The following is a 72,089-nucleotide window of genomic DNA, read 5'->3' on the forward strand; positions in this document are numbered from 1 at the left end:
GCAACTTAATACCGGAGGGGTTCGGATGATAACCTCGAAGGTGGACTTTTTAGGCATAGATGCAGCTTGGATGGCGGTCTATGTACTTTGTCGTAATGCCCAATTAAATCTCACTATACTTATCATGCCATGTATGTGCATTGTTATGCCCTCTCTATTTGTCAATTGCCCGACTGTAATTTGTTCACCCAACATGCTTTTATCTTATGGGAGAGACACCTCTAGTGAACCGTGGACCCCGGTCCATTCTTTTAATACCGAGATACAAATCTGTCGCAATACTTGTTTTATCGTTTTCTCTCGCAAACAATCATCTTCCACACAATACGGTTAATCCTTTGTTACAGCAAGCCGGTGAGATTGACAACCTCACTGTTTCGTTGGGGCAAAGTACTTTGGTTGTGTTGTGCAGGTTCCACGTTGGCATCGTATATATTAGGTATCAAGATTTATAGAGATAGATCAAGACGCCTAATAGGGCTATCACAAAGTACATACCTGGACAAGATTCTAAAGAAGTTTAGAATGGACGAAAGTAAGAAAGGGTTCTTACCTATGTTACTGTGCAAGGTCTTGAGTAAGACTCAAGGACCGGCTACGACAGAAGAAAGAGAAAGGATGAGTAATATCCCCTATGCCTCGGCAGTAGGATCTATCATGTATGCCATGCTATGTACTAGACCGGATATAGCACATGATGTTAGTTTGACTAGCATATATCAAAGTGATCCAGGAATGGAACACTGGATAGCGGTCAAGAATATCCTGAAGTACTTAAAAAGAACTAAGGATATGTTTCTTTGTTATGGAGGTGACCAAGAGCTCGTTGTAAACGGTTACACCGATGCAAGTTGGAACACTGATCCTGATGACTCTAAGTCACAGTCTGGGTACGTGTTTATATTGAATGGTGCTGCAAGTAAGCTGGGCAAGCTCGAAGCAGTGCACGGTGGCGAAGTCTTCAACAGAATCGAGTACATAGCGGCTTCGGAGGCTTCATCGAAGCGGTATGGATGAAGAGGTTCATTGTAGAGCTCGGTGTGGTTCCTAGTGCATTGGACCCATTAATCATTTACCGTGATAACATGGGTGCCATCGCCAATGCACAAGAGCCAAGGTCACACAAGAGGCTGAAGCATATCAAGCTGCGTTACCACTCGATTCGCGAGTACATCGAAGATGGAGAAGTAAAGATTTTCAAAGTACACACCGATCCGAATGTAGCAGATCCGTTGACTAAAGCTCTCCCTAGGGCAAAGCATGACCAACACCGAATGCCATGGGTGTTAGGTATATTACAATGTAATCTAGATTATTGACTCTAGTGCAAGTGGGAGATCGAAGGAGATATGCCCAAGAGGCAATAATAAAAGTGGTTATTATATATCTTTATGTTTATGATAAATGTTTATATACCATGCTATAATTGTATTAACCGAAACATTAGTACATGTGTGATATGTAAACAACAAAGAGTCCCTAGTATGCCTCTTAACTAGCTTGTTGATTAATAGATGATTAGTTTCATAATCATGAACATTGGATGTTATTAATAACAAGGTTATGTAATTGTATGAATGATGTAATGGACACACCCAATTAAGCGTAGCATAAGATCACGTCATTGAGTTATTTGCTATAAGCTTTCGATACATAGTTACCTAGTCCTTATGACCATGAGATCATGTAAATCACTTATACCGGAAAGGTACTTTGATTACACCAAACGCCACAGCGTAAATGGGTGGTTATAAAGGTGGGATTAAGTATCCGGAAAGTATGAGTTGAGCTATATGGATCAACAGTGGGATTTGTCCATCCCGATGACGGATAGATATACTCTGGGCCCTCTCGGTGGAATGTCGTCTAATGTCTTGCAAGCATATGAATAAGTTCATAAGAGACCACATACCACCGTACGAGTAAAGAGTACTTGTCGGAGACGAGGTTGAACAAGGTATAGAGTGATACCGATGATCAAACCTCGGACAAGTAAAATATCGCGAGACAAAGGGAATTGGTATCGTATGTGAATGGTTCATTCGATCACTAAAGTCATCGTTGAATATGTGGGAGCCATTATGGATCTCCGGATCCCGCTATTGGTTATTGGTCGGAGTGAGTACTCAACCATGTCCGCATAGTTCGCGAACCGTAGGGTGACACACTTAAAGTTGGATGTTGAAATGGTAGAACTTGAATATGGAATGGAGTTCGAATATTTGTTCGGAGTCCCGGATGAGATCCCGGACATCACGAGGAGTCCCGGAATGGTCCGGAGAATAAGATTCATATATAGGAAGTCATTTTATAAGATTTAAAATGATCCGGAAGGTTCTATGAAGGTTCTAGAAGGTTCTAGAAAAGTCCGGAAGAAACCACTAAGGAAGGCGGAGTCCTGGAGGGACTCCACCTCCATGGCCGGCCAACCCTAAAGGGGGAGGAGTCCCAAGTGGACTCCCCTAAGGGGGCCGGCCACCCCCTCCCAAGGAAGGGTGGAATCCCACCTCTAGTGGGAGTCCTAGCTTGGGTAGGTTTCATGTGATATGGAAGGTTTTGGTTTGGGGTCTTATTCGAAGACTTCTAGACCAACTCTTGGGTGTAACGTGTTCCACCTATATAATGAGGGCCAAGGAGAGGGGGCCGGCCACCCCAACACACCAAGGTGGCCGCACCACCTAGATGGTCGGCACCCCCCTCTCCCCAAACCCTAGCCACCCCACTCCTCCTTCTTCCCCGCACGCTTAGCGAAGCTCCGCCGGGATTCTCCACCGCCACCGACACCACGCCGTCGTGCTGTCGGATTCAAGAGGAGCTACTACTTCCGCTGCCCGCTGGAACGGGGAGGTGGACGTCGTCTTCATCAACAACCGAACATGTGACCGAGTATGGAGGTGCTGCCCGTTCGTGGCGCCGTGATCAAGATCTTCTACGCGCTTTTGCAAGCGGCAAGTGAACGTCTACCGCAGCAACAAGAGCCTCATCTTGTAGGCTTTGGAATCTCTTCAAGGGTGAGACTCGATAATCCCCTCGTTGCTACCGTCTTCTAGATTGCATCTTGGCTTGGATTGCATGTTCGCGGTAGGAAAACATTTGTTTTCTATGCAACGTTATCCTACAGGAACCAGTCGGTGAAGTTGCTACCGTTGCTCTTAAGCTTTTCTATCTCTAGGAACTGGTTAAAATTGATTGGGGACGCCATATCTACAACATATATTTGCAATAGTTTAGACTAAGTTTATGACAAATTGACAAGATATCAACTTGTCAATGCCTATGGATTGTAGGCTAGGGTTTAATTGGAAGTAGAGGGCAAGTAGATCTCGAAGGTTTCAGCCGAAAAGTACTCGACGATTATGAAAACTAAGGTTTGTAAAACAATGATTCGATGATCTCTTCGTCCCTCGACTCCCCCTTTATATATGAGGCGGAGCCGAGGGATTCGTGTTGTACAAGTTACGCAGTCCGGGACGGTTTCTAACTCATCCCGCCGGATTACAAATAACACTTCCTATTACAACTCTAACTTTCCTTAATATATCTTGGGCTCCCGAATCTTCTTATTCTTCGGGTAGTGGGCCTTCGATAAACCCCGGGTACTATCTTCGGCAGGCCCATTTGGGATGCCTATGTCAGTAGCCCCCGAGATTTTGCTTGAATCGTAGAGTCAGGGAAAATCTCCACTGTTTATTTTTATTCGACAGCTTTAACTTTTCTATATTTCTTCATATAAAATTCTATATTGTACAGGGATAATGGTAGTTGGGGCTAGTTCATCTGACGGATCAGGTACTAGTTAACTCCTCTCGTGGCAATCCGCAAAAACCTACTTCAAGATCACGTCCCTGGACATGACCTCGGGATACTGGTGTAAACTTCGACAGGCGCCGCTTAAGGTGTTACCATTCTGTCGAGTCCCGCAGAAATTTATCGGGTACCTAACGCGTCCGTTAGGATTTTTCTTCGTATCTGTTGATACGGATAAAAGTAGCAGAGCGCAGTCTTCGGCGGTGCCACGCCCAGCAGAACGGATCTGGGGTCTTACCTTCGCAAATTTGCGGCATTCAGAAATTGATCGCAACTTTGGCGTTCTGAGAATATATTGTCGAGTGCTTTTCCGGCTATTGGAATGGCACATTTTATCGAGTCAAAGATGACTTATATTGCTCTCCCGATGGGAGTATATGTAGAGTTAGTTATAACTCGAAATATACTCTTTTGCTCTATCTTTCTTTCTTTTATAATTTCATCGGGCACGCGAACAGCGTTCCCGATGGGAGTAGCCCCCGAGGCTACAGCCAAGGACTTGTACTTGGGTGTAGGCTCCACGCCTTATGCCGACATATTTCCTTTTCTTTCCCGAAGTTTTATAATTTCTCGGGTGCGCGAACAGCGCTCCCGATGGGAGTAGCCCCCGAGGCTATGAACAAATATTCATATTTGGTCATAGGCTCATGCCACTTCTATTTTTTCTTTCTAGATCTTTTTCTTTTTTCCAAAGTAGCCCCCGAGCATTTGATCGGAAACTTGTATTTGATCAAAGGCTCCATCATTATTTTTCCGTGTCGCCTTTTATGAAGCTGTTGAGTCGAATTTTTTCCCTCTGTCAAGATGACGTTGTTGCTGACGATAGCCACGATTGTCTATCAAAAATTTGCGACAAGCCTTTTCTCGCCGCCATGCGGGCCCAATTAATTCACCATCTTGACACGTCGTGCAAGTGGGGGACACACGTCCTCCGCTTTTTCTGGCGCACGCACCATAACTTCCGCGACGTTGAATTACTTTTTTACCCTTGACGCCACGTGGTTATCATCTGTCACATATTTTCCTTATCCAACGGTCCGTCGTTTCACCGCACCCCTATATAAATTCATCTTCTTCCTCCTTGGACACTTCCGCCCGCACCGTCTTCCTTCTCTCATCTGCAAATTTCCTCTTGCAATCCATAACTTCCTGAGCTCCTCACCTCCAAACTGCGAAACCTGCACCATTGTTGATGCCACCTCGCCGATTGACCAGGCACAGTACGCCGGAATCCTCCATGGCCGCCGCGGATCTTGGAACGGCGGAGTGGGAAAGATCCAAAATTTCCACTCAGGACGTCAACCTGCTGAAGAAGCTGGGGATCACCAAGAAACCCCAAGCATTGCGCTTCCCCAGTGAGGAGAGCTACCCAACCCCTCCAATGGGGTACCGGGTAAGTTTTGTCGACCACCTCATCCGCGGTCTTTCCGCCCCCATTCATCCTTTTCTCCGTGGATTGCTCTTTGTCTATGGTTTGCAACTCCACCATCTCACGCCGAATTCAATCCTCCACATTTCCATTTTCATCACTTTGTGCGAGGCCTTCCTTGGCGTCCAGCCTAACTGGGCGCTATGGAAACGCATTTTCTTCTGCCGCCGCAATGGCTCGCCCAATGTCGCCTATAATATAGGCGGCATTGTAATTTCTGTTCGACCCACTGTCGACTACTTCGACGTCAAACTTCCTGACTCAGTTCAAGGATGGCGCAAGAAGTGGTTGTACATTCAGGAGGAGAACCACGGATGCGCAGAAGACAACATCCCTCCTTTTGATGGCGCCGAAAAAAATTTCCGCCGCCGCTCATGGGACGCAGAGGCCACCGAAGAAGAAAGGGCGTCGACAGAAACCTTGATGGCTCGTATCCACGAGTTACAAAATACTCGCGGCAAGGAATTATCAGGCATCCAAATCACTGCATACTTTCTTAGGACTAGGGTGCAGCTGCTTCAAGCTCGCAAGCATCCTCTCTGGAAATATGCCGGCGACAAGGACGTAGACCGGCTGTCGGTGAATTTGGAGGTCAAGGACTTAGAAAGACTTGTCCGAAAAATTTCATCTCTCAGCAAAAAAGATGCTGTTCCTTCTTCTTGTCGAGTGACGCCATTCAGCGCCGCCAATCCACTTCCCGAGGTAATCTTTGACTAATTATCTTGTTGTTGCTTTGTTAACTTTTTCGTAGCTTCTTTTCTGACTTCTCTCGTTATTTTATTTTGCGCAGAATCATCCTGACCTTGTCTCGCTTCCTCCTCTTCCTGAGGGTGGAGAAGTCGAAGAAAGGGCCATTGTCACGGATGACAATCAAGAAACTCCATCCTTTGTGAATGAACCCGTAGATTCGCGAAAATCTGCGGGTAATTCCGAAGGTACTTCGTCGGCACAATCTCCTCCTCCCGCTGTCTCCCCGAAAGGCAAAAGGAAAAGGAATGATGTCGAAGACTCCGGCACTTCCAAAGCCGAAGAAGTTGATCCTTCACGCCAGAAAGCAACTTACGATCCTTATCTTGAATCCCTCGTCAGCTTGTAAGTCATTTTTATTTCTCCTTATTTCTGCACCCGAAATGTTTTATCTTGTCTTGCTTTTCATGCTGTCTTCTTTTCATCACAGTGATGACGAGGAGGAAGTACGAACTGTTGACGTGGCTCCCCGTACGAGCACGTCACATACTTTACTTGCTTCGGACACGCTAGTTGAAGGAGAAGAATCTTCGCCTCCTCAACAAAACGTCGTCACCACTACTCCGCCATCAAGCCCCCTTGCTCCTTCACCAAAAAGGACAAGGATTGAAACAATTCTTGAACCTGCCCCTCAATTGGGCATATCTTCGACCCTGCTCTTGTAAGTTTTTTCATTTTCTTGCCGCTGTCTATATTTCCTCTATTTTGCTTTTTTACACCTTCACTCTGTTTTCATACTGATATTTCTCTTTCTTTGTTCTTCTTTGACAGCCCATGATCAAAGAGCTTATCCGCATCGGATCCCAATTCATTGGGTACCGTGAGTATGCCAACAGAGCTGAAGGTAATAACTTTTTTGCTGTCGTTGTTTTTGACATCTTGGTCCTGTCATTTGTCGCAATTTTTTTGACCTTTCCTGTTTTTCTTTTCGACAGAGAAACTTGCAGAGGCCAACAAGCGTGCCGACGCACTTGCTCAGAAACTAGAGCAAAGTGAAGCGGCCCGCAAGAAAGCCGAACTTGTTGCTAGCGAAGCCAAAGCAGAGGCTGATGAAGCCAAAGCAAAAGCTGCTAGTGTCGAGGAACTGCAGAAAAGACTTGAGGATGCTGAAACTTCTTTAAACGAGCATAAAGCTGCACAGGCTACTCGTGAGCAGGGGATACTCAAGCGCCTGAAATCACAAAGTCGACGCACTCAAAGTAATATTATCGATCCCTTCTATTTTTTAGTGGACTTGCTGTTTCTTGTTTTTTGATAAACGTTTATTTCCTGTGTCAGGCCAAACAAACCAAGAGTTTGATCTGGAGAATCCCGACAATGATCCGCTCCTCGACGCACTTTCTTATCTGGAGCTTCATGGATCCGAAATTCGTGAAGGCGTGGCAAATGCTAGTGCAGGATTGTCGACGCTGTTCCCCTACTTCTTCCCGAAGAAAGAGGAGCCCCCGACTTTCCTTGCCCTTGCCAAGAGCTTCAATTCATCAGATGACCTTGGACTGAAGATGCGCCAGGAAAACATGAAGATTGCTGTCGAAAGCACTGTTGCCCTGGTTGCTGACAGCCAACAAACTGTTGATTGGATGAAAGTTGGCGACACCGATCAGATAGAGCAGTCAAGATGGAGGTCGCTGATTAAGGCAGCCAAGCCCAACACGAAGAAAATCTTGGCTTATCTCGGGATCAAACCAGCTTCAACTCCTAGCTCATCAAGGCCGGAGGTCTAGTTGCATGCCTCTTTGTTTTTCTTTCTCTGTTTCTTTTGCTCTTGTCGCCAAAGTAGTTATTTGGCGACACGTACTTCATTAGCTCCATTGTAAGGCCTTTGTAACTATTCCGAAAGATTAATGAAAACTCTATCTTTGCTTGTTGATTGATGTTGTCTTGTTTTATTAAATTTCAGTTGGTATTTGATAACTATACTCCATCTTCCGCTCCTTCCAATGTTTCGCCTTCTTCTTCTCGCTCAAGGAGAACTCTTGCTGATACTACACTGTCGAAGATTCCTTGCCGCAAGAATTGGATGAACTTCGGCAGCAACTTCAGTATGCAAAGAAGCAAACACTTGTGATGATGGAAAAATCTCGTAAGTCATCTGAAGCTGAAAAAATTGCACTTCAGCAAGCTCGCGAGGCCGTGGCTGCTAAGGAAATCGCTGCTTCCGAGGCTGAAAAAGCGACTACTCGAGAAAATTTCATGCTCGAGTTAATGAATGAAGCCAGCGCGGATATGTCGGGTATGCTTGTTTCATCCTCCCCCTCCTTTTTTTTTATAAAACCACGATATCTTCCGTCTTCATGCTGCGTCTCTTAAAGTTTTCTCGCTCTCGTTGTTTTAATAGGTTCCTTTACCGATGCTCGTTGCCGAAGAAGAGAGGGTAAATACTAGGACGAACCTCCTTGTTAACCTTGCCCTTGACCATGGTTCTCTGTTTTGGGCTACCCCAGAGAGGACCCGCCAGATTGTCAGATTTCAGGATCGCACCTCTCAAACTCGCGACTTCCTTGACTTCTGTACCAGGACCTTGTCTATGGTTTATAACTCCATGTTTCCTCGGAACGTTCAACCACAAACTCTTCCCGAGTTAATGGAGAAATTTAAGGATTCCCACAAGATCCATGATTTTGTCAGAGCTCAACTGGTAGCTGGCGCCAGATTTGCCCTTATCATGCTTCAGATCTGCCACTCAAAGCTTGACCTGACCCAAGTTGTTGCGAAAGTTCATGAGAAGGTAAGGCGCCGAAGAGTTGGTGTCGACCGAATTAACACGAAGGTTTCGCCTATAGCCGAAGAAATGATTGAAGACCTTCTTCGGATGGATGCCGACTTTTTTGCAGATGGTCATTATGCTGATTTTCTTGGCGCTGCTCCTGAAGAAAATAGAATTACCCTTGATGATATATTGAATCATGACTAATTATTTTCCTTTGGTAGATAACTCTTCTTCGTAACCCATGATTGTGATTATATTGTGAAGCAATCATCATATTTCTATATTTGTCTAGCCCCCGAGTGTTTTGGTGGCTATTTTCTGTATTTATGTATTGCGAGGTTTTGAACCAAGGCATTTATTCAATATGTAGTTTTGGCGAGTATCAGCCCCCGAGCTTCTTTGTTAGGTACTATTTTGTATTTTTATTGACTCGCGAGGTATTTTAATACCAAGGCGAGGCTTTTCTTTTTTCGAGGAACTATATTGAAATTCGTCGAGTCGAAGATTTTGAGTGTGTCGATGAAGAAAAGTTATATTGACACTATCTTTATTATATTGCAGCACCGCGAGCCCGCCTCATTAAAAACCTTTCCCGGCCCCACTCGGTGCCCCGAAAAAGGAAAAGAGTGCGTCTGAAAACTCGCGGGCGTTTCAGTACATTGAAGTTTTACAAGGACTATATTTCAGCTCTAGGCGTAGAACCGCCTGAGTTGTGCCACGTTCCAGGGGTTTTGCTCCTCCACCCCTGTCTTCTTGTCCTTTATCCTGTATGCTCCTCCTCCGATTACTTCCGTGACAATGTAAGGGCCAAGCCATGGTGACTCGAGTTTTTCATGACTTTTTTGCGTGAGCCGAAGAACTAGGTCTCCCACCTGAAAAGATCTTGGCCGCAAACGTCGACTGTGGTAATTCTTCAAGTCTTGTTGGTATTTGGTTACCCTTGATAATACTTCGTCTCGAGCTTCGTCGAGTGCGTCGACGTCGTCTTCCAATGCTTTCCTGGAAGTTTCTTCATTATACTCTGTGACTCTGGGGGAGTCGTGCTCTATTTCTATTGGCAGTACTGCCTCTGCTCCATGGACGAGGAAAAACGGGGTCTCCTGTGTCGCTGTATTTGGTGTTGTTCGGATGCTCCACAACACACTTGGTAGTTCTTCTGGCCAGGTATGTCGAGCTTTTTCCGAGTGGTCCTAACAGGCGTTTCTTGATGCCATTGCGGATGATGCCATTGGCTTTCTCGACTTGCCCATTGGTTTGAGGATGTGCGACAGACGCAAAGTGCAACTTGATACCCACTTCTTCGCAATAATCTTTGAATTCGTGGGATGTGAAGTTACTGCCATTGTCCGTGACGATGCTGTGGGGCACTCCAAATCTGAAGACGAGGCCTTTTATGAATTTTACTGCGGATGCTCCGTCTGGTGAATTTATCGGCTTCGCTTCTATCCACTTTGTAAATTTGTCGACAGCTACTAGCATGTACTCCTTTCCTCCTGGCCAGGATTTGTGTAACTTGCCCACCATATCAAGTCCCCATTGGGCAAAGGGCCACGACAATGGTATTGGTGTTAGTTCTGCTGCTGGAGAGTGAGGTTTTGCGGCAAACCTTTGACACGCGTCGCAAGTTCTTACTATTTCCTTGGCGTCCTCGATTGCTGTCAACCAGTAGAATCCTGCCCGAAAAACCTTGGCTGCAATAGCTCGACTACTTGCGTGGTGGCCACATATTCCTTCGTGTACATCCTTCAGAATTATTCTTCCTTCTTCGGGTGTGACACACCTTTGCAGGACGCCTGAAATACTTCGCTTGTATAATTCTCCTTTGATCACCGTGAAAGCTTTAGAGCGTCGAATTACTCGCCTTGCCTCAACTGGATCATCGGGTATTTCTTTCCTGAGGATGTATGATATATATGCTTGCATCCAAGGAACTTGTACCATCATCACAAACTCTTGGTCCTCTTCATCCTCCGTGGTTTCTGTAAGGGATGTCGAAGTTTTCTCTTCTTTTGCTTTTTTCTGCACCTTTTTTGGCTTCGTGGATCTCTCCGCTATTTCTTCCCAAAATATTCCTGGCGGGATTGGGAGGCACTGCGACCCGATGTTTGCGAGAACGTCGGCTTCATCATTGCTCAATCTACTGATGTGATTTACCTCGCATCCATCAAACAGCTTCTCGAGCTCATTGTACACCTCCTTGTATGCCATCATGCTATCATTGACTGCGTCACATTGGTTCATAACTTGCTGAGCCACCAATTGTGAGTCGCCAAAGATTTTTAGTCGAGTTGCACCGCAAGCTTTCGCCATCTTCATCCCGTGTATGAGGGCTTCATATTCTGCTTCGTTATTGGATGCGTTAGGGAACGTCATCCGAAGGACATATTTCAACTTGTCGCCTTCAGGTGATATAAGTACTACTCCTGCGCCAGCTCCTTCTAGTCTCTTGGACCCATCAAAGTTCATGGTCCAGGTTCTCGACAAGTCTGGGGGTCCTGTGTTTTGCTGCTCCATCCACTATGCGATGAAGTCTGGCAGAACTTGCGACTTGATTGCTTTTCTTTTTTCATACGTGATGTCCCGAGGGGAAAGTTCTATTCCCCAAAGGGAGACACGACCCGTAGCTTCTGGATTGTTTAGTATATTTGACAAGGGAGCTTCATTGACCACTATGATCGGGTGTGCCGAAAAATAGTGGCGCAATTTTCGTGCTGTTGTGAACACTCCATATGCTAGCTTTTGGTACCGAGGGTACCTTTGTTTTGAGGGCGATAAAACTTCGCCGACGAAGTATACTCGGCCTCTCGCACTCCGTGGAGTTTTCCTTCTTCCTCCCTTTCAACGACAAGGACTGTGCTTACTACCTGGGGTGTGGCCGCAATATACAGTAACAAAGGCTCCTTCTCTTTTGGCGCCACCAAGATGGGGGGTGTCGAGATTTTGCGTTTGAGGTCCTCAAAAGCTCTGTCCGCTTCTTCGTTCCATTGGAATTTATCTCCTTGCTTTATCAGAGCGTAAAATGGTAACGCTTTTTCTCCCAGCCTGGCGACGAATCTGCTTAAGGCTGCGACTCGCCCAGTTAGCTGATGTATCTCTTTCAACTTTGTTGGCTTCCTCATTGTTACGATAGCTTGTATTTTGTCGGGATTTGCTTCAATCCCTCTTGCTGAAACTAGAAACCCCAGAAGTTCTCCTGCTGGGACGCCAAAAGAACACTTCGTCGGGTTCAATTTGAGGCAGAATTTGTCGAGGTTGTCAAAGGTTTCCTTGAGATCCTCGATCAACGTTGCCCCCTTTTTTGATGTTATGACGACATCGTCGATGTATACTTGCACGTTTTTCCCAATCCGTGTCGCCAAACACTTCTGCATCATCCTTCGATATGTTGCTCCCGCATTTTTTAGACCAAAGGGCATTGTTCTGTAGCAAAACACGCCGTAGGGTGTAATAAACGCTGTTTTGGCCTCATCATCTTCTTTTAATCTGATCTGGTTATAACCAGAGTATGCATCCAAAAAGGAAAGACGTTCACATCCTGCCGTGGAGTCGATGATTTGATCGATCCTTGGGAGGGGAAAGTGATCCTTAGGACAATGTTTATTGAGACACGTAAAGTCGACGCACATGCGAAGGACTCGTCGTGTGTTTCTTCGGCACCATCACCGGGTTAGCTACCCATGTGGCTTCGTAGATATCTCTTTGATAAAACCAGCATCCTTAAGTCGATTTATTTCGATAACATAGCTTTGCGGTTTGGTTCCGAAAAACGCCGCAAGGGTTGTTTGATTGGTCTCGCGAGAGGATCTAAGTTGAGGTGGTGCTCGACAAGTTCCCTGGGTACTCCTGGCATGTCAGCTGGACACCATACGAAGATTTTCCAGTGCTCACGGAGGAACTTGACGAGCGCGCTTTCCTATGCGATGTCCATATTTGTTTCAATGGACGTCGTCTTTTTCGGGTCTGTCGGGTGAATCTGCACCTCCTTAGAATTTTTCTCGGTATTGAAAGTTGATTCTTTATTTGGCCTTCCAACGTCTGGCAGCACGTCGTAGTCAGTCTTACTTTTTGACGCCAAATACTCAGCTTGCATCCCGAAAGTTTCTGATAGCCGATGAAAATCCTTGTCGCACTTATCGGCTAAGGCGAAGCTTCCTTTGACTGTGATTGGTCCCTTTGGTCCAGGCAATCTCCACAATAGGTATGTATAGTGTGGCACCGCCATAAATCTAGCATATGCTGGTCGTCCCAACAAAGCGTGGTATTGCGACGGAAAATCCACGACTTCAAATTCCAGCCTCTCGATTCTATAATTTTCTCGGGTTCCAAACTGAACATCGAGATTGATCTTCCCCAATGGATAACTTGGTTTCTCCGGTGTGATGCCGTGGAACCTTGTGTCTGTTGGCTTCAAGTTTGCTAAGGATATGTTCATCTTCCTCAATGTATCTGCATACATAAGGTTTAGGCTGCTGCCGCCGTCTATGAACACTCGAGAGACATCAAATCCCGCAATAACCGCCGGCGAATAAGTGCTGACCGTCCCGGTCGAGGAACTTGCTGCGGATGATCTGCTATGGTGAAGCCAATATCTTGTCCCGACCAATTAAGATACTCGACTGTTGGTGGAGGCATTTTTTCTGCCATAAACACCTGTCGTGAGATTACTTTCTGAGCTCTATTGGATGGCCTTCCCTTCTGAATCATCGACACCGCTCCGTTGGAGTTAGGATCAACATAGGGTGGTGGTGGAGGTGCTGCCGCTATTCTGAGCTGATGCCGATTGTCGTCTGTAATCGCGGGAGGAGGCGGCAAGTGAATCTCGCTCCCGGGTTCTCGAGGATTTCTCTCGTGCTGCCCGCGCGTTAGCGTGCTCGCATACCTTAGCATTGCCTGAAAATTTCGACAGTCTTTCTCGCAGGTGCCCCGACTGTCTTTTACCGTTGCTCGTCGAGGAAAAAGTGCATCCGACACGGCCCATTCATCATCTCTTCGGGGGACACGAAAGGCCTTGGGAACCTAGGCCCGTTATTTTGCCCGTTGTTGCGAGAATCATCCCCGTTATCACCTCGCTGTTCACTGCTTCTCTGATAATCATCTCTGTTGTTTCCTCCTGTGTTTGCCCGAAAACCTGCCGAAATTTGCCCTGGAGCGTCATAGTTCGGGTACTGCCGAGGAAATCGTCGCCTCGGTTGATAATTCCGACCACGGTCCTCCTCTGGCGACCTGTGCCGTTTGTTGTGGACAGCATCTTCTCCATCTGCCCATCTGTTTGCTATCTCCATTAACCCGGATACTGTTTGTGGATTGGTCCTTCCCAAGTCCTCGACAAAATCTCCACGCCTGATTCCTGCGACAAACGCATCAATTGCTCTCTCGTCAGATATATTTTCTGCCGAGTTTTTGATGATGTTCCACCTTTGGATATACTTTCTCATTGGCTCATCTGGCTTTTGTCGACATCCTCTCAACTCTTCTAACGACGCAGGTTTTTTGCACGTGGATCTGAAGTTCTTGGCGAACACGTCCTCGAAACTTTCCCAACTGTCGATAGATCCTGGAGTAAGTTTCTTTATCCAAGATCGTGCGGCTCCACTCAAATGCACCTGGATGCTTTGCATAGCTGTTGCCCTGGTTCCTCCTGTGAGCTTCACTGTCTCGAGATAATCAACTAGCCAATCCTCTGGATCTTGAAGGCCGTCGAACTTCTTGAAGTTGTCGGGTAACTTGAATCCTGAAGGGACTCGAGTTTTTCGGACTCTCCTCGTGAAACACGGCAAGCCACACATATCTTCGTCGTTAAGCTCTGGGGATTGCCGCTGTTCCCTTCTGCTTTGCCGCGCTCTATCGACCCTTGCCTGTGTTGTCGTGTCTCTTGCTCCACTTGGTCCTTCAGGTGCTGCCGCTGTTGCTGCTGCAGATCGTGGACTATTTTGCCTTGCTGCTCCTTCGGGAGGCGTTGATACAAACGCTGTCCCCATAGCTCCAACTCCTGCTACCGCCATATTGTATAGTGTTTCCCTTGGATCACCTGGAGGTGGTTTAGATGCCAGGATAAAAGCATGTGTCGCCATATACCCAGCCTCTGGTGTCTTAGGGACGATGTTTCCTCTTGTATCTATCGACATAAAGGACATGTCGAGGTTTTGGACCAAGTGCTCTCTTTCTGCCTCGGGTATATGTTGCAACCTTGATCTTGCTCTGTTCCGCGCCTCCCTGTGGCTATCACCCGAAGTTCTAGATTGTCGACTTAGATCTGCCCTTCTCCTGCTAGATGCAGAAGCTGCCTCCTTTCTTCTGTTTAACTCAGCTGTCTGTTTTTCCAATTCTCTTGCAGCTCGTGCGAGCCTATATTGATATGCTTGCAATTCCTCTGGTGTGGCTGTGGTGGCCATTGGTTCTGAACCATTCATAGCTCTCGCGGCTCTATCTCACGCTGCTTGCGAAAGTTGAACTCTGTCTCGCGGCTGCGGCCCGACGTATTTATTGCCCAGGCCTTGTCGCAGATTGGAGGGATCGATGTATGGATTTCCCAGATCGTCGAAAGCCTCCGACGTTTTCTCTTGATCTTCAATGGCATAAATCTGATGATATTTTGTATTCAGATCTATGTTGGGTTTGGTGACATCATCGTTGAGATTGATGAAGACCTTGCCCACTGTGATAGATTTGTCGATGAAGTCGTAACTGTCGACATCGCTTGAGCCATCGCTTATATATGAGTCCGCGGATGACTCAAACGACATGTCGCTGAAGATCTTGGCGAGTTTCTCTCTTGCTCGGTGTTGACGTAGCGTGTCGACGAAGTTTCTTCTTCTCCTGACTCGGTTGACGATGTATAGCTTGAAAAATCGGAATCGACCGCCGACGATCCCGACGAAATCGGAATTTCGACACGATACGATCCTTCCTTCTCGACGCGAAAGCGAAACCTTCCGAACGTCATCTCCATAGGCTCCGCCAGGTACGCATATGCATCCAAACGGGAGGGTGGGTGAGGAACAAAATCGACAAGACCAGCAGCGATCTGTTTACCTCGATCCATTGTGTTGCTTGCGGTTGATGATGTCGAAGATCTTGAACGTGCCATCGAGATCAGATCCTTACGCCTCTAATTCCCACAGACGGCGCCAGTTGACAAGATATCAACTTGTCAATGCCTATGGATTGTAGGCTAGGGTTTAATTGGAAGTAGAGGGCAAGTAGATCTCGAAGGTTTCAGCCGAAAAGTACTCGACGATTATGAAAACTAAGGTTTGTAAAACAATGATTCGATGATCTCTTCGTCCCTCGACTCCCCCTTTATATATGAGGCGGAGCCGAGGGATTCGTGTTGTACAAGTTACAGAGTCCGGGACGGTTTCTAACTCATCCCGCCAGATTACAAATAACACTTCCTATTACAACTCTAACTTTCCTTAATATATCTTGGGCTCCCGAATCTTCTTATTCTTCGGGTAGTGGGCCTTCAATAAACCCCGGGTACTATCTTCGGCAGGCCCATTTGGGATGCCTATGTCACAAATTGAGTTCAAATTTTAATTCAACATAATTAAAAATCTAGGTGAACTCCCACTCAAAACAATATCCCTCGAATTGTCTTAGTGATCACACGAACCAAATCCATCACACCTAAGTCCGATCATCACGAGACAAGATGTAATTTCAATGGCGAACACTCAAAGTGTTCATCATATCAATCATATGATTCATGCTCTACCTTTCGGTATCACGTGTTCCGAGACCATGTCTGTACATGCTAGGCTCGTCAAGGCCACCTTAGTATCCGCATGTGCAAAACTGACTTGCACCCGTTGTATGCACTTGTTGATTCTATCACACCCGATCATCACGAGATGCTTCGAAATGACAAGTCTTGGCAACGGTGCGACTAAGGATGAACACTTTATTATCTTGATATTTTAGTGAGAGGGATCATCTTATAATGCTACCGTCGCGATCTAAGCAAAATAAGATGCTTAAAGAAATAACATCACATGCAGTTTATATGTGATATGATATGGCCCTTTTGTCTTTGCGCCTTTGATCTTCATCTCCAAAGCACGGACATGATCTCCATCATCAACAGGCATGATCTCCATCATCGTCGGCGTAGCGTCAAGGTCCATGGCGCCATCTTCATGGTTGTTCACCTCATGTAGTAACTATTACAACTACTTTGAAATACTACTCAACATGAAATTTAAAGACAACCATAAGGCTCCTGCCGGTTGCCACAATACAATAATGATCATCTCATACATATTCATCATCACATTATGGCCATATCACATCACAAAACCCTGCAAAAACAAGTTAGACGTCTCTAATTTGGTTTGCATATTTTACGTGGTTTAGGGTTTTCGAGAGAGATCTAATCTACCTACGAACATGAACCACAACGGTGATACTAATGTTGTCAATAGAAGAGTAAACTGAATCTTCACTATAGTAGGAGAGACGAGACACCCGCAAAGCCTCTTATGCAATACAAGTTGCATGTCGAACGAGAAACAAGTCTCATGAACGCGGTCATGTAAAGTTAGTCCGAGCCGCTTCATCCCACTATGCCACAAAGATGCAAAGTACTCAAACTAAAGACAAAAAAAGCATCAACACCCACAAAACCATTGTTTTCTACTCGTGCAACCATCTATGCATAGACCTGGCTCTGATACCACTGTAGGGATTCGTTGCATAGAAAACAAAAAAAATTCCTACCGCGAGAACGCAATCCAAGCCAAGATGCAATCTAGAAGACGGTAGCAACGAGGGGATGATCGAGACTCACCCTTGAAGATTTCCAAAGCCTACAAGAGTAGGCTCTTATTGCTGCGGTAGACGATCACTTGCCGCTTGCAAAAGCGCGTAGAAGATCTTGATCACGGTGCCACGATTGGGCAGCACCTCCGTACTCGGTCACACGTTCGGTGTTGATGAAGACGACGTCCTTCTCCCCGTTCCAGCGGGCAGCAGAAGTAGTAGCTCCTCCTTGAATCCGGAAGCACGATGGCATGGTGGCGGTGGCGATGGAGAACTCCGGCGGAGCTTCGCTAAGCGTGCGGGAGAGGAGGAGGAGAGGGGGGCGGCTAGGGTTTGGGAGAGGGGTGGCCGGCCACTATGGGGTGCGGCCTCCTTGAGGGCTTGTGGTGGCCGGCCCCCTCCCCTATGCCCCTCATTATATAGGTGGAACCCCCAAGTGTTGGACTACAAGTCTTTGAATAAGACCCCAACCCAAAACCTTCCATGTAGTAGGGAAACCTACCCAAGGTGGGACTCCCACCCAAGTGGGATTCCCACCCTTCCATGAGGGGGGGTGGCCGGCCACCTATATAATGGGACTCCCCCTTCTAGGGTTGGCCGGCCATGGGAGGTGGAGTCCCTTCGGGACTCCGCCTTCCAAATTGATTTCTTCCGAACTTTTCTAGAACCTTCTAGAACCTTCCATAAAATCTTCCGGATCATTTTAAAACTTATAACATGACTTCCTATATGAATCTTATTCTCCGGACCATTCCGGAACTCCTCGTGATGTCCGGGATCCCATCCGGCACTTCGAACAATACTTCAAACTCCATTCCATATTCAAGTTCTACCATTACAACATCAAACCTTAAGTGTGTCACCCTACGGTTCGTGAACTACGTGGACATGGGTGAGAACTCTCTTCGACCAATAACCAATAGCGGGATCTGGAGATCCATAATGGATCCCACATATTCAACGATGACTTAGTGATCGAATGAACCATTCACATACGATACCAATTCCCTTTGTCACACGATATTTTACTTGTCCGAGGTTTGATCATCGGTATCACTCTATACCTTGTTCAACCTCGTCTCCTGACAAGTAATCTTTACTCGTACTGTGGTATGTGGTCTCTTATGAACTTTATTCATATGCTTGCAAGACATTAGACGACATTCCACCGAGAGGGCCCAGAGTATATCTATCCGTCATCGGGATGGACAAATCCCACTGTTGATCCATATGCCTCAACTCATACTTTCTGGATACTTAATTCCACCTTTATAACCACCCATTTACGCAGTGGTGTTTGATGTAATCAAAGTACCTTTCCGGTATAAGTGATTTACATGATCTCATGGTCATAAGGACTAGGTAACTATGTATCGAAAGCTTATAGCAAATAACTTAATGACGCGATCTTATGCTACGCTTAATTGGGTGTGTCCATTACATCATTCATACAATGATATAACCTTGTTATTAATAACATCCAATGTTCATGATTATGAAACTAATCATCCATTAATCAACAAGCTAGTTAAGAGGCATACTAGGGACTTTTTGTTATTTACATATCACACATGTATCAATGTTTCGGTTAATACAATTATAGCATGGTATATAAACATTCATCATAAACATAAAGATATATAATAACCACTTTTATTATTGCCTCTTGGGCATATCTCCAACACTAACCCTAATCCGCCACCCTAATTTGACCCAAAAAAACTAGAAATTAGCCCCGAGATTGTCACCGGGGTTTTGCTAGCGACGGAGGAGGGTTTTTCGGTCACCGCCGGCGCCTAGGCGAGGACGAGCGCGGCCACCTCAACCGACGCCGCTTCCGACGAGGTCCCGCTGGAGAGCGGCAGCCCGTCTCCCTCGTCGTCGTCGTTGCCGTCGCTGCGCGGCGGAAGAGCCGACAGCCGGCAAGCTGCACGCCTCGGCTGGCGGCGCCTCGGTTTCCCCCTGGCCCGTCTCCGACCGTGCAGTCCGGCGCGCGGCCTAGCGCGGCCACTTGCGGGCCACCCACTTCCAAGCGGCGTTGGAGCGTGATTGCCTGGCGCAGTCCGCCTCCGACCGGACACCCAGCGGACGCGGTGGAGACTTTACGCCACCAATTCGCCCCCCTCCCCAACCGACGCGTGTTAAGAGCATCTCCAGGCGCGTCCCCCAAAGCGTCCCCAAAGGGATTTGCGGCGCTCCGGACAAAAAAACGTTCCCAGCCGCGTCCCCCAAAGCCGCTTTTTGTCCGGCGCGCCCCGATACGGTGTCCTGTCCCCGACCCAAAGGGGACGCTCCGGGCACGCCGGACACAACGAAAAGCGAGGCGGACTCCCACATGTCGGCGACTATTTTCATAAACCGTTGGTTCACGACTTTTTTCTCGTCGCTCCTTCCCTCCCGCGCCTCCCACCCCTCCGCCGCCGCTGGTTTGCCGGCCGTTTCGACGACTGGTCTCTTATGAGAGTCGGCACCATCATCGCGGCTGCCACTCTCGCCGGTCGTCCTACAGTCGCCGCTTTGTCTGTGCGTCCCAGAACGCGGCGTAAAATCCACCCCACCTCCACGCACACAAGGTGCTCGACGACTTGCCAGGTAGGCGCGATTGGGCGTTGTTCGTTGCGTCGTCTGCCGCGGCGCAATTTTAACCATTGATTTTGCTTCAGGCATGGATAGCGACGACAACATGATTGCCCTACTACTGGAGGACGAGCAAGCCTTTGGCGGCGATCTCTGGGAGCATTTGCTGATCATCGCGGCCCTCCAGGACGTGCTTAACGCCGAGGCGGAGAAGAGGAAGAGGTCGCGCTGCGAAGGATCAAGGCCGGGGAGAAAGAAGTAGGATGGAAGAGCATACCATTCTGCACAACGACTACTTCGCGGATGACGCAACAAATGCCGACAATTTTTGGCGCCGGTATAGGATGTGCAAGGGTCTGTTCATGAATATCTTCCATGGTGTTCGAGAGTTCGACCCCTACTTCAAGCTCAAGCACGACACTGTAGGCGATGTCGGGTTCTTGTCGATTCAAAAGTGCACCGCCACCATGAGGATGCTTGTATACGGAGCACCTGCCGATACACACGATGACTACCTTCGCATGAGTGAGTGTACTGCCATTGAGTGCATGTCAAGTTTTGCCGAGTTGTGGTGGGAAAGTTTGGCAAATACTACTTGAGAGGGCCAACTGAGGAAGAGACTGCAAGGATCATGGCACAAAATGCTGCCAGAGGATTTCCTAGAATGCTTGGAAGCATCGATTGCATGCACTGGGCATGGAAGAACTATCCGTTTGCTTGGCAAGGTATATACAAATGGCGTCATGGATATTGTAGTGTGGTGCTTGAAGTTGTGGCAGATTATGACCTCTGGATTTGGCATTCTTTCTTTTGCATGGCCGAATCACACAATGACATCAACGTGTTGCAGCAGTCTCCACTGTTCAGCAGACTAGTGGAAGAGCATGCTCAACCATGCAACTATGAGATCAATGGCCACCAATATACCAAAGGCTATTATCTAGCCTATGGTATATATCTAGAATGGGCCACTTTTGTCTAAGGTCAGAAGAATTCCCACTTTGCTACACGAGAAGAGGCTTGCAGGAAAGATGTCGAGCGTGCATTTGGTGTGCTTTAAACTCAATTTGCAATTGTTCAGTACCCTGCTCTAAGCTGGTCTCACGGCCAAATGTAGGAGGTGATGCAGGCTTGTGTGATTATGCACAACATGATCATCGAGGATGACCGCAAGAATCAAGCTGCGTTATCACTCGATTCGCGAGTACATCGAAGATGGAGAAGTAAGATTTGCAAAGTACACACTGATCCGAATGTAGCAGATTCGTTGACTAAAGCTCTCCCTAGGGCAAAGCATGACCAACACCAGAATGCCATGGGTGTTAGGTACCTTACAATGTAATCTGGATTATTGACTCTAGTGCAAGTGGGAGACCTGTTGGAGATATGCCCAAGAGGCAATAATAAAAGTGGTTATTATATATCTTTATGTTTATGATAAATGTTTATATACCATGCTATAATTGTATTAACCGAAACATTGATACATGTGTGATATGTAAACAACAAAGAGTCCCTAGTAAGCCTCTTAACTAGCTTGTTGATTAATAGATGATTAGTTTCATAATCATGAACATTGGATGTTATTAATAACAAGGTTATATCATTATATGAATGATGTAATGGACACACCCAATTAAGCGTAGCATAAGATCATGTCATTAACAGGGCTGGCCCATAAGGGGGGGCAAAGGGGCGACCGCCCCGGGCCCTCGCGAGGTAGGGGCCCCGGCCCAGGTAGTTCTTCACTACGATAATATTTATATATTACAATAACAAGTCTAAAAAATAAGAGAGAAGACATAAAATTAGAAGGAGAGAAACATGGCCATGATCATCACGTATGTATCTAGCACTAACGGATCGATACTACTAAAAATCTATATGATCGATAAGCTCCCATGATTTGTTTGTAGTCTGCTTAAAGTTGTCAACTCGTCTTCTCCGTAGCTACCCAAACTTCTCCAAGTTTAGATAATAGTGTTGTTGGCCCCAATTTCGAGCTCGCTGCTGCCATTAATGAAGACAAACGATAATATTTTGTTCCCCAACAATTTCTCTTTCCATCCTCAAAGTTCTAGTCATTTTAGGCATCACCACATTAGAGATGGTACGTCTTCGTTCCTTCCCTAATCTCGGTCCTCATATTATTCGTTGTTAATTAGTGTGGATCCTTGGCGTTGACCGCTCCACATTTCCAATTCTGTTTTATATAGGTTTGTCAGTTCTTCACGTTTCACCGGATCTCATAGAGTGTTAATGGTGTTAAGCATGTTAGGAGAAGAGAAGAGGGTGTGGCGAATGAGCGAGAAATATTATAGCTTCAATGGCCCTTTTTTATTGTCTCGCCCCAGGGTCCTAAATATGTATGGACCGGCCCTGGTCATTAAGTTATTTGCTATAAGCTTCCGATACATAGTTACCTAGTCCTTTCGACCATGAGATCATGTAAATCACTTATACCGGAAAGGTACTTTGATTACATCAAACGCCACTGCGTAAATGGGTGGTTATAAATGTGGGATTAAGTATCCGGAAAGTATGAGTTGAGGCATATGGATCAACAGTGGGATTTGTCCATCCCGATGACGGATAGATATACTCTGGGCCCTCTCGGTGGTATGTCGTCTAATGTCTTGCAAGCATATGAATAAGTTCATAAGAGACCACATACCACATTAAGAGTAAAGAGTACTTGTCAGGAGACGAGGTTGAACAAGGTATAGAGTGATACCGATGATCAAACCTCGGACAAGTAAAATATCGCGTGACAAAGGGAATTGGTATCGTATGTGAATGGTTCATTCGATCACTAAGTCATCGTTGAATATGTGGGAGCCATTATGGATCTCCAGATCCCGCTATTGGTTATTGGTCGGAGAGAGTTCTCAACCATGTCCACATAGTTCGCGAACTGTAGGGTGACACATTTAAGGTTTGATGTTGTAATAGTAGAACTTGAATATGGAATAGAGTTCGAAGTATTGTTTGAAGTCTCGGATGAGATCCCGGACATCACGAGGAGTTCCGGAATGGTCCGGAGAATAAGATTCATATATAGGAAGTCATTTTATAAGATTTAAAATGATCCGGTGAATTTATGGAAGGTTCTAGAAGGTTCTAGAAAAGTCCGGAAGAATTCACTTTGGAAGGTGGAGTCCCGGTGGGACTCCACCACCCATGGCCGGCCAACCCTAGAGGGGGGTGTCGAGGGTACTCCTCGCCAATGCCCTCCGATAGGGGCTTAGGGTTGATGGAATCCTGTAGGCTGACACGAGACATCGATTCACAGACAAGCGGGGAGAGCGATTTACCCAGGTTCGGGGCCCTCGATGAGGTAAAACCCTTACGTCCTGCCTGTCTGTTCTTTGATTATGAAGACAATGGGTTACAATGGGGTGCCGAATAGTTCGGCTGAGATCTAGTCGAGATTGCTGTTGCTAGGGTTACCTAGCTCTAAGCTTTTCCTGGCTAAGATTGCTAAGATTGTTCGTAGTCTTCGGCAGCCCCTCTCCTGGCCTTTATATAGGAGGCCAGGTCTCAAGGGTCCTAACCGAGTACAACTAGGTTTACAGTACTTTTAGATCTAATCTTTCCTTGTTGACTGCTTCTTTGTCTTGCCCGCCAAGGTTTCTTCCGGTGCGCTGCCCAGGTGGCCCATCTAGCCTTCGGGTGTCTTCATGGGCCTCCAATTGGTCAATAAAGGATAGGGTAACGTCGGTTACTCGAAGGGTAGTGCCCACGTCAGTAGCCCTCGAGTGTCTAGCCGAAGATAATTCGGGTAGAGACTAATGCATGTCCTCTCATGATATTCTTCTCCTTCATTGTTCTTGTTCATCTTGATTCTGCTCCATCTTTTTTTTATCGGGTGCGCATCAGCGCTCCCGATGGGAGTAGCCCCCGAGTCTAGGTACGGATGCTTGCAATCCGTGCGTAGACTCAAGTTGTACTACTCGAATACTTTCTTCTGCTGAGTTTTCTCGCAGGTCTTCATGGGTCATCCGATACATTTTCTTTATGCAAAGGATAATGAGCAACGTGCCCAACTTTTGTTGGTTAACTGCCGATGGCAAAACAACGTTACTCTACACAGAATCAAGTCCCCGGGCATGATCCTGGAGTGCAAAAAATTTTCAACGGGTGTGCACCACGTCCTCCCGATGGGAGTAAATGTCGAGTCTGGATAGAGACTCAAACCTTATTCCTTCGACTGCTTATTCTGTCGAATCTTCTTTTATCGAGTGCGCGTCAGCGCTCCCGATGGGAGTAGCCCCCGAGTCCAGGTTCGGATGCTTGCAATCCGTGCGTGGACTCAAGTCCTTCATCCGATGACTTTTTATGTTTCCTTCGAATGCTTCCAATTTATGACGTCATTGTTGACGTGTGACTGCTGCAGGCTGATTTGACGGGTCCTGACATGACGGGCTAGCCCTAGTTTTGTGCAATCAGTTTTTTTTAGGGCTTGACCACTATACGCGTAACGATCGAGGTGGCTCCTCGATTTTCGCGCGATCGTGGGCGTAGTGGGCCGTCAGTTCCTTCCCTTCCTCAAGCGCCACGTGCTTACTTAACTCTTAACTTCTCCTCAAAATCTCCAAAGGGCAAAAAATTCTCAATCTTCTCCACGGTCCCCGCAGTATCTCCTCATTCTCCCCCTTCTTCCTTCTTTCGCCATTGCCGCGCCGCCACCACAACTTTTCCAATCTTCCTCAGATCCCACGATGGTGAAGAAGAGGAATCCTGCCGCCGCCGCTAGCTCCACCAGCGGAGGCACCGCTGCCAAATCCTCCTCTTCTCTTCCGAAGGGGAGCGCTCCGAGCGCCCCTCCCCCAGCTCCAGCGCCGCCAGCGCCATCGAGCTCAATGGTCAAACCTGGGGACTGGGTAGCTTCAACCGTCACCAAGCGTGACGAGAAGAGGTCCCGAAGCTTAGGATTGATATCCTCCGATGCGGGAGATGTGATCCTTCCAGGTGCGATTTCTCGGCCTGATCCTCCTGCTGGATTTACTGTGATGTTCTTGTCTTTTCTTCACCGAGGCCTTTCGCTCCCCACTCATGGATTCCTCCTCCATCTCTTGCGGACGTATGAAATCCAACTATGGCAACTTACCCCCAACTCAATCCTCCATGTTGTTGTGTTCATCACCCTTTGCGAGGCGTTTTTGGGTATTGAACCTCATTTTGGGCTGTGGAAGAAGATCTTCTACGTGAAGAGATACAGCAGTAGCAATGGGTACTTTGTTACTTGAGGAGTAGGCTTTGTTGCTCGCTCAGAAGTCAATTACTTTAATTTCCCAATGAGAGAGTCCGTGCAAGGATGGAGGCTAAAATGATTTTACGTCAAGGACTCCTTGTCACCCGAGTGTCGGCTCCCTTGCTATGCCGATGTTTCTGAAGCCAAGCCCAAGAACTCTTGGAAGAATATTCTGTCAGCCGACGAAAGGGCTTCAGCCGAAGAATTATTTGCCAAATTCCTACGAATCAAAGAGGCTGATGGCCAGACTATGATTGGTACAGAGGTGGCAGCAGTATTCCTGAAGCGCCGAATCCAGCCAGTCATGGCCAGAGTTCACCCGATGTGGTTGTACTCAGGTCCAAAGGATGAAACCAGGATCAATGCTGCCGATCTATCAGAAAAGGAGTTGCTTGATGAAGTCCGTCGCCTTACTTCCTTCAACCAGGAAGATTCGATTCCGCTGATCTCTTCTTATACTCCCCTTGACGTTGATCATCCACCATCAGGGGTATTTTTCTCCCTTCACATTTCTACTATGCCTTTTTTCTTAGCCGACATAATTACCTATGTTCTTACTTGTCATTTTTCTTTGCCAGATCCCCATGGCTTCTGAAAATACACATAATTCACTAGATGATACTTCTGAGGGGAGAGGCTCCTCAATCCCCGTAGATTTTCACACCACCGAGCAAGCAGGTCTAGAGGATGAATATAATGGTTCGCTGGATCTCAAAATTGCCCACACTGACCTTCCCTCCCCAGCCGATAACACTTGTGTCGCATATGGATTAGTGCGCAATGACGACACTGATCGTGATGCTTCTGTTGATGCAGCTGCGGAAGGGGCCAGGGCTTCACCTGCGAAGAGATCAACCGGCGGCTTTGCCGATGAAGATGATCTCTTCGACATGTAAGTAGTTCTTTTCTAAAAGTTATACTGTGCCTTTTTACTTTTCATACCCCTGTTATAATCACAGTCGTCCGTCTACTTTTGCAGTGACGAGGGCTTTATCGAGCCTCCTCCTAAAAAGGCCAAATCTGATGCTGTTTCGCCGGTCGTGGTGGCTTCCGAAGCTTCGGCTCCTAAAGCTGCCCCCATGGCTCAAGCATCGACTGCTTCTTCCCTTTCCAAAGGGAAGGATATTTCTCCAACTGCTGCTACTGCGGCTCCTTTTTCTGTAAGTCCTCTTCTGATCGCAATACAGATTTCTTGGAGCGTGCCTTGTTTAATTGTTTTTCTTTCTCTCTTAAGGACCTGCGAGGCGTTATTTCTTCTCTGGAGGTTTTCGCCTCCCGATTCACTTCCCTAGAGGCTGACAAAGTTCGGCTCCAGGAGGAAGTCGAATCTTCTTCCTCGAAACTGGATGGCGCAGTCAAGATAGCTGCCGCGGCTCGCCAAGAGATTGATTCTCTGAAGGAGGAACTGGCCAGACTGAAAGAGAAGCTGAAGGAGGAGGAAGCATCCAGGCTGGTGGCTGAGGCTCGAGCAGCCGAAAAGGATGAAGTCCTTCGTCAATCTTCTTTGGCCTTGCTTGGTAATCTCTAACATACTTCTGTCGAATGACGTACTTATGGATTTAAACTTTTTGTCAATGACTGAATTTTTCCCTTCATTTCTACTGCAGAGGCAGCAAACATCCCTGTCGATGCCCTGGAGAGAGTTCCAAATAACTCCCCAGCGAACGCTATATCAACGATTCTCGCTTCTCACCAGCTTACACAAGAGCTTCTTGTGAAGGGGAAGGGTGCTCTGGCGCGGATGCACTCGATGATCCTCCCCAAGATCAAGCAAGAGAAGACCCTGGGATAGCTGATCGATATCTGCGCGGTTGACACCAAGGAGGTCATCGAGGTATTCAAGCGTACATCGCGCACTTTTGGTGCTGTCCTTGCCTTCCAGCTTATGATGGGTTATGGCTTTAAGGGTGACATCGAGGAAATGATTAAGGGGCTTCCAAAACAGCAAGATGGGCAACCTGTTGATCTGAGCACCTTTAAGGCGTCTGCTCTTACTTGTGCCCGTCAGCTCCTTGAACTGGTTTCATCAAGGAAGTCGTCGGCTGGCCCCAGTTTATCGACTCAAACCCAGCTCCCTTGATTCTTGTAACAAACTTGTGCCTTGAGCTGATGCGAAACATTGCTCTGCCGCAAAACTCATGCTTTGTAATAAACTCTGTGCTAGCAGTGCTGTTAGCACACTTTTGTTATGATATCACTTTCTTGCACTTCTCCCGATGGGAGTTATTTGGGATGTTCGGCTGTACCATATCCATCACCCCTTTATAATCTGTATTTTCTGCAGGTCTTCCCAGTACCCTCGTTTGCAGACGACTCGTCGGGTGCTCTTCCTGAAAGCGATCGGATCCAGCGCATGAAGGACCGGGTCACACAGATGGAAAAGGACTTACGCAGCACTTATGCCTCAGCTGCCATCATCAATAAAAAGAGCGAGATTGCAGCCGTTGTGGAGCGATACATTCTTGGTGAGCTGCATAAGGCTACCGAAAGTTTGAACTGTAAGTCTCCTGATCCCTTTGCCTGTTTGCTAGCAACTTCTTTTCTAAGTCTTTACTGATTCTTTTGCCAGTCATAGCTTTGAATCACGCGGAAGAGAACAAGCGGATACACGAGCGAGTGCATGCTTTGACTCAGCTTTCCTCATCTGAAGAGATTTTCTGGCGGGAACACTCGAAGGCCTCGGCTGTCGTCAAATTTCAGGATCGAGTGCAACAGGTCCACCAGTTCTTCGACAAGTGCTACAGGGCTATGAGGGTAGTCTGGAAGACGATGTTTCCTCTGAATGCAGTTCCCCCTACTCTTTTGACTTTGATGTCTGAGTTTGGAAATGCCAAGAAGGTTCGGGAGCTAGTAAGATCTCAAGTTTTTGCAGGGGCCAAGTGTACGCTTGCCCTTGTGCTTGCTTGTTATCCTTCAGCTTGCTTGTTATCTATCGCCAATGCAACTGGTGATTTCGAGGAGCTGTACCCGAAGGTTTTAGCACCTGCCCATATAATTGTCGACAGGCTTGAGGAGATGTCAAAGGTACATGAGGAAAGGGAAACTCCGCAAGGGTGATATGAAAGTGCAAAGTTAGTTTTGTAAATTGTATTGGCTAGTCCATCCGAGTGTTAGGATTGTTTAGCCGAAACATTTTTATCTGGTTAATACATGAATATGTATTTTTACCATGCCGTTGGCAAATATTTAAAGGAGCAAAGCTTAATTGCTCGTTGGATGTATGTGTACTCGTTGGTCAGCAAATCATTATGAGTGATCAGCTCGTGTTGCAGGTTTTGCTAAACCTGTTGTATGCGCAACTTTGCTTTCAACCGTTTGTATATTTCGACAGTCATTCCCGATATTTCGGGTGTAATGATTCTGCCGATGAGCCCGTTGCTCTCTGATATTTCCATAAGTGAAATATCAGGCGTGGGTTGTGTGTAAGTTTTCCAAACTCTTGCTTTGTAAGGCACTCGTAGAGGCATTTGAAGCAGAGGGAAGGATTAATGTCCTTATTCTTCTTTGCAGTGCTCGTAGGGGCTTTTGCCCTGAGCGCTATCTTCTGCCGCGCGTTACGTTATGCCGCTGCTTGGCGGCAGCACGGTCATAGATGCTTTAGATTACTGCAATACTTTAACAAGAATCGAAACTTAAGTACTTATTGATAGGGTAAATATGAAACTAGAGGGCGAAAACAAGAGGCCCTGTGTAAAGTAAAGGGGAAAAAAATTAAAAACTAAGGGAGTGTTTTATCAAGGAAGGGGTTCTTCTCTTCTTCAGAAGCATCTTCCGATTTCTTCGTCATGCTGGTGGTTGCGACAGCGCTGTTGATTTCGCCAGATGCTTGGGCAGCGATTGTTAGCATCTTGCCACCTCCTACATCTTCTGCCGAAACTTTTTCCGCCGATGCTATTGCTGCTGGGCCTTCGGGAGCTGGCTTCTTCTTGATTTCCCTCTCGAGTTTTTCCTCCTTGATTTCTTGTATCGTGATGAGGTCTAAGACCCCGTGTGTGGCCCGATCTTGCGGTTGACCCGAAATCCAAAGGGGAAAAGGAGGGAGAGCGCGAAGAACACGAAGAACACGAGGAACTCACGCACGCACACCAACCCGATACAATCGATACTTACCCCCGTGGCTCGATGGACCACGCCAACAGAACCAACCCGGAAGAGACGCGCGGTAGAATTCCGAGGTGAGAGATCGGTGAAGGAGATGAATCTAGGAGTGGGAGAGAGAGTGGTAGCACTAGAATCTCACACACCAAATCCAATCATCCAACAAGGGTTGCCTTGATACAAAGGGGATGAAACCCTAGAGAGACAAAGCTCAAATCCATGTCTAAGCCTAAATCTTGTCTAAAGAGCTAAGGGGGTGACCTAGGTGCTTATATAGGCATACAAGGCAGCTTGGGTCGAACAGGTAAGTGGTGGACCGACTCGGGCCGTCCCGGTCGAGTCGAACCCGTGAAATCCGGTTTGGGGCCGGTCTGACCGGGCCTGTGACCGGGTGGTCCGGTCCTGGGTCCGGTCGACCGGGCGCCAACCGGGATCTTGCGAAGTTTCCGGTCGCCTTCCGGTACGATGCAGGGAATCCGGTTGGGCGTCCGGTTGACCGGGTCTGGGACCGGATGGCCCGGTTGTGGGTCCGGTCTGACCGGGTCCTGGACCGGCCAGGCTGGGCCTCTTCCTCCCGCCTCTTCTCCCTCTTCCTTCTTCTCTTCTTTCCTTCTTCTTCTTCTTCTTCTTCTTCTTCCTTGCACCATGGGAGTTCCTTATCTCTTGGTCCTTGTCGATGTGGGCACCTATAGACACAATGATGATAGGCATGAGGTAGCATACCATTCAAGTTGGTGTTGAGGTCGACCATAGAGAGGAAAGAGTTCACCTTGACATATATGGCGGGGTTTGGTGTTGTTGGTCCACTTGGGGGACTCCTTGGCCATGATGTGCCGTCGACGATAGGCGGGGCTACATCATCTCCCCCCCCTTGGGGAAGAGTCGTCCTCGACTCTTGTTCCTCCTCACCGATGGTGTAGTCTATGACGGTTGTCCCATGTTGTGGTAGAGAGATAAAGTCGCGGTCGAAGAAGAACTTGGGGAAAAACAACTTGCAAATGGAAAGCTTGTGGATGCCAATTTTGTGATCGGCGAACAAGAGGCTCTCAATCAAATACGAAGCATCAAGTCGTTTCTCCAAGAGGCATTTGGCAAAAATGGGAACCAAAAGAGTGTCGATGTATCCAAAATTTGGTGGGGCAAAAGTTTGTGCATGTAAAAGTTTGGTTTGTAAAATGTCAAAAATGTGATGTGTAGCATTGTCCCACACAAATGGAACAATCAAAAGGCAAGTATCGGCGGCAAAATTTTGGGCAAAATTTTTATGTGCAATGGCAAAGAGATGGAAACTTCTAGCTTGGGAAAGTATGGTTGGCGTGAGCCAAGTATGGGTATCCTCAAGTGTCAAAGAATCCATTTCAATTGCCAAAGATGAAATGAGAAATTCAAAGAAGAGCAACTTTATGAGTGACATGTGGCACATGATGCATAAGGTGCCTCTCACTTGTATGACATGGTCCTTGAGATTCTCGGAGTGTATGATGATATCATCAATACATACAACAACCATTGTGCCAACAAGATGCTTCAAGATATGTTGCATAAGAAGCACAAGAGGTGACGAGGAATTGGACCAAACCGGAAGCTCGATAAGAAATGTCGGAAACACACGATGGCGAAGGAGTTGGGAAACATACCCTTTGGTTTGAATCCCATGGGTAAGGCCCTTGTTGGGGTAGCTCTCAATTGCGCGTTTCGTCAACTCATGTTCCGTGGCGGTGGAAGCGGTCGTCCGTGTACCTACACATGGAAGAAGCAACACAAAAAGCGTGTGTGCATGGTAGAGGAACACATCATCCATCATGATGGTCCAAGTCTTGTGCACATCACCATTAGTGTCAATCAAGATAGTATGAAATGCATGGCGATAGTGCATATGGCATGAAGGTGCATTCGTGGCATGTGGTAACTCATGATCATCAAAAAGTGAGAAGGCTATGGGGGCCATCTCGTGGACAATGAAATAAGCATTCTTGCATACCAAGCATAAGAAAGAGCAATTGTTCGTAATCTTGGATGCAAGGATCATGGAAGAGTGTAAACATTTGGGGCAAAGCATGCGGAAGCTAATGTCATCCTTGTCATTATCATTGCAAGAAATACATGGTAAAGAGCAAGTGGTCGACATATTGCAAGCAATGGTGGAAAAATTGAAGCTCTCATAGCATGGCATGGTCATGGTATCACAAACATTCACTTCCACATGATCAACAATGTTATCAAGCAAAGTATCGCATGGGAAAATGAAAGTAGCATGTGACGTAGCAAATGTATCATCAAGATCATGCATGCGCTCATAAGTCATCATGTCCACTAGTGGGATCATGGCATCATCAACACCTATGTTGTTACCTTTGTAGGCCGACTCATGTGAAGTAGGTGTTGTGGAAGTAGGAGGATCCATGTGGTCGACATGTCCATCTTGGAGCAAGCATGGTGAGATATCATCATCTTCATGCACCATGTACATCGTCTCCATGAGCGGGAACTCGTCCTCCGTGGGACCTAGTGCAACATAAGAAGACACAAACGAGGGAGAGGTTAATGTGTTAGCAAATGCGATGTCCTCCATGGACCTATCATCTACCTCTCTCAACTCACTTTGTGTATCACTCATGTCCTCCAAACGGAAGCACTCAAACTCACATGTGGGGTGGAAGTCACTCAACTCACTATCACTCTCACTCAAGTGGGCTAAGTGGCTCTCATGCTCACATGGGATTGGTACCAACTCATCAATCAAGCATATAGGAGTAGGCTCGACTTTGTTATCTCCATGTGCCTCCTTGGTTGAAGGGAAAATCCCATGCTCAACCATCTCAACTCCATGCGTCTCCGTAGGTGAAGGGAGAATCCCATGCTCACCATGCTCAACTCCATGCGCCTCCGTAGGTGAAGGGAGAATCCCATGCTCACCATGCTCAACTCCCTCGCCTCCTAAGTCGTCCTCAAGTGGTGGCATCTTGAAGACTTGTGTATTGAGCTCGTCGAAGTAGAGCTTCTTGGCGCTTGGCGTTGTGCATTGCCATGCCATGTGACCCTTGGCCTTGCACACCTCACATAGAAGATTGGGACATTCCCGTGGAGGGTGGCCTTGTTGCTTGCACTTGTAGCATCGGAGTCCATAGGCATGTGACGAGGTAGGGGCCATTGTGGTGGTGGCACAAGAGGTGGAAGTCACCTCAAGAGGAAGGTATGCGCGATGTGCACTTGCCGTCCTTGTAGTGGTGGACACCCTATGATGGTGTTTGTCGCCTTCATGTCGAGGCTCTCGTCATCGTGCTTCATCACCATGTCTTGATGAGTGTCGTCGAAGATCCTTGGGGGATGTTGGTCGATGGCGATCATGAAGTGGCTTGTGGCGGTGAAGCTCATGTGGTGACGTATGTCGATGTAGACCATGGGGTGGTAGTGGTCGACGACTATCATGAGATGGTGTGAGGCGATGACGGTCCTTGCCATGCCTAGATGATGGCTCGTGCGATTTGGCATGTTGCTTGCGGCGCCTTGTGGATCTTGGAGAAGAGTGTCGATGACGATCATGTTGGGGACGCTCTTGATGCTCCCTATGATGTACTTGAGGTCGACGATCTTGTGCATAAGCACTCTCATGGTGGCGCCTTGTGGAGCTCGGAGAAGTGTGTCGATGACGCTCATGATGGGGACGCTCTTGACGATCCATATGATGGTGCCATCGTGGAGGTCTTCCATCTTCATATGTAGCTCCATTGGCTAAGTAGGGGTATGTGGGAGCATCGGCGTTGTTCAAGGTGGAGTCGAGGTGAGGCTCCGCCATGGTGTCGATGTCGTAGGCGTGGCGTTGCTCCACCATGTCGTCCATGCTTGATGAGCCATTGTCGATGTAGAGCTCGTCGATGTCGTCCTCAAAGTGGTGCTCCACCATGTCGTCCATGTTGGCGGTGCTCGCGGAGCCATAGTCGGTGTAGAGCTCCTCGATGTCGGTCATGTTGGCGATGCTCGCGGAGCCATGGTCGGTGTAGAGCTCCACATGTTCCTCCACATCCGCGGTGCTTGAAGAGGTATTCTCCTCGAAGTTCTCCGTGTACTCCTCCGTATCTTCTTCGTCGCTATACATGTTAGCAAGACAATATCTATATGGTGTATGTTAGTGGAAGAACACTACCTCGCAATCTTACCGTGGTATGACAAGATTGGGGTGATCCAACAAACCGAGAGTTAGAACAATTGTATCGGGCACTCACACAAAGACACACGCAAAAGCTAGCAAATATGGTGGTAGGTGAGTGTGGTGAAAAAGCCAAAAGACGAAATCCGAAATCAAGTGTATTGTCAAGAGTGGGTGAAATCCAAAAATCAAATGTCAAAGCGATGATCACTATAAACACGGAAAAGATATGGAACGCACACACGAGATGAACGGGGTTAGTGCGACCAAGGAATGAGCGGAAAAGTGTAAGAAGCCCTTAATCAAGGGTGCTCGGTGTCACACTAACACAAGAAGAGATCAAAGCTTTGGTTGCAAACGAAGAGACAACAAGATTCACACGCGGCCTCTCTTCTCTTTTCTCTCTTTTGCTTAAAAGCTTTTCCTCTTTTGTATATGGTGGCACTTGCACTCTTTTGTATCTATGGTGGCACTTTGTACACTTTTGTATGTATGATGACACTATGCACACTTATGCTCTTTTTGTGTTTTGGCGGCTTTTTCTCGCACTATGTTAGCGTTAGCTCGCTTTTGCTATCTTGCCACACGAGTTTTGCTTAGAAGCTTGACTCCACACTACACACACCTCACAATCGGGGCCACGTGCAATGTCTCGCAACACTCAATAAGCAATGCTCGATAGGATAGATCGCAAAAGAAGAGGGGTTACAAGGGAATGCAAGTTATACCTAAGATGTTAGGCGGTGATGAACACACAACTTGCGATGATGGCGGTGATGTCAAGAGTACGGTTGCAAGCTCGGGGTGTCTCGGATGTCGTCGCATGCGTCGGAGCTGCGGGTTAGTGTCACAAACAAGGCACTCAAACCGGAACAAGCGAACACAAGTTAGCGGAAGAAAAGGGTCAAAGTAGCTTGGCGGTGGTGGCGGTGGTAAACCGGTGGTGGGTGGTGTCGATGGTCTTGCGGGTGCGGCGGTGTTTATGGGCCGCGGTGGTGTTTACCGGTGGTATGCGGGGGTGACGGAGCTTGCTGGCGGATGAGCGGGGTGGTGGTGGTCGGCGGTGGTGGTGGAAGTGGGGGCGCCCGGTCTGGGATCCGGTTGGACCGGAATGTGGACCGGCCGGTCCGGTTGGCGACCGGGTTCTGGACCGGCTTGTCCGGTCTGGGGTCCGGTTGACCGGATTTCTCAACCGGCCTGTCGTGTTCTTGAGCCAAACTCGTCCAAATCGACCCAAATCGAAGGAAAACGATGGAATTGGGGGCTAGAAGTTGGGGAAATAGTAGATCAAGCACCACAACATCAAATCCATGGACCAAAACCACTCAAAACGCAACCAAATCGCAGATCCGTCAAAAGGCCAATTAGGGCAATTTTTTGGGGATTTTTGGGGAAAATTTTTTAGAGACGAAATTGGATGGGTGGGGGGTCAAATCCGCGGAAACCAAAGGCTGCTGATACAATATGATGAGGTCTAAGACCCCGTGTGTGGCCCGATCTTGCGGTTGACCCGAAATCCAAAGGGGAAAAGGAGGGAGAGCGCGAAGAACACGAAGAACACGAAGAACACGAGGAACTCACGCACGCACACCAACCCGATACAATCGATACTTACCCCCGTGGCTCGATGGACCACGCCAATAGAATCAACCCGGAAGAGACCCGCGGTACAATTCCGAGGTGAGAGATTGGTGAAGGAGATGAATCTAGGAGTGGGAGAGAGAGTGGTAGCACTAGAATCTCACACACCAAATCCAATCATCCAACAAGGGTTGCCTTGATACAAAGGGGATGAAACCCTAGGGAGACAAAGCTCAAATCCATGTCTAAGCCTAAATCTTGTCTAAAGAGCTAAGGGGGTGACCTAGGTGCTTATATAGGCATACAAGGCAGCTTGGGTCGAACAGGTAAGTGGTGGACCGACTCGGGCCGTCCCGGTCGAGTCGAACCCGTGAAATCCGGTTTGGGGCCGGTCTGACCGGGCCTATGACCGGGTGGTCCGGTCCTGGGTCCGCTAGACCGGGCGCCAACCGGGATCTTGCGAAGTTTCCGGTTGCCTTCCGGTACGATGCAGGGAATCCGGTTGTGCGTTCGGTTGACCGGGCCTGGGACCGGATGGGCTGGTTGTGGGTCCGGTCTGACCGGGTCCTGGACCGGCCAGGCTGGGCCTCTTCCTCCTGCCTCTTCTCCCTCTTCCTTCTTCTCTTCTTTCCTTCTTCTTCTTCTTCTTCTTCTTCTTCTTCTTCCTTGCACCATGGGAGTTCCTTCTCTCTTGGTCCTTGTCGATGTGGGCACCTATAGACACAATGATGATAGGCATGAGGTAGCATACCATTCAAGTTGGTGTTGAGGTCGACCATAGAGAGGAAAGAGTTCACCTTGACATATATGGCGGGGTTTGGTGTTGTTGGTCCACTTGGGGGACTCCTTGGCCATGATGTGGCGTCGACGATAGGCGGGGCTACATCATATCGTCAACTTGGGCGGGGGGTCGACAGTATCTCGCCATGGCCCAAATTTAGCAGCAATCCTTTGAAAGTCACGGTCACAATTGTCCGAGCGCGAAAAGCTTCCATAGACTGTGATGTTTGTTCCATTGTTCCCTGGCATCTTCAGCTTGAGGTATGCATAGTGCGGCACAGCCATGAACTTGGCGTAAGCTGGTCTCCCGAGTATGGCGTGATACTGTGATTCCCAGTTCACGACTTCAAACTCGATTTTCTCCTTCCTGAAATTGTCGGGTTTGCCGAAGACAACGTTCAGATATGCTTTGCCTAGAGAGTGTGCTGGCGAAGTAGGGAGTATCCCATGAAAGCGGGTGTCTGAATCTTCCAACATTCTCATGGTGATCCCCATACTTTGAATTGTGTCAAGGAATATCAGGTTGAGTCCACTTCCTCCATCCATAAAAACTTTTCTCATCTTGAACCCTCCTATCTGTGCTTCGACTACTAGGGCAGCGTGCCCTGGTTTTGGTATAGTCATCGGGTGGTCCATTCGACTGAACGTGATTTCCTGAGACGACCACTCGACATATTCAGGAATGTTTGCCATGACGCTTTCTGCCAGGTTGATTTCTCGGGTGAGCTTCTTCATCTCTCTCCTTGAAACACCTGTCCTGTGGATCATACTCATTTGCCCACGTGGTGGTGGAAACGCTTCGTTGGGTTGATGAGGTTGAGCTTGCTGGACTTGATGCTGTGACGGAGGTGGCGGCGGTGGTGGTGGTAACTGTTGCTGGCCTGCCTGCTGGATGAGTTCATGCATATCGAGGAACTGCCGACAATCCCTGAGCAGGTGGCTAGACTTTACTTTACCATCCTTAGAATCGGTATATGAATGCAGGTAGCAGGGGGAGTTGATCTGTTCAGCGTAAGGCAATTTGGGAGTTCTCTGTGGTCGTGGTTTATAGTTGCCACGGTTCCCAGAGTCGTTCCGATTACCGTCCTGCCGATCGTCTCGCCTGTTGTCGTACCGATCATCCTGCCGATCAGAGTAACCTGCGGCCACCAAGTTATTGTCATCGTAACTGCGGTTCTTCCTTCTCTTGTTCCGATCCCTTCGACCACCCGAATCATTCTTCGGCTGGTCATCCTCTTCGTCGTCGCTGCGCTATCGTGGTTTTCGGACGTTGTCTTCACCATCAGCCCAGCTGTTGGCGATTTCCATTAACTTGGTTATGGTTTTTGGCTTCTTGCGCCCAAGCTCTTCTATATAGCTTTCACGTCGGATGCCATCGCTGAAAGCGTCAATTGCCCTGTCGACAGATACGTCTTCCGCAGCATTTAGGAGTTTGGTGAACCTCCCGATGTACGCGCGCATCGACTCCTTCTGCTTCTGTTGGCAGTGCCGTAACTCCTCGATCCCGACGGGCCTTTTGTAGGTTGCTTGAAAGTTAGCGACAAAAGCTTCTACTAAGTCATCCCATGACTTGATGGAACCCTTCGGCAGCCCTCTGAGCTAGGCTCGTGCTGAGTCCTTTAGGTAAAGCTGTAGACATTGCATTGCTGCTATCTGATTCCCTTTTTGCAGAATTACTGTCTCCAGATAGTCCTCTATCCAGGATCTTGGCTCCTGCTGCCCATCGTATTTGGCAGCGTCGGTAGGTGTAGGTTTGAACTTCTTGGGTGGCATCGCCTCCCGAATTTTTTAGCTCAAACAATCGGCTCCTCTAAGCTCGCCGTCGTTCTCCTGGGTCTCGTCCGAAGAATCACTGTCAAGTTCTTCTCTGATGGCGCGTCGCCGCCTTGCTTTGTCGATCCTGCTCTGTGTGATTTCGTCCCGAGCGTCTTTTGTGCGGTGCTTTGACCCGCTGGCCTGCAGGGTCTTCTCTTTCGATGGAACTAGATTATGTCCTAATATCGCAAGACTTTCCAAAGCGCCTCGGTGGGCCTGAGCCATGGATCCTTCGGGACGCTGGTTAATGAGGTATGCTGCAAGGTTGGCTGTTGCTCCTGCAACGGTTTTCGGCCGTGGCATGCCTGCGGTGTCCGTGGTTATAAAAGACTTGGTCAGGTTTGATGTTATCTCCCTTGCGTCATCTTCCGAAAGCCTGGACATCCTTGATCGATGTTTGCCTCCTCCGTGGGTACTTCGGGAGGCACTCCCCTGCGAGCCCCTTTGTCGCTCGCTGGACCGGTCTGCCGCAGATAGGCGTCTCTCGAGGGTGGCTTGCTCCTTAGACAGGCGCTCCCAATTTTTCTCCAATATGGAGCGGTAAGCGTTGAGTGTGCCAACCGTGGTTCCCGCCGAAAGCGGTGTGTTGTTGAGCACGGCTGCCTTGGCTGCCGCCCACTCTTCTTCTGTAATGGTGTGGTCGCTATTGTCATTGCTGGCGCTATCCCCAAAACTAGCCCGCCTGCTGGAGCGGGGGGTGCGTTCTCCGTCTCCCCTATTAGCGACGTAGACTTGGAGGGGCGCCACTCTTCGGGTGTCTCCTCGGGCGATGCTATCGATGCTGTCCTCTTCTGATGAATAGTAGGCGTTGCAGATGAATGGCGTGTCGCTTGACCCTAGTCCATGCCTGGTGTCGCAGTTCACGCAGTAGTACGAGGTCATCTCCGAGGGCACGGGGTCATCAGATCCAACCGACATGGAGGATGCCGAACGAGGAGTCGATGGCGCGGACGGACTCGACGGGTTTGTCAGGCCAGCCGAAAGGTCGGGTGTCGATGATGCGCTTGGGCTTGTCGATCTGGAGATAGGAGATTCCAGCAGCCGGAGGATTCCTTCTGAGTTGACGTTGTAGTGGACGCTCCCAAACGCCATCTCCATGTTGCCTTGCAGACCAGAGAAGGTGGAGCGAGATGATTCGCTGTGCGGGGTGAATTCGTAGGAGCCAAAACGGATCGGGCTTCCCAGATGAGGCGATGATGGTGCTGATGAAGCTGTCGATGACATGACGGGTTCAGCCGATGGCTGATCTTGTGCCGACAGGCTTCCACGAACGGCGCCAATTGTCGAGGGTACTCTCGCCAATGCCCTCCGATAGGGGCTTAGGGTTGATGGAATCCCGTAGGCCGACACGAGACATCGGTTCACGGACAAGCGGGGAGAGCGATTTACCCAGGTTCGGGGCCCTCGATGAGGTAAAACCCTTACGTCCTGCCTCGTCTCGTTCTTTGATTATGAAGACAATGGGTTACAATGGGGTGCCGAATAGTTCGGCTGAGATCTAGTCGAGATTGCTGTTGCTAGGGTTACCTAGCTCTAAGCTTTTCCTGGCTAAGATTGCTAAGATTGTTCGTAGTCTTCGGCAGCCCCTCTCCTGGCCTTTATATAGGAGGCCAGGTCTCAAGGGTCCTAACCGAGTACGACTAGGTTTACAGTACTTTTAGATCTAATCTTTCCTTGTTGACTGCTTCTTTGTCTTGCCCGCCAAGGTTTCTTCCGGTGCGCTGCCCAGGTGGCCCATCTAGCCTTCGGGTGTCTTCATGGGCCTCCAATTGGTCAATACAGGATAGGGTAACGTCGGTTACTTGAAGGGTAGTGCCCACGTCAGGGGGAGTCCAAGGTGGACTCCACCAAGGGGGCCGGCCACCCCCCTCATGGAAGGGTGGGAATCCCACTTGGGTAGGAGTCCCACCTTGGGTAGGTTTCCCTACTACATGGAAGGTCTTGGGTTAGGGCCTTATTCGAAAACTTGTAGTCCAACACTTGGGGGTTCCACCTATATAATGAGGGGCCAAGGGGAGGGGGCCGGCCACCACAAAGCCACCAAGCTGGCCACACCACATAGAGGCCGTCCACCCCCTCTCCCCAAACCCTAGCCGCCCCACTCCTTCCCCTCTCCCGCAACGCTTAGCGAAGCTCCACCGGAGATCTCCATCGCCACCTCCACCACGCCGTCGTGCTGCCGGATTCAAGGAGGAGCTACTACTTCCGCTGCCCGCTGGAACGGGGAGGTGGACGTCGTCTTCATCAACACCGAACGTGTGACCGAGTACGGAGGTGCTGCCCGATTGTGGCACCGTCAAGATCTTCTGCGCGCTTTTGCAAGCGGCAAGTGATCGTCTACCGCAGCAACAAGAGCCTACTCTTGTAGGCTTTGGAAATCTTCAAGGGTGAGTCTCGATCATCCCCTCGTTGCTCCCGTCTTCTAGATTGCATCTTGGATTGGATTGCGTTCTCGCGGTAGGAAATTTTTTGTTTTTTATGCAACGAATCCCTACACAGAGATCCGTGACAACAATGTTCACGATCAACATAAAGCTGATCTCGTTGAGCATTTGTGGAAAATCAAGAAAATGCCGCGACACATTGATCTAGACCTATTTATTTGTTGTTTTATTGTTCGTTGTATTTTAATTTGAAAATAATCTCCGCAAACCTATTTATTTGTATGCTATATTTAATAAATGGTTATGTTTTCAAAAACCCTTATTTAGTGTTTGGGGGCGGCGTTTGGGGGACGCGATTGGGGAGCGACGTCCCCCAAACGTGACACGAACAAAACACGTCCCCCAAACGCTCGATACGGCGCGGTTTGGAGGACGGTTTGGGGGATGCAACTGGAGATACTCTAAGTGCCCCAATACGGTGGGAGGAGTGGTGGCGGCGGAGCGGAGAAGTCGACTCCGGCGAAATAATTCCTCGCCGGAGGTGGAGAGTCAGCGCGGCGGCAGGGGAGTAGGGTTTTGGAACCCAACTCCCCTCTGAGGCCTATATTTATACATGTCAACGCTCCAGTTTCTCGGGCCCCTGAACTTCTAATACAGGTCGGTCCACCGATTCAGGTGCTGTTCTACGCATCTTTCAGCCCGAACCTGTAAATCCGCTGGAAAAATTCGGTTCCAGCGAGATTTACGGGCTCTGCTAGAGATGGTCTAAGCTTATGATTTTTTTTGCGGGGAATTTAGAGAGCTTTTATTCAACTAAAGCAGCTCCCGCCGAATCAGCAATAATGATGATCTTAAGGAAGTCTAGAATACAATCTAGCCAACTACTAGTCACCCGTCAATGTGCAAGCTAGCTTAGCACAGAGATGGGCAGAATTATTTGCTAATCTAGTTACAAATTGAATCGAAAATAAACTAAAATAATCCACAAGCTCTCCAACTTCTTGTAAAATGGGTGCCACGATAGAACGATTGTCACGGCGAGTGTTCCAGAGGGAAACAACCTCCAGGCAGTCGGTCTCCATCACCACCTTCGGATAGCCACATAGCCGTGCAAAAATTACACCGTCACGGAGCGCCAAAGTCTCTGCGACGAGTGGATCAGTAATGCCCTCATAGGGCTTACTCCAAGCACCAAGGTAATTCATGCGAGATCTTGCAATCCCACCCACTCCACCTTTGCGAACAACAGTCGACATCCCTCCATCCGTGTTGATTTTCACTAGATCATCATCAGGAGGTCGCCATCCATGGCCCGACAAGGTTGCAGCAAACTTCCTCGGAATCTCCAAGACTGCAAGAGCTTCCTTAGCCAGTTTCAGAGACTGGACAGGGTCATAGCTACCCTTGTCATGTGTCCAACTGTTTCGAGAACTCCAGATCGCCCACATAGTAGTAATCATCTTGGCACGGTCTGAATCCGAAAACATAGAATCACAGGTAATATCACGTGACCAAGTGAGAGGATGAAGTCTAGGGAGAGCAAATTCCACCCATCCTTGTGCTTCAACCCAAAACCGTTGTGCATGATCACATGTGATCAGCGCATGCATAAGATCTTCATCTTTGGCGAGGCAAATTTTACATCTGCTCAGTTGAGATATATGTCGATGCTTTAGAGTAGCCTCAACAGGAAGGATGCCACGAAGAACCCTCCACCAGAAGACGGCATCACATTTAGTTTCCAGAGAATAGTCCACATCTGTTTTTTCTATCGATGACGTCTCGGTTATCGTCCCTTCGTCTAGAGCAGCTTGCTCGTTGCGACTCATAAGAGCACGATACGCAGTTTTTACAGAATACACGCCCGATTTCTCCAGAGACCAAGCACAGGAGTCCTCCCCACCAGCACGCCTAAGCGGGATATTCAGGATGGCATCAGCCTCAGGTGCAATGAAGTTATTCCTGACCATATCAATTTTCCAGGAGCCAATGTCATGATCAATCAGTTCAGCGACTAAGTTGATTCCTTCTACATCGTTTCATTGCTTAGTTGGATCAATGGCTTCATCGTCCGGGTTCCAGGGATCCATCTGTCATTCCAGACCGAGGTATGGGAGCCATCCCCAATACGAGTAATAAGCCCTTGTTCCAAGGATTCGCGACCAGAAACAACCGCTCTCGAAGTAGCAGATGATCGTTTGGGAACTGTTGCCTGCAGAAAACCACAAGCTGGATAGTATCTAGCTTTTAGCACACGAGAGCACAAGGAGTTGGGGTTGGTAATCAACCGCCATCCATGTTTACCCAACATTGCCACATTGAACAACTCAAGCTCTCTAAAACCCATTACTCCCTTAATCTTTGGTTTTGTAAGAACATTCCAGGCAACCCAGTGAAGAGAGTTTCGATCAAGAGAGCTGCTCCACCAGTATTTACCAATGATAGCCCTCAACTTATTGCAAACCTTTTTTGTAAGCTTAAAACAACTCATGCTATGTGTAGGGATGGATTGGATAACTGTTTTGAGAAAAACCTCTCTCCCCGCACAAGCAAGCATTCTTTCACATCCTTGGATTCTGCTACGGATCCTTTCCGCAATATGATCAAAGGAGCCACTAGTAATACGACCAACCGCTGTTGGTAAACCTAGGTACCTTTCATTGAACGCTTCCACAGGAATACCCAGAAAAATCTCCTGACTTTGTCTAATATGTTGAGGAGTATTCGTACCGAAGAAAATGGAACTTTTCTCTCTATTTACACACTGTCCAGAACAGTCTCCATAAATACGCAGAATGGCATTCAAACGGTCAGCACTACAGATTTGCCCCCATGAATGTCATACTATCATCCGCAAACAATAAATGGTTGATCCACGGGGCAGTAGCACTAACTCTGATTCCTCTATCCACAACACCAAAGAGGTTTAGCAGAGCAGTAAATCCTTGAGCAAATAAGAGGAATAGATACGGGGAAATAGGATCCCCTTGTCGGAGCCCTCTAGAAGGAGTGAAATATGGCAGTAACTCCCCATTTACTCGGATAGTAAATCAGACAGACGACACACACTTCAGAATCAGTCTCACTGTGGTGTCAGTGAAGCCAAGCTTATACATGATCGCCTCAAGGAAATGCCATTCAACCCGATCATACGCTTCCATCATATCAAGCTTAACAGCACACATTTAATTTTTACCTTTCTTCTTCCTTCTCATTGCATGGATGCTCTCGTAAGCAATCAACACATTATCCGTGAGGAGACATCCAGGAACGAAAGCACTCTTCTCTTCCCCAATAATATCATCTAGGAAGACACGAAGTCTGTTTCCAATACACTTGGCTCCGATTTTGTATAACACGGAACACAAGGAGATCGGTCTGTATTGGGAAATTTTCTGCGGATGAGGAACCTTGGGGATCATCGTGATAGAAGTGTCATTTAGCCCAACTGGTAACGTCCCACCATTCAAGAAATCCAGAACTGCCATCACCACATCATCTTTGATAAGAGACCAATGTCTCTGAAAAAACCCGGCCGTGAAGCCATCTACACCGGGAGCCTTTGAAGGATCCATATGAAACAAGGCCTTCTTGATCTCCTCCTCCGTGTACGGTGCGTCCATACCATCGTTCATATGTTGCGAAACTATAGGTTGAACAACATCAAGAAGCTCATCCATAGCTCTAAAACCATGCGGCTGATATAGGCCAGAATAAATCCTTGTATCTCCACATGTGTATCCTCCATATTCTCACACACAGAGCCATCCGCTTGTTGCAAAAACTCAATTTTATTCATTCTCCTCCTTTGAGCAGCTTGTTTATGAAAATATGAGGTATTCCTGTCACCCTCTCATAACCACTGGACACGGGAACGCTGCTTCATCCAAATTTCCTTCTGATGGAGGGCTCGTTTCAGTTTCTTTACTACAACTTTTTCCTCATCAGATGGGCCTCGACCCAAAGAACTGACTCGCAAATGATCCAACTTCTTACGCAAGTTTCTAACCGTACGCGCCAAACACCCGAACTCTTCAGCTCCCCATGCACTCAGCTTCCCTTGGAGCCTTTGAAGGGCATCAGTAATACCCGCCAGTCCCTGCTGACCTGATCCACGAGACCAGTGCTGCAGAACAATCTCATCATAGTCCAAATGTGTTTGCCAAACATTCTCATACCGAAATTGTCTAGCACCACGTGTACCATTGGACAATCGTTCGCGAAGCTCAGCCAAAACAAAACAGTGGTCAAACTCCATCGAAGCAATATGCCTAACTCGCGTATGCTCAAATCGAGCCAGGAACGCCGAGTTTGCAGAATCACGATCCAACCTTGCTTTGACATTCTGGTCACCCGATTGCTGATTATCCCAAGTATAGGCTGTGCCAGACCACCCTAAATCCTGGAGCTGACAATCCTCACAAACACTTCCCTAAAGTTCTTCATCTGCCACTCCGGTCTATCAGTCTTGGAAAAATGCTCATGATTGTACAAAGTTTCATTAAAATCTCCCATGCATAATCAGGCCGAATGTGACAATGCAAATAGAGTTCTCAGAAAGCGCCAGCTGTGTTTTCTGTTTTCCACCCTTGGCGCTCTATAAAAACCAGTAAACCGCCATTCCGGGGAATTTTGGTCTTTATTCTGCACCATAGCATCGATATGGCCAAAACTGACATTTTTCACCGACACTATGACCTCATCCGACCAGAATAAACCGACTTCGCCACTAAGACCATCACTCCCAACAACGAAGCAACCTGCAAAGCCCAATCTACTCCGCAAGTCCTCCAAACAATCTTTGCTCAACTTTGTTTCCATAACAAAGAGCAACATGGGTGCTTCCTGCTTCAGTATACTACGAAGCTCTCGAACGGTCTCATGGTTCCCAAGCCCTCGACCGTTCCATCCTAAACAACTCATTGGGATGGGTAGGGCTGCATCGCAGCCTCTGCCGAGTTTTGAGAGTTGGTTGGAGTCTTCCTTTTCTTGGCACTAGTCCCATTACCATCTTGCTCATGAGCACCCAATTTTGGATCATAGACCACTACTTGTTTGCCATTAGCATCCTCCTGTTCAAGTGGCTTAAAGACCTCCCTGTACTCTTTAAGTACACCACCTCCCTTATGTTTCCGCCCATCATTTCCCTTCAGCGGAGATGTTGCCTCAGGACCCGACTCAGCAGTAGCAGAGCTGGAGAACCTAGTATCCCTCTTACTGCTCTGATTAGCAAACTGCTCCCTTGACGAATTTTCAGCAGAGTTAGATTTCTTTTTATCGTTTGGAGCCCTCAACCCTGGACCAAACGGCCAATTTCCTTCAGCATCTCTCGTCCCAGGATTCAGGCAGAATATATCCGAATGACCTAACCGGCCACAAGAGAAACAAAAGTGGGGAATATTTTCATACTGAATTTCATACCAGTCCTGACTTTTCCTTGCAACTGAGTTAATCAAGACTCCACGTCTCACGGCTTTTTCACATCAACTGTGACCCTCGCACGCAAAAAACCTCCAACAGGATCAAACACAACCTGTGATGCCCCCTTATCAAGCTGCGGAGCAATGGCCGTCCCCCATTTTGTGTTCCTCATATTGAATGGAAATTTAGGATCCTTGCCCACACTTGCAGTTTATCAAACGTCAATTCAGAGGGTTACATGCAATCGACAAACACCTCCAAAATCACAGCATTCTTATTGACATGCCACGGTGCCCCCTCTTTGACACGATCACGATCTCTCTGAGATTCGAAATCTGCCAAGAACATGTTCTCGCCAACGGAACTGAATTCCAATCCTCTGGGATTACCCCATGCTGGTCGCAAAGCACTAGCAATGGTATTGATATGGAAAATATTGTGGTACAGTACCTTCCATGCGAGCCTCCACTTAGGTTTCGCACCCTCTTCAACATCATTGATCTCAAACGGAGTCACTTCCTCCTCTGTAAGATCCAATCTTCCTAGAGCTTCCTCCATCTGTGCTCGGGCTGAGCGCGGGGATAATTCCCCTTGCTTCTCCTTGCCCCGATCTGCACCAGACGCCATCGAGAAGGAGCTTCAAATCACGATCGCCAACGCCGGAGATCGACGTGCGCCGCCAACGTCCACTGGAACCCTAATCGCCTAACGAGAGGCTCCTAGTTTTCCGGGAAAAACTGCGTTCGCCGTTGCATACTCATACACAACTAAAAAAGACAAATCCTATCTGCAAACGTGCATGCTACCGTGGACCGACTAAGCTTATGATTTGACAACAACATTGTCACGACTGGCCATCATTGTGCTGATCTGATATCCGTCCCAACCTCCAAGCCAATTAATTCTACTCCCGTTTATTTCTGGGAATTAGCTTTGAAACCCCTCCCCACAAGCGGCATAGGCCATCCCCACAAAGGCCATGGGCCCGGCCAACTACCGGTAATCTTATCCTAGTTTCTTTATGTGTTTTTTCCCTTTTATATTTTCTAGTCCTTTTGTTTCATTCATTTAATTAAATTTGATTAATGTATTATTTAAAATATTTATCATCAATACATTAATATTTTTTAATTTCTGTAACATAAACTTCTCTTTTAAAAACCACAGATATTTATTTTCAAATGCAAGTGTTTTTTTACTAAATGAATTTATATATTTGAGTAGGCGGATGCAAAAAGTTTCTTTGGCACATGTGCAGCAGTTATCCTGATTTCTGAAAAAACATACTTCTGGGATTTCCAAAAATCTAAGCTTAAACACGCAGATACATATAAATATTCTAAATGTACAATAAAAATTATGGAGGAAAATATGTTATATTATGAACTATATAAAAAGACAAAATTTTGACAAAATCTATCTCTATACATAGCCATAAATTTGTTTTTTTTTCTGTATCTCAAAATACAACATGGTTTCAACGAAACTTCTCACGAGTATTCAGGACATGCGTATGTATTCATGGAATAAATTTTATGATTTGTGAAACATAGAAATGCAATTTTCAAATATTTAAAGAACCTAAAGCAATGGTGCTCATGTGCACCAATTTTGCTATTGAGAAGATGTTCTTTTAAAAAGTCATGTAAATTTTTTGGGTGATAGCAACGAAGGGTAAACATTTTGTATTGCAAATTGTATGTTTTTTTTGCAAAAACATAAGTAACATTCTTGTAGACTTATGAACTTAATTCCAATATTATCATTTAAAAAATCCCAATCAAATTCTGCTTCCAAGTCATAATTTTGCTATACATGCTTCACACATTTTGTATACATGATGCAAGTAACCAAATAAAAATGGGAATCAAATCAAATCATTGTTAACGATGAGAATAAGCTTCTAATGTGGTGCTATGTTGCATAAAAATATAGCTAATATGATACACAGATAAATTTGCATGTCCTAATTAGCTTGCAGCGCCAGTACATTGCCCCGTCTCCGCTCGCCAGCTCGTTGTACGAGGCACGGTGCAAGGCGCACGCGATGCGCACGGTCCTCCACCCCTTGTCCGCTCCGACGGTGAATACGTGCACTAGATTTAGATGTGCGCCTTGGCGCACGATCCCGTAAAATTCACACTGATTTACAGTTTGTATTACGACGATGAAAATCGGGTGAAAAAATGATACGAGTAATACATTTTGTAGGTTTTACAAAGAAAATTCGATAGGATGAAACAAAAGAAATCACAAACAAATTAGCAAAACCCTTATATACATCTTCCGAAACAATTGGGAAAATGCTATATTATGCTTCTATAAGGATCGATGATAAATCACCATACAACAAGTAGGCCATATATAAGATGCAGGAAAATATATTACACATAGCAGTATCAATATAATTTTAAAGATAAACACATTGCTTCTCCATATGCAAGGTTCTGCAGCTCTGAATACATGAGAAGTTCAGAATCACAGTAGACTTTATGCAATGAAAAAGTACATAACATTAGACATTAAGCAATGAAGCTTCCTTTATGCCTTGCCTTCCTCCTTTCTCGTAACTGTCGTAGTGGTACTACTACTATACAGAGCGTAAACCTTGGCTACTGGTTGCAAATGAGAAGATCAAGAATTCATGCATATGTGGAAACAACAGGAACACTCAGTTGGTATTCTTTATGCAAAATAACATGGTACAATTCCATATGTTTTAGACCTCTGAATTGCAAATATGTGGTAGGTGTATTATTCCAAAAAGTTGCAAACAAAAAGAGAAAGCAAGAAGCAAACTACAAATGGAAGAATAGATCAACAGTGCCATATGGATGGGGTCAGCCACCAAGCAGGTTTAATTACCTGACCAGGGGAAAGACATCACAAAACGAAATATAACAATATCTAAAAAGGCTTTTTTTTGTTTCTTTCAAACATCATGAGTAGAGGACATCGATTTAGTAACACTGGAGATAGCAATGGTTGAAAAACATCATTGGCATTTGAGATGTAACTAACATACATGCAGCTAGCATATATTTGTTCTTTGGATTACATAAATCGGCCACATGATTGTTTAAATGACAACAAGTAGTACCCTTTAGTATTTAAGGGCCAGTGAGTGTAGCATCTTCCACATCATACACAATAGCCTATACAATCGATAAAAAGATAATTCAGGACAACTATTATACAGAGGTAGGAGAATCAAGGACTTGTTCATTTGAGGCCACAGTCTAGGCAAAGAGTGTTTTGTGTAAATGGAAAAGTATTTTGGTGTTAATGAAGTACCACCGTTCAAAGCATGCAAATAAAGACAGAATTGACCATAATCATAAAGGGTACGCGTAGGAATGAAACATATATTTAGTATGCCACTGAGCTAATTATTCATTGAACATTTTTATCCTAGTACAAATTTTGTAGAAATCAAGGGAAAAACCAATCTTTTCATACATCATGCTGCATGGGAGTAAATGGTCATTTTCTCACATAAGAGGGCCACCGCCCCTTTCTCAAACAATTTCGCACCCATATTATATCACCAAAAGTTCAGATACATTGAGTATCAGGCAAAGCATCAAATTAATGTATACATGCGGCAAATTTCAAATATGACGATGCATAGATAATCTCCTGTTATTAACAAATGCCCGGATCAAAATAAGCCAAGTGAAATAAGATTACCTTATGTTCTTTTATATCCATAGAAAGTGGCGCTTTTCTTACTCCTAATACAACATCAAAGATTTCTTACAAGTACACTTGCCATATGAGATGATTTTTTTTCTTTATTGTTGATAGAATTTCTATTGATAAGAAAAGTTGCGAAGTGAAACAATATGCCCCCTTAGAGCAGAATATGCTTCTTAAAGACAAATTCACCATTTGATTTCCTTTGTTCTAAACAGGTTTGCTAATTTTTAGGAAGGTTTTATGGCTATTACATTCATTGATCAACCAAAGAGAAAAGTAGGATAACAAGTTTAAGCTGCAAGTGGAAATTTCAAAGAATAATAAAGGTATCACAGTAGCTATGTATATTTGTAGGAAGGATTTATGGCTATTACGTTCATTGATCAACCAAATAGAAAAGTAGGATAACAAGTTTAAGCGTAAGTGGAAATTTCAAAGAATAATAAAGGTATCATAGTAGCTATGTATACAAAATAGAAGGATTGGTGGTGCCACTGCAGTCTGCATTGTATAGAACAATAAAGGTATTAACCCAAGCTGCAAGTGCACTGTTTGCACAATTATGTAGAATACATGTTTAGTCGACCGTTTTCTAGATCAGACACATGTCTAACCTTCAGCCATTGATGCAATAAATATCGAATGATTTTAATAAGCTCAAATATGAATATTTCCATCGGTTGGGTACAAACAGAACAACCTGATTTCTCTCTGGTTGGCTCCATACACAAGCTCTGCCTATCACTCATTGCCTATTCTTAGCTGACAAGGAAAACCTTAAATTAAAAGAGGTGACATCCTGAATCTTACTACAATATTTTTTTTGTATACCATTCCTTGGAACAAACAAAAAAAAACTTCCGAACAATCACATAGCATGTTTTTGTACTCGATAATACTCATGGATCCATATAGACAAATACACATTTTACTTTCATGGTATCAAGTGAAAATCCAGCAACCCCATGCAAATAAAATACTTGCAGAGTACAATACACATCAGGGCATTTCTCGTGGAGATATGAAATCGTGTTTTTATTTCAGCAATATGTTTTACTTATTAGATTAACAGATCAGTACCATCGGTTTTAAGGGCATGTGCATAACGTCCTAGTTCATGCAACAAATGAATCATCAATGTACAGTAACGTTGGAGAAAATAAAATAAATTAAAGCAAAAAACCACTGACCTGCAGCAAGATGAGCATTGCATTCGGAAGTTCAGATAACAATGAATCATCAATGTACAGAAACGTTGGAGAAAATAAAATAAATTAAAGCAAAAATCACTGACCTGCAGCAGGATGAGCATTGCATTTGGAAGTTCAGATAACAATACTCTTGCACTAAAAATGAGAAGTCCAGTAGCAATATTATTTTAAAGGGCCGAACACTATTATAGAGATAGATATGGAGTTAGTCATTTTTCCCGGAAGTAGCACACCCTGTAGACAAATCTGAACTAAAGTTGAATTGAAGATATTAACAAATAAGAGAACAGATTGACCAACACACAATAGTCTTGTGAATATTTATGAACAATTGAATTATTCTAAGCGACAACCATACCAAAACATTCTTTCGAACACTCATCATATTGATACAAACACCATGGTTTGGAATATACGATAAAAGGAAAGTGACCAAAGATAAGACAGTGGAAACAGAATTAGAATAAAAGAGCATGAGATTCAAGGAAAACATAAATCAATAGTGTCACATGTCAATTTAGATAAATCACAACAACAATTGTTTTCATAAAAGCTTCACTTCATCTCCGTAATGATGCTTTTCCTAGATGGAACCAACCTTACCCTTTCCTAGATCATCAGAATCAGCATGAACAAGAACTTCCCTTCCCTTTCCCAGTATGGAACGATGTCCGCTTAGTGAAATCTTCATGCAAGAACATAAATCAATTACCAGTACAGCCCTGAAGAAACATCGAGTAGTCATATAACTAACCATCTTTGTTGGTTTCTATGCTTCCCAGGTCACCCACATGTCGTCTCATCATCCGCATGTGTTCCATGTGTCTGTTAAAAAATATAAGGATTAAAATGAGGTTCTGTTAAAAAATAAGTTTGATCAGCACAACATAAAGTTCCAAATAACGTACTTTCTTCAGAATTAAATCCTTATTATCTATAGAATATGCTGTTTGCGAGAAATTGCACAAGATACCTCGATGTAGCTTAGTAATAAAGATTTTTTTATTACTTAATGAAACAGTTATCACAGCTCGAAGGATTAGTAACACAAAATAAGGCAAGAGACCGGAATCTAAATTCTACCAATGCACTAAACTGCAATATCGTGTGAACAAAATCTATGGTAGTTCGACATTGGCATGGGAGAGAACCATGTCTATGGCGTAAGAGTGTTGTACATGAGTGGTGGTCTGCTCTGGTTTGTTATAGGTAGGACTCCGATACCCTCCGAGATCCTTGTCCCATAGTTCTATGATGTTTCCGTACTCCAACACTACAAATTATTTTCAATCAAGCGGGAGGAAATACACGAGCCTGCTAGAGGTAGAAATAAGCATTATGGCACATTTATAAAACAACAACATGATTACTGAAAGAGAGAGAAAATAGGTGAGAGAACCATGCCAGCAGGGAACTCTTGCGACAAAGCTTCCCATTGTTGGCCCATTTACTCCCATGTATTTTTCATGTGAAGTATTGGTAGAAAATATGCTTCTGTATTTATCATGCAAGTACAAGCTTAACATCTCCAATTTTATATTAAATTGCTGGCTCGCTAGAGAAAACCATCCAGACTACTCAACAATCTTTTAAGCTACTAAATTAAAAGACTGAATATTACGGTATTACCTGAAGCTGTATCAAAGAGCTGAAGGAAATAGCACAATATGCACTGATCGTAAGAGGGACGGAAATGGAAATGGGACCAAAATGCCAGAAGAGGAAAAAGATGCATGACAAAGTAGCTAAAATCTCACCAAGAGTATGATAACCATTCAATGAGCATCTGGCTGAACGTATGCATGCAGCTATATCAAGACACAAGAAAGGTTAGTCATTTGATATACAAATAAGCAGGTGGGAAGCAAAACATTGGCATTCTAATTAGCATGGAAAAAAATCATCCCACTGTGCTATTTGCTGCTGAATGAGCGTACTGTTTTCTCAGTAAAAATGAGTTTATTGTCATACTGAAGAGAGAACCATTCCCAACAGCAATGGCGGCATCGTAAAAGTCCCAAGTTAGTGAGAAGAAGGGCGTCTCAGCAAATACATACCCTGTTATGATTTTTTATTTTCTTTAATCATGGGCATCTCGCTCTCCCAATACCTTTGTGAAAAGGGCAGTAGCACCGGTTTGAAATGGCCATATATACCGGATGGGCAACCGATGCAACCCATCTGGTGCTAAAGCCCCCCTAGCACCGATTCAGTTCTGAACCGGTGCTAAAGGAGCACCAAGCAGAGGAGCGCTCGGGCTAAGGACCTTTAGCACCGGTTCGTAACACGAACCGGTTACGAACCGGTGGTAAAGGTTTCTGCCGCGGCAGCGTTTTGGGGTCCTTTCCTGTCGCGACAGGCTCAGCTGCGGCAGGAAATTGCACTAAAACGCTGCCGCGGCAGGGAATTACACTAAAACATTGCCACGTCACACACGTATATAATGCACACACGTATATAATGCAGACACATATATATAGGAAATCATTATATTACATAAAAAACGTTATGAATATATCAATCGAAGTGACATACGTTCATGCATATATGTCTACATCAACTTTCAAAATAATCTCTATCCAAAATTGGAGGGGGCTCTACTTGGGTGGTAGCATAATCTACGGATTGGGCCACCACTTTCTTCCTAGCCGTTCTACAATTGCTCATGTTTGATATGTAATTCATCTTTATTGTGTTTTACTTTGTGATACTTGAGACTCTGAAATGATTGTGTGCATCTTAGTTATGCAGAGGCCGGATGTAATTGCTTGATTAAGTAATAAAACGCCTAATATCAAAAATATGCACGCTGAGTCTTGGCTTTTCCTTTTCAAGAAAAAAAGTTGTTCTTGTTAAGCGGATCGAACGTAAGCCACTTAGCATGAGGAAAGCAAGAAAGTTTGTTCCATCTTTTGTAATAGGATTCTTGTTGTTTTCCATTTTGAAGCTAATAATTGTATATTGGACTTAACAGGAAAAGCAATTTTTTGATTCGTTGACAAAAGAAAGCAACACGGAGTTAGATTTAGCATTACTTTTGCTTGAAGAAGATAGCTTTACGCCATTACTTCACTATACCATACCAAAGCACACTATTAAAATCAGAAGGTGGTACACACCGACGTTTGTAGAATGAGCTCATTGATGATTCCACCCTGCAAGTGCAAAGGTCGTTTGCACGAGATGAGAATTCAGCATCAACCTGCCTAACTTGGTTGGCATTGCGCCCGGATACATTTCACCCAAAAAAGAGTCTTTCCACATAGCACCGAGTAAAACCAACAAGCCAGATCGAACAAAGAAACAAACAGTGCACCTAACCAAACCAAGTTGGCAAGCTCGATCGACATCACCATGCCGGTCTCCTGGCCGCCCTTGCCGTTGCCGCCGTGGGATAATGAACCACCGCATTTCCTGGATTGTAACCAAGCGTGTGTGACGACTGACGAGGCCAGATTGCACCGAGTTGTGCGCAATCGGTGTTGGAAGTCGTGTTGTCGATCTATCCACCGCCAGGCGAGCCTAATCGGCTTCCACTTGCAAACTTCTATGCTGGCGTACGTGACTTGCAAACTCCATGCCGCTACCTAGCTAGCGCGCGTACGTAGGCCGATGATAGTCGCCGCTGAAGTCACCAGGAGGACGTCAGGCCGCTGACGACACCGTCCGCGTCGGCACCAGCATCATGCTTGTCGATCGATCGATCGGCATTTCACTAAAATAACACGCGATCGTGCGCATCAGCTTCTCGAGACTGCTGATCGATAACCACCGCCAGCTGCTACTGCAGCAAGATGTTTCCAAGACCGGCTCAATGGATCTCCTTGCACTAGTGCAGCGACCTCCCGTCGTGATATCGCTGCCGAACAGTGGATCGCCAAGTCGGTGCGCCCTGTGCCGGCCACCGCCTGTGTTTCAGCAGGACCTTTGGTTTGACGGCTGAAGCGTGGGATCCGTGGCGCAGTATTTTGAGGCCGGAAAGATGGCTGAGATATGATCGGCGTGTCCAGGATTTTGCGCCAACGTGGTGCTGCGGTGCGGCGGTGCCCCATCACTGTCAGCTGGTGCATCTTCATAGTGCCACGCCGAACACGATGACCTTCCGCCCTCCCATAATTTAAGATCATTGATGTTAGCAGTACGCTGATAATGAAACACCAGTAGCAGCATATTCTAGTTTGCTATGTTGGGCACCGCAGCGATACTACTTAGTTTAACCTCCTCATTGCTGGCCTCGACAGCGAAAGATGGTAGCTTATGGCTATATATCCATGGGGTAAAAGATGGTTTTAGGCAGTTAGAGATGATATTGTGATTGAACTCTGGATGCAGCTAGCTAGCCGCGCCGCCCGCGTGCCGGAATTATCTGCTGCTTTCCGGTAAATTCGCTGTAACGTTCAAGGCACGCCGGTCACCGGCCGCCGGCCAATGCCGGCGCGGATGCGGAATTGGAGACACGGAATGCTCTGCAACGGGAACTCCTCGATCGGGTCCAACCCTGGATCAGTGGTGCCAAACAGGCTGACACAACAACTCTAGTCTCTAGATTCCCCGATATACCACACGTACTGACGTACGCATGTGCCGAGCTGGAGACAACCATTTCTTGGAAACATAATATGACGTACGATGCATCCAGATTAACAACTCGGATCTCTACCTGTTCTTTCTCCAATATTTTTTGTATCTCTAGTTGTTGTCTCTGTGGACAAATTGATTGATTGGTAGAGAGATGCTCCCCTCGGGCCGTCTCCTCCAGGCAACGGCGGCTCCAGGAAATTGCTGGTGGGTATTCCCACCAGCCAATTTTTTTTTCTCAAAGTTGGACAGTAATTTCAGTAGAACTATAACAATTATTCCAGTACAATACATAATACTAAAGTGCTTAAATCCATACAAATCGAAGTACAACAACAAATTTCAATGGAAAGAGGAAGTACCTCTTACAATATAACTTTGCGGGCACCCTTTTGAAAGAGATTGATGACATCCTCATCCTTCACTTGATTGAATAATTCTCTCTCAACAAATGTAACCATGCAATTGTTTAAGTAATCATCACCCATCTTGTTTCTTAGCTTATTCTTCACATAATTCTTTGCTTTTGAAGCTTTATTCTTCACATAATTCTTTCATCTATCTTCTTTGCTTTTGAAGCTTTATTCCACATTGCATATATGCTGCTTCCAGCAAGCCCAGCACCATTCTCTTTCTTCATCTACATAACAACCGAAACAATGGAAAATTTTGAGATATGAACAAATGGCCTACTCTGATTTTCAATCTACTAATTTTAGTGCTAGTTTAGTAATCTACAGCTCTTCTAAATGCCTAAAATACTAATTTGGTGCAAGTAATTTCGAATTTAATAGACAACTATGAACATCCAAATCCTAAATCAAAATGGGGAAGAGGCAAGAGAGAGAGGATTCGTACCTGCCGAGACGCCGAGTCCTCTTGCCCTCCTGGCCGCAGCCTGCAGGTCGCCGGTGAGGTGGTCTCCGCCGGTCGCCTCCGGTCGCCGCCGGTCGCCCCAGCTGCCAATCGCCCCGCCCAGCCGCCTCGCTAGGGTTGGCTCTCTCTGTCTCGTGCGGTCGTGCGGAACGATACGGAGACGGGAGACGGAGGCTGGAACGCTCACGCTGGGTCGTTCGCTGGGTTCTGGGAGGAGGCAGCATCCCGCTTGGGCCTAATAAAAAAAGTTTTGGGCCAAAATGTATTGGTATGCCTGGGCATACATGGGCATACCCCTGGCGCCGCCCATGCCTCCAGGGGCAAAACCCTAGTCCCCCCGGAGGTGCTATCGGTCGGAGGCCGCGACACCGGTGAAGGGGGCGGTGAAGATTTGCCCCTAGACTACTGACCCCTAGCCCTCGGCCCCTCGGCGCAGCCGCACTAACCTCTCGGCGGCTTTCTTCGGCTCTTCTTCGTCTCTTCCCAAGTCGACAACTCTAGTGGCCACCTCCTCCCCTCCCCCTCCCCCTCCCCCCCACGTGGTGGCGGGTGGTTCCATGTATCTGACGGACTGGATGCAACCTCTAGCGACAGAGGTGCTGCAGGTGGTGCCCAAGGTGGGGGCTTTTGGATGCCCGAGTGGCGGCTCTAGGTGACGGTGACGGTGTGGGCTTTGCAGCTATCACATTGTTCTAAACGTGGTAGGCAATAACGAAGAATGAAAAAGTTTACACCAGAAAACACAAAATTTTAACGTGGAAGACCTCTCCATTAATGAGAGGAAAATCCCACTGGCCATTGTCATTGTTAGTACGACACAATTTAACCTTCTTTCGGCTTGCTTCTCTATCATAACTTTTCACCATCTAAAACGATCAAACACATTAATTTTATAATTTAGAAAGAAAGATCACACTTTTATGGGGTAATCATGAATGATAGTAAACATGCAATTAGCACCATCAAGAGAAGTCTCGCGAAAAGATCCACACACATCAACATACAGATAATCTAAAAATCTCTTTGTAGTACGAATGGAAGCATTGAATTTAACTCTCTTTTATGCTTACAAAAATACAGTGCTCAAAAACTCTAACTTACTTAAATTGTAGCCATCTAGTAGTTCTCTCTTGTGCAATTGTGTTATGCCATGTTCACTCATGTGTCCAAGACGAACATGACCTAGTTTAGTTTTCCTATGTTAAGAATAACGGCAACAACAATACCATGGACCCACGGCAGGAGCTGAACGGCCGGACCTTCGTTGCGAGAAGCACGCCCCTCCACGAGATGGGCCTACTGAAGGAACCGGCCCATGACCCGTTGGACCAACGTTCACTTGTGAAAAAAAAGCGGCTCCACAACTATGTTCGTCATCCCTTTTTCTTGCCCAGTGTGGTTGTTCCCGTGTGCATGGATTTCCCTACGAAGCCACTTCGTGGGCTGGATACATGGGCTAGACTTTGTGGACTGGATGTCGCTTCGCAACTGGCTGGTCGTTCGTCCTGAAAGGAGCAGTCCCCGACTCGCCGTTCGTCTTCGCGCACTGAATCTCCACCGCCGCGTCGTACGACCTTCTCGCAACAAATGCTCCCACCGCGACAGGCGCATATTAAGCGTCACTAACCGCGCAGCAACTCATCTCCATTTCGCACTTTTGTTGCCATTTATTCTTCTCGATGCACTGCACACCTCCACCCATCTTCTTCAAATACGGTCCAGCTCCTCATTCCTTCAACATCCCTCCTACACTCTATCTCCATCCTGTGTTCAGCTTTTCATCCATTCACTCCTTCCCCACTAGATCGACATGGATCTGTTGCTCCAATCTCACTCTGACCCATATGGATTTGATGATTTATAATGTATTTCTTTCAGATTTGCTTTTGTTGCGGGTAGGATTTTTTTTGTCAGCTAACAAAACTGTATGGTTTTGTTTACCTACAAATCTTATTTGACAACTTTATTTATCATCACAGGTTCTAAATTGTAAAAAATTCGAATTTCTCACCTTGCAGCTTTGCCGGAAGTCCCTCAACATCTGGTATGTGAGCCAAAATTTCTCTTTATGGCTTTCTATTATGTGTGCTTCGTTGAGTTGAACTGCAGGTGTGTCAGATGATGTCAGTATGATCACCATAGACTCATGAAAAAAAGTATCAGCAGATATCGGAGACAGATACACAGGTGAGTTTCCAACTTATCGATATCTCAATGTAAATTTGATCATGATCTCTCACCACACCATGAGCTCTGCTAAAAGGAGAGCGTCCAAAGTTGGAATCGGTATTGGTAGTACAAAGTTGCTTCCTCTAAAGGAAGGTACAAACAGAACATCCAAAGTAGATGTCATGGTCTATCTAGCAATCGTTTTCTCAATGCAATTTTGATCCTGATCCAAAGTATTAAGAGATTTCATGCTTGCAGTCCTTTCGCTGTTGGCAGATTATATTGGTTTTAATGTTGAATCATTGAAATATAATAGTCAGAATTGTATTGCAGATTAGGCATTCTTTTGTATAAAATAAATATATTCAGATGGGAGTTAGATTGTGAGATCTTCGTTGGAACAATCGACCGTGCAATGTTTTACCATGTTTGAGTTCACTACCTTTCATCTATAATATCTGAGTGGGAGCAACCCACTAAGTGATTTCTCTTAACATGCAAGCTATCCATCTCATCAAACATGCTAGACCAATCATAATCTCCCACATCAGCAGCCTTCCATGTCATTTGTTAGAGTACGTCACGGGCCTGGGCCCATTAGTCTTATGGTTTGCTTAGGGGTCAAGTAAGCCTTGCTTGGGAGTCAAGTAAACCTCTCTATATATGGAGAGGAGATGCATCAATCTAATGAAGCATGAATTAAGAAGGAAATCCCTTCCCTCTTGCCAGGTCATGGGCAAAAGGCCCCCGGCCGGCCTTCTCGCGCCCTCGCAGCCCTCTCTCTCCCTCCCAAATCCTAGCAGCCACATAGCATTTGGTATCAGCTTTCCCGGGTTCGATCATGTCCAGCCCTCCACCGAGTTCTTCCCACCCGCCGCCGCACTCCGACGTCCCCGCCGTTCTCTCCCCGGCGGAGATGACCGCAGCCCTCCGCGATCTCACCACTGCTGTCCAGGAGATCCGCCTCTTCCTGGCCGGTCCCTACGGGCCGCCGCTGCCGGCGGCGCTGCTGCCGTGGCAGCCGACGCACCAGGCGGCCTCCGCCGCGATTGCCGGGCCGCTGCAGCCGACGCTGCTGCTGTCGCCGCCGCCACCCGACGCCGGGCTGCTGCAGTCCCCGCTGCCGCTATCCACCATCTCCGGGCCGAGCCCTACCTCGAGGATTTTCCGGCAGAAGCCCCCTCAATGCAACCGGAAGTAATTGTGTCATAATCACGTGGCAGTCATGAGACTTTAGGTTTTAAAACTTTTTCTCCGACATGTTTATTATTCCCTTTATATTCGACGAAAAGCCAGACGGGACCTTGATGCTACTCAGGACTTCAAAAAAGATCTCCTTCTCCTCTTTGGTAAGAGCGTAGCTGGCAGGACCTTCATACTTCTCTGGATTCAGGTTGTTTCCTTCGTAGATACTTTGCTGGTCATGCCGTGCATCCGGTGTATCTTTTGTCTTTCCATACACGCCCAAGAAGTTTAGCAGGTTCACGCAAAGATTTTTCGTCATGTGCATCACGTCGATTGCAGAGTGAACCTCTAAAAATTTCCAGTAGGGTAGCTCCCAAAATATCGACTTCTTCTTCCACATGGGTACGTGTCCGTCAACATCATGCGGAACAGATTGCCCGCCGGGACCCTTTCCAAAGATCACTTTTAAATCCTTGACCATATCATATATAACTTCCCCGATAGGGCGGGTAGGCTTCGTTCGGTTATCTGCCTCACCTCCGAAATGCTTTCCTCTCTTTCTTACGTGATATTGTTTTGGAAGAAATCGACGATGCCCCAGGTACACATTCTTGTTTCCCAAATAATTACTGTCAGTCTCACCTAAACAGTGTGCGCATGCATTGTATCCCTTGTTTGACTGCCTTGAAATGTTACCAAGAGGAGGCCAATCATTGATGGTTACAAATAACAACGCTCGTAGGTTAAATTCCTTTTGTTCGTGCTCATCCCACACAGGTACACCTTCGTCACGCCACAACTCTAAAAGTTCTTCAACCAATGGCCTCAGGTACACGTCAATGTCGTTGCCGGGTTGCTTCGGGCCTTGGATGAGCAATGGGAGGGATGTAGAGTGGCGGCGGCGGCCGGCGCGAGGCGATGGAGAGCAGCGGCGGCGGCCGATGCAGAGGACGAGACAGGGGTGGGGTGGGTATGGGGGATTAGGTTTGGGTGGGGGCTTTATATTCCAGCCCGTAGTGGGGGATGATTTCGAACTTTGTCGAGGGCTAAAATGCAAATATGCCAGAATCTTTGACTGGTTGGACTTTGCACGAATCTCCAACAAATAAGTGGTACAGATAGTGCCGAGAGCCCTTAGACTACTCATAGTGAGAGTTTGAGAGTAACTTGTGTAGTAACATAGAACTACATGCAATGGCAACTAAGCATTTTGATAACATGACATGTCATTAATTGAGGAAAGAGAGCATTGCGGTAACTAGTTATGTTACCATAACGTCACATTTCTCAAGACAAAATGAGTCTACAATCTAATTAATATGGCTTTGCATGACACCACACATATGTTACTACTACCCACTAACATAGAGTAGTAACATCTGCATGTTACTACTCTAATAGTAACATTCGCATATTACTACTCTATATTACTTCCCACTATGACTAGCCTTATTACATTAAGGAAATCCGCACTCTAGGTGACGTCATCCTCTCGTCTCGTCCAAGACTTCGCCCGGGACGTAGAAAAAACCAGACAAAAGCTAAACGAGATACGCACGCGGCCGTATTTTCTCCGTTGTGCGCCGGCAGGGTATACCGTTGGCGTGTGTGTCATCGATTGGTGAGCGTGTCCAAATCAAACAATAATTGCAAATGGCGCCACGCCTATACCAAAACTATGATCTATCGATCGGTCGGTCCCTCGCTGGCTGCAGAAACTTTCCCTTAAGCCATGTCCAACTCAAGGGCGAACTATCGCCAAAACCGAACCGTGTTTGGCAAAATCTCCACTGCCACCGCCGGTGACAACGTGAGGCCATAGGCATTTTCGAGAAGAACCATTGCGTTGGGCGGTGATCGATCAAGAACATATCTAGTGATACGACACTTTATTTGATACCATGATACCACTCTTCAAAATTTAAATTGTAAGTGTGAAAAAATTCGAAAACAAAATTTTACATGTTCACAAGATGTGTGTTTGCATGTCCTGTAACTTGTATGACCAAATTCAAAACACCCTTAGAGAAACAAAAAAGAGAAATCCAACATGAATAGTGTCACATAGACAAAATCACAAAATGGCACTATTCACATAGTATTTGTCTTTTTTATTTCTATTTGTGTATTTTGAATTTGGGTCCGAAAATTCTGTCGAATGTAAACACACATCTTGTGAACAGCCACAAATTTTTTTCCGAATTTTTTGACATTTACAATTCAAATTTTGAAGAGTGGTATCATGGTATCATTTAAGGTATGGTATCACTAGATATTTTCCCGTGATCGATCGCCTCCCGTGTCACCCTTCAAGGGCAACAAGATATGATGTGTTGTTTCCTCGTAAAAGGTGCACAAGGGCATATCACCAATTTATATTACATACAACGTTACTTAAACCAAATGATGAAGCACAATAGTGAAATGAAATTATTTAGATATAGCAAATAAGAATTCACGATATATGGTCGATCAACCTTTCATTCGTGCTCAAGATTGTGGATTGTTCAACTTCTCAACACGTGAAAGTATAAGCAGCTACTGCATAGAGGTGCCAAAATAGAGCGCCAATGGAGCTGAACACACTGTCGGGAGGTAGGCGAACGTGCTTATATCCACCATACCCGAATAAGTGGCCGCCTGTCGTACTCCTGACGATTGGCTACCTTGAACCGCAACCAACTGGCCACTAGACAAGCTCTTGGTCGGCTCCTCCTCCACGCCAATCCCAATCAGCAGCTGTTCAGACCCGATGTCAAGATTGTTGGTTTCTACCCTGAATCTTTATGAGCTGAAAAACTAGATCAAAACAAGAACTCAAGCAAACTTCACGTCAGAGGAAAAACGAATTTGGTGGTGCACAATGATCACACCTTTTCCTGGTTCTTTCTTTACTTCTTATAGGCGTTTACAGATAGGACTCCACGTCCAACACGGAACGGCAAAACCGAACCCAACACGAGTACACAGCTCGTACACGGTTTAGATTCTTCACAATCTTTCCTAAATCCAACGAAAATTTCCTAAACGTAAGACTCTTAAACTTGGACGACAAGATTAATCATCAACAATCACCTCCTTAAGCTTGTCGTTCCCTTCCTTTCTTCATTGCTTGAACGCCAACCTTGTCTCGCATTTCCTGAAACTTTGACCGACTCAATGGCTTTGTCAAGATGTCCGCGAGTTGCTCGTTTGTGCAGACATACTGCACGTCAATGCTGCCAGCGTCCACGTAGTCCCGGATAAAGTGAAACCGAGTATCAATATGCTTGCTTCGCTCATGAAATACCGGATTTTTGCAGAGTGAAATAGCTGATTGGTTATCAATTCGGAGCACCACCGGTTCCACCTCCGTCTTCATCATCAGATCAGCTAATAGTCTCCCTAACCACAGGCCTTGGCATGCCGCGGTGCTTGCTGCAATATACTCCGCCTCGCAAGAGGAGAGCGCCACTACCTTCTGTTTTTGAGAGCACCAACTGATCGGATTGCATCCGAGGTAGAATACCATACCTGAAGTACTTTTCCGATCATCTATATCACATGCATGGTCACTGTCCGAGTAACCATGAAGCTTCAGTCCTTCTTCTCCTTTCGTGTACACGCATCCATGATCCAAAGTTCCTTTGACATACCGCAACACCTGTTTCACAGCAGCAAGATGTTCGGTAGTCGGCCTCTCCATGAAGCGACTCACAATCCCAACAGAGTGAGCTATGTCGGGTCGTGTATGGATCAAGTAGCGTAGACTGCCCACGATGCTTCGGTATTGAGTACTGTCCACAAGAGAATTTGAGCTCTCCTTGCTCAACTTCATTCCTGGATCCATGGGAATTAGAGTTGGGTTACAATCTTTCATCCCACACTTGTCCAGTACCTTCGCTGCATATGCCGATTGACTCAAAGAAATTTTGCCGGAGTTTTGATGCACTTCAATACCAAGATAATAGCTGAGCAAGCCAAGATCGCTCATGCTAAACAAATTCTTCATCTGATTTTTGAAGGCTTCAATCTCTCTAGTACTTCCTCCGGTGATGATTAAATCATCTACGTATACCCCAACCAAGAGTCTATCTCCTTGTCGGCCTCTCTTGTACACAACATGCTCTAGTGGACACTTCTCAAAACCAAGAGCGACGAGTGACTTATCTAGTTTAGAATTCCGTGCTCTAGGCGCTTGTCGGAGCCCATACAACGCCTTGTGCAATTTCAGCACCTTGTGCTCTTCTCCTTTCTTTTCAAAACCAGGCGCTTGACACTAGTAGGAAAACCCTTATAGGCGAAGCTTAGTTCTGTGGCGCACCGTTTTTGGTGCGCCACAGAAACTTATTTTGTGGCGCACGAAGCTCGGTGCGCCACAGAAATAGCTTAATTTTGTGGCGCACTGCTAAACCGTGCGCCACAAAAACTTGGTGGGCCCCACACCCTGTCACCCCCAATCATTGGTTTTACAATTTCTATGGCGCACAAACCTCGGTGCGCCACAGAAATTACTTCTTCTGTGGCGCACGGCGACAGTGCGCCACAAAAATAAGGTATTCTGTGGCGCACTGTATTCTGTGCGCCACAGAAATAAGTTATTCTGTGGCGCACTGCGGTCGGTGCGCCACAGAAATAAGCTATTCTGTGGCGCACTGTGGTTGGTGCGCCACAGAATTAGCGAACCAGATCTACAAAAGTGAGCAACCTCCCACCTACCACACTACACAAGCCATTCTTCTTCCTCCATCTAGCTCGTCCCCCCCTTCTCTCTCATACCATTTTGACTCCACTTTTCACTTGCTTGGGTATTTATTACACTTACTTTGGTTGATACTTAATTGGAGTTGAGGAGAAGGCTCTCCATACTCTCTCCTCCTCTCGAAGTCATCGATCGCGGTCTCGTCTCGGTATCGAATCTAGAAGGTGAGTAGTTGGAGGAGACATACATATGCTTGGAGGAGACATGCATATGCTTGTAGATCTTGTGTGGCCGTCGTGTGTATGGATGCTTGTTGCAGGTGAAGCGCTTGTGTGTGTGCCGGTGTGGTGCATGGATGTTTGCCGAAATGTTGATTCATTTCCGTTTCGGCAAGTTTTGCACTACCCATATGTCCTACTTTGAGGAGAGGTCATGCCGAATTTTTCCACTCCATGTAATACCTTGAGGAGAGGTACGGCCCATGCATGTGTGTGCATTTGGTGCGGTTCTAATTTCCTGTTCTATGTATACCATTTGCAGGCAAGCATGGTCCTCTCGATGAGTTCCGCTCGAATCTCTAGATACAAGATAGACGCGAAGGAGGACATGATTCGGAACAATAGGCGCCAGATAAGATGTCCGTGTCGATCATGCAAACTCGAGCGCTGGATCAACCCTGATTCCGGACAACTGGAGGAGCACCTGCTGAGGCGGGGTTTCATGCAAGACAACCAGGCGCGGCCGGCCCCATCAAATGGTGCGCATGAAGACCATGTCGAGCGAGACGACTATCATCATGAAGAAGACTATCATCATGCCGACGGGGACTATCATCATGAAGAAGAAGTCGACGGAGAAGATCATCATGAAGAAGAAGATGCCGGCGGAGAACATCATCATGATGAAGAAGAAGATTCCGGCGCGACCACGCTAATTTCGGCCTTGCGGGACTCTCATGTTCAAGATCTGCTCCTCCAGGAGACGAGCAACGATAGAGTTGCAGCTAGAGAGAGAGCCAAGCTGTCGCAAATGGAGAAAGACGGGATGACTCCGATCTTTCCCGGGTGTCGTCCGCAGGATACGCGCTTGCATGTAACGCTTGATTACCCGCAGATGAAGACGCAGAACAAGTGGACCGATTCCAGCTTCAGCAAGAGCTTAAAATTCTGGCACGATCGTCTCCCGGAGGGGAACACATTGCCAAGTAGTACCGAGGAGGCCAAGAAAGTCGTGTGTCCCCTTGACCTACCGCACGAAAAATACCACGCCTGCATTAATGATTGTGTGATTTATAGGTGCGAGTACAAGGACAGAACCACATGTCCGGTGTGTGGCCACGGACGGTACAAGGTTGGGAACAAGAAGGTACCTCGAAAGGTGGTATGGTACTTTCCTATCACTCCCCGTCTGCAGCGGTATTTCGTGGACCCTAAGGAAGCAAAGCTCATGCAATGGCACGAGGAAAGGCAGAAGCCCGAAGAAGATCCGGAGATGGGCTATATGCTGACACACCCTTCAGACGCTGGACAGTGGCAAACATTGGACATCGCCTTCCCTAGGTTCGGGGGCGACGCAAGGAACATCAGGCTGGGTATGAGCACCGATGGACTCAATCCGTTCGGCAACCAGAGTAGCACGCATAGCACCTGGCCTGTGTTTGTATGGCCTTACAACCTACCCCCGTGGTTGTGCACCAAGCAAAGGTACATACACCTGAGTATTCTCATTCAGGGGCCGAAACAACCAGGTGTCGACATGCATTTGTATCTCGGGCTGCCGAAAGAGGAGTTAGACACGTTGTGGAAGACGCCACCCCGTACGTGGGACGCCTACACTAGAACTTATTTCGATATGAGAGCCGCGTTGATCACGACGGTCACGGACTATCCCGGTTACGCATATGTATCCGCCTGTGTGGGCCACGGATTCAACGGCCGTGTGAAGTGCATGGACGATACCCCGCATCTACAACTACCAAGGGATCCCGGGTCCTCGAAAACCGTCTACCCGTGTGCTCGAAGGTGGCTTCGCTTGGATCACCCGTGGAGAAAACGCGGTGATCTGTTCAATGGTAAAGATGAGCCCGATGGACCCCCACGCCCGAGGAGCGGCGCAGAAATCGATGATCTTCTCGAAAAATTGGAAGGAGTGCCCAGCGCCGGGAAAGAAGCGACCGAAGCCGAGCCGCTGCTCGGTGTATGGAAAGCGAGGTCTGTTTTCCACGACTTGGAGTACTGGAAGGTCCTCCACACGCCCCACAGCCTTGATGTCATGCACATTACGAAGAACGTTACCGAGAGTCTGCTTGGCACTCTTTGCAACTCAGAGAAGTCCAAGGATGGACCGAAAGCAAGATACGATCTTAAACATTTTGGCATCAGGAAAGATCTTCAAGCCCCCGTACCGACGATGATGATGATGATGATGATGATGATCGGACGGAAGGGACTCAACGTCTCCGTAAAAGGGCTAAGAAGAACGCGGTGCAGCTTCCCGCTGCCGGCTTCACAACGAGTCCGGAGGAGCTCGAGCAGTTTTTCAGGTGCCTCCTAGGAGTGAAAGTTCCTCACGGTTACTCGGGGAATATAAGCGAGATATCCGGACGTAGCGAAGAAGAGGTTCACCGGGATGAAGTCTCACGATTGCCACGTGCTAATGACGCAGATACTTCCCGTTGCGATCCGAGGCATAATGGACGAGCACGTCCGTGATACGCTGTTTGGCCTATGCAACTTTTTTGACGTTATCACCAGGAAGTCGATCGGCGTGAGGCAGCTCAAGATGCTACAGGATGAGATCGTGGTGATACTATGTGAGCTCGAGATTTACTTCCCGCCTGCATTCCGTGATATATGCGTCCATCTCCTTCTCCATGTCGTTGAAGACATCAAGCAGCTCGGCCCAACGTTCCTCCACAACATGATGCCTTTCGAAAGGCGGAACGGTGTCATGAAAGGATACGTTCGCAATAGGGCCCGTCCGGACGCAAGCATGGCCAAGGGGTTTCTAACCTACGAGTGCATCTCCTTCGCCAGAATTATCTAAGCACCGAGGACGACGAGGATCATGTTGGTCTACCACCCAGGACGCACCTCGGGAGGCTCGGCTGGAGTCGGTCACCGCGAGGGCTACCGCTCGGTCCATGTCGGCATTGAAAATCGACGCGACGACTTTGACAGGGCTCACCGGGTCGCGCTACAACACTTAAAACTGACCGAACCTTTCGTGCAAGAGCACAAAAGCATGGTCGAGCAGAATTACATCGATATGGGCCGGCCGAGGAAGATGGGAGACGTAACCAAAAAGCACAACTCCAGCTTCACGCGTTGGTTCAAGCAAACTCAACTGGTTGAAGCACAGAGAAATACGCCTTCTACCGAAGATGAAAAACTCATATACACCTTATCACAGGGACCCGCGCATAACGTAAGGACCTATCGGGGTACGACATCAACGGTTACAGATTCTACACCGATGAAAAGGACAGAAATAGTGAAAATCAAAACTCAGGAGTAACTATGCTGTCATACGCCGATGACGAGACTAATGTCAAGGAAAGTTTTTTGGAAGGATCGAGGAGATATGGGAGCTCAAATACTGTGGAGAGACGGTACCAATGTTTCGTGTGAGATGGGCCAAGAAGGTCGAAAAGAAGGCCGATATTTCACAACCATGGTTATACCCGATGCAAAATCGAAGAACGCATCCGCGAAAAATGAGCCATGGGTACTCGGTAGCCAAGTTGACCAATGCTTCTTCATCACCGATCCGTCGAGGCCTAGCCGTGTTGTCGTGAGGAGGGGCAAGAGGAGCATCATAGGAATGCAAGGAGACGCCAACGAGGAAGACTTGGACAAGAACGGTGACCCGAAGATGGAGGAGGAATTCGACAGGCACTTCGACATGCCTACTACTAGTAAAGTAAGAAGGAAGACCTCCCTACCCTCTAAAGGTTGTCCATTCACGCGAAGAAATCTCAAGGTGGCCGGTATAAAGTATTCAACCGCCAACAACCGAAAGGGCAAGAAGATTGCGAAGAGACGGCGCTAGAGCTCGGAGTCGGGACGAAGAAGATCTTTTTTTGGTGTATGTGTGTGTGACAAGTACATGCATGTGTGTGTGAGAGAGACAAGAACATGTGTGTGTGAGACAAGTAATTTGTAATTGAAAATCTCTAGTAATTATTATTAAATGTTGTGTTGTTTCTTGAAAATGTAACAAAAACATTTTTAAAAAGGGAAAAAAGTAGGGGCAACCAGGGTTCGAACCCGGGTTACCCAAGCCTACCAGATGGGCTTAACCACCGGGCTAATGCCGTGTTTCGACGGAACACGACATTAGCCCGATTTGTTTACCAAGTCGATAGGTACCGTGGCGCACCTAGTACGCATGCGCCATAGAATTCCTTAATTCCGTGGCGCATGTCCCGCTTGGTGCGCCACGGAATTAAGGAATTCTATGGCGCATGCACAACTAGGTGCGCCACGTAACTTACCGACTTGGTGAAATGAGCGGTTCGCTCTTCCCCCATCTCTCTCTTCCCCACTCCCCACACTAGCAGTTTCTTCCCCACACCCTAGCGCAACCACCGCCGCCACCAAGCGCCGCTGCCGCCGAGGAGGAGGAGGAAGGGGACCGCCACGCCGCCGCCGAGCAGGACGCCCAACCCCGAGCCGCCGCCGCAGATCAAGGAGGAGGAGGACCGCCACGCGCCGCCGCCGAGGACGTACCCCGAGCCGCCGCCGCACATCGAGGAGGAGGAGGCCGCCGCACCTCGAGGAGGAAGAGGAGAGGCCACCGTCGTCGCTACCGTCACCATCGGTGAGCTTCCCTCTCTCCTTCCCTCCACCTTCCCCCTCCCCTCTTCCCTCCCCTCTCCCCTTCCCTCCACCTTCCCCCTCCCGGCTAGGGTTCCTGCTAGTTAGGGTTCATTGGAGTTCATAGTCTCTCGTTTGCAAATTGAAATGCTTTAGGGTTCCTGCTAGTTAGGGCGAATTCTCATGCTCATGCTCATGCTCACTAGAGATTTTAAAATGCTACTCGGTTGCAAATAAAGATTTTGAAATAAAGATTCTGCAATGTTGTGGTCAAATGGAACGAAACAAGGGACAAAGCAACATGATTGATCCATCTATCAAATGCCTAATGCAAATGCAAATGAAAATGCCTAATGCTACTTGCAAATGAAGTAGGTACTCGGTTGATATAGCAATAAGTAGTATTTTTTAAATGAACAACCATATTGCAATTATCAAGTGCATGATTATGCCAATACTATTTAGTGTGTTACAGTAATTAAACCAGTGCATGCTTGCCATAAACTGCTACTGCTTATTGGTGCTGCTGTGGGCATGCTGATGCTCATAACAATAATGAAATGAAATGGTAAGCAATTTATATAGTTGGTTTAGTTGGTTTAGATGAAATGCAAAATGCAGTAGCTAGCTAGGTTCATTTAGTTGATTTATGTTGGTTTAGATGAAATGGAAAATGCAGTAGCTTGGTTCATATATAGTTGCTGCTATATTAACTTTACTTCGCTTCCTTTTGGTCATTTTCATTTGAAGTCACATGTTGGCAGTAGCTACTGGTTGGCTTGCTCTATAAGCTTGTATGCTTGTTTATGCTCTATAATGCTACTAGTACATGAAATGCTACTACTATTTGAATTCATTTAATGTACTCTGGTTTTTGTAGTGCTCCAGGTTGTGTAGTGCTCTAGATTTGTAGTGCTCCGGTGGTAGTGCTCCAGGTGGTAGTGCTCCGGATTTGTAGTGCTCCGGTGGTAGTCATTGTTGTTGTACTTGCTCCAGCAGGTTTATGTTGGCTTTTGTTTGATGTATTGTAGATGGGCAAGTTTGTATGGTCGATATATGGTGGATATTTTTGCAGGGATTTCATTGAGTTGCCCATTTCTCCCGAAGCGTTGATTAACTTCCGTTTCGGTTGAGAAATGGGCACTCCTACGTAGAAAAATTAGCAAAAGTCATGCCGAATTTTCTGGTTGACTTTTGTACTAACTTGTTGCCTCTTTTTAATGAAGTGCAAATAAACATGTCGGGCAACACTTCTAAGCCCAGGAGCCGAACGATGAAGCGAGAGAGGCCAACAAGGACTTCGGGAGGGCTACGAGCAGCCCCGGAAGGCCGCCGCCGAGTCGCCCGACGATGAGGAAGAGGGCCGGGACGCCGCCTCCGAGGGAGAGGGCCGGGACACCGCCTCCGAGGGAGAGGGCCGGGGGCCGCCGCCGACACCGGCGACGATGACGATACCCGGGACGACGCCGCCCGGACCGGTGAAGAGACGGCCGGTGAAGAGAACGCGGCCAACCGCACGGAAGGTGATAGCGGCGGCAACCCTCGGGAGGGTAAGAAGAAGAGGACGGCGAGGAGGGCAAGGAGGGATCGGAGGCCGCAAGTGCTCGCCAACGTCACCGATCATTTCACGGTAGTCTCCGAAAGTGGCCTACCCTTGGAGCCTTCGTGGGTTGCCAAAGGGTACGGCATGCAACTAGGGTGCATCGTCCGTGAAACCGTGCCGATCCTAACTCAGGACCTCAGAAGCAAGGAGAACGAGGCTATCGTCCAATCCCTCCTCCAGAAGCTTCACCAACGATACACGTTCCCGGAGCCGTTAAATAAGAAGGTGGACTCTTTAGCTCTCACGAAGATGAGCACCGCCTTGAGCAGACTGGAAGAACCGGCTGAAGGGAAAGATCGAGGCCGGTGAAAGCTGGGAGAGGATAAGTAGCAAAGACCCGTCGCTCTCCTTAGAAGACTTTAATGCATTCAAGTCTTACTTACAGAGTGACGCTGTTAAAAAATGGACCGCCTGGGGGAAGAAAATGCGGGATTTGAACTTAGGGACCCACCATTGCGGAAGCGGCGGTTACCGAGGAAAACAGCCCACTTGGGACAAGGAGGATGCCGAGATGGTACGTCCGGGGAAAGAAAACCCCTGGCACAAAATCCAGGATGAACAGGCTAGGAACTTTGTCCGGTCCCGCTACTACTTAGACTCGGAAGACGGGGGAATTTATTACGGATCACGAAGACGTGAAGGGTTTCGAGAAGTACCTGGTAAGGATAGTTCTATATTATTTCGCTCATCTTATTAGGCAATGAAGCCAAATGGGCTAACCTTAAGTTCCTTTGTCTAAAGGATGAAGAGTTGACGAAGGCTGGCCCGTCGTCCCGGGGTCGACGGAACCGTGGGACACGCCTTTCAACAGGGCGATGAACAAGTACAAGGAGAGGGAGCCAGACAAGCCACCGACGTCGGCTGGCCGTGTGTCCGGCTTTGGCACAAGTATGAAGCTATCCGAGTACTACGGATCGGATGCCAAGACGAGAAAGTTGGAGAGGAGGTCATCGGCTAAGGATAAATCCGAGGTTCGGGAGCTGAAGAAGAAGGTGGAGTCACTAGAGAAGCTGGTGGCCGAAAAGCCTGTGGAGAACACGGAGATGATGAACAAGTTATTGGACGAGAAGATCCGGCAGATCATCCCCCCTGGGTTGATTGAGGGGTTAGCTGCTTGGAATGCGGGAGGTCAAGTGGGGCCGATACATGTGCCCAGCCTTAGCGGCAGCAACTCAAGCTTCCACGTGTCGCCGACGGTGCCGCTCCACCCGACGCCGGCGTCGGGGCTCCACCAGACGCCGCCGCAGCTCCAACCGCCGCCGCAGCTCCAACCGCCGCCGCAGCTCCAACTGGTCGCATCGACGCCCCCAACCGCCGCCCTTGTATCGACAGTAGCCGAGATCGACGCCATCAAGGAGGTAAACTCATTAGTTACTCCTTCGCGTCATCTTCTTTAACTATATATGCCTTTCGTGACTCGCCATCTCACGATGCCCAACATGGCGCCCCGACTCGGGATGAACAATGCATATTTCCGCAAACGGTGGAGCCCGGCGGCAAGTTGGTGGAAGTTGCTAGCGGCTTTGTCATGGCTTCCCGCGTTATGCACGGCGCTACATTGACGGAAGACGTGGCGAAGGTCAAGTTGGTAATGGTAGTGCCGGAGTACCGCTACGCCATCCCCCCTTTCAACCTCCGGCGCAGAAGAAGGCGAGGTTTTGTCCCTTGGGGATTGCACCTCATGGCTTATGAAATGGCCGAAGAACCAGATTCGTCCGGGGGGTCTTCCGAGTTGTAAGAGAAGCACCGGCGCCACCTCC

The 72,089-nt window shown here is 47.0% G+C and overlaps 1 long non-coding RNA gene and 1 pseudogene across 1 annotated transcript; both read right to left on the minus strand.

The window, feature by feature from the left end:
• Window positions 1-40,894: 40,894 nt before the first annotated feature.
• Window positions 40,895-43,769, minus strand: LOC124657374 (annotated as a pseudogene).
• Window positions 43,770-55,194: 11,425 nt separating this feature from the next.
• LOC124651244 lies at window positions 55,195-55,938 on the minus strand. Its single transcript, XR_006987323.1, has 2 exons — window positions 55,857-55,938; window positions 55,195-55,638 (listed from the first exon to the last, which is right to left on the minus strand). It is a non-coding gene; the product is annotated as an uncharacterized LOC124651244 (long non-coding RNA).
• Window positions 55,939-72,089: the final 16,151 nt, after the last annotated feature.

The sequence above is a fragment of the Lolium rigidum genome, chromosome 5, assembly GCF_022539505.1.
Source record: "Lolium rigidum isolate FL_2022 chromosome 5, APGP_CSIRO_Lrig_0.1, whole genome shotgun sequence".
NCBI classification, from domain to species: Eukaryota; Viridiplantae; Streptophyta; class Magnoliopsida; order Poales; family Poaceae; genus Lolium; species Lolium rigidum.